Source organism: Peromyscus californicus, unplaced genomic scaffold (assembly GCF_007827085.1).
Source record: "Peromyscus californicus insignis strain IS unplaced genomic scaffold, ASM782708v3 Scaffold_23__1_contigs__length_62951481, whole genome shotgun sequence".
Taxonomy (NCBI): Eukaryota; Metazoa; Chordata; class Mammalia; order Rodentia; family Cricetidae; genus Peromyscus; species Peromyscus californicus.
This window is the reverse complement of record NW_026294534.1, coordinates 59,711,997-59,782,400: the sequence shown is the minus strand read 5'-3', so window position 1 is coordinate 59,782,400 and position 70,404 is coordinate 59,711,997. Positions and strand designations below refer to the sequence as shown.

Here is a 70,404-nt window from a genome sequence, read left to right as displayed (position 1 = left end):
ACTGCAGGAACTTGACTGAGTCAGCCACGACCCCAGCCCTAGGGTGGGGCTTCTTTGGAGGATAGAATGTCCTGGAATACACAGAGATGGGTTTTGATAGACATGGTGAACACTAAAACACACTTGAGTTGCATTTTTTTTTTAAATTGTGAAGTTTTTGGACCGTTGAGGTGGCTCAGGGTGCATAAAGATGCTTGACACCAAGCCTGACACCCTGGAGGCCCCGTGGTGGGAGGAAAGGACTGACTCCTACAAGCTGTCCTCTGACCTCCGCACACCCACTGTAGCACAAATGAACCCCCCCTCACACACATCATACACACTAAATATTTCTTAAAAGATAAAATGGTGAATTGTATGAAATTCAGAGTAACCACCCCCGAAAAAATCCACAAGATCAGTAATTTCAGCCCCCTCACTTCAAGGGGAGGAAGTGTCCAGGCACAGGTAGGCGAGGTTTCGAAGGATCAGCAGCAATGTGAACAGAGGGCTGAGTTCCGTTGGCCTGATATGACTCAGCAGGTGGGGAGGGGCAGGCACAGAGAATTTCTGCCATATCAACAGAGGTGTGGAGTCCAGGCAGACAGAGATGGCTTCTGTCCTGGCCAGGGCTTCATGGCACAAGCCTGTCACCCCACAAGAGGCAGAGGCTGAGGCAGGAGGAGTGTGAATATGAGGCTACCCAGTCCTGCAACAATCAATCAATCAATCAAATCTAGGGGGAAGGGCCAAGGACAAGATGGGTGGAGGAGGGGCCACCCGGGTCTTGGGTTTGTGCCTGCGTGTGTGTGGGGGTCAACAACATTCAACACCTTAGTTTTTGAGTCAGGGTCTCTCTCTAAGCCCGGAGCTTGATGATTCTGCTAGACTCTCTGGTCAGTAAGCTCCCAGCATCCTCTGGTCTCCCTGTCTCCAGCACTAGGATTACAGATGCTGGCTGTCACAGCTGTCTTTTTCACATGGTTTCTGGGGGATCAGAACTCGGGTCCTCGTGCTCGTGCCACTAGCACTGTCCTGACACCTCCGAAGCCATTCATTCTGTTGGAAGTCCTGCTTCCAGCTTATGGAGTGTTCAGTCCTAGCTCTACCACTCACCGCTGTGTGACCTCAGGCAAGTCCCCAAACCTCTCTGAGCCTCTCTCCTATGAAATGGCCCCTAGAGCTTTACACATTGTTGTTGTTTGTTTTTGCTCTTTTGGGGGACCCACCACCCCGCTCCCAAATAAATCACACATGGAGGCTTATTCTTAATTATGAATGCTTGGCCTTAGCTTGACTTGTTTCTAGCCAGCTTAACTTTAATTTATCCCCATCTACCTTTTGCCTCTGGGTTTTTCCCATTCTCTTACTGCTGTAAATCTTACTCTTACTCTGTGGCTAGCTATGTAGCTGGGTGGCTTGCCCCTGGAGTCCTCCTCCTTCTCTAGCTGCTTCTTTTTCCTCCCAGATTTCCCCTTCTATATATTCTCCCTGCCTGCCAGCCCCACCTGTCCTTTCTCCTTCCTTGCTATTGGCCAGTTCTTTATTAGACCATTAGGTGTTTTTTTTTTTTTCTTTCTTTTTTTCTTTTTTTTTTTTTTTTTGAGACAGGGTTTCTCTGTGTAGCTTTGTGCCTTTCCTGGGTCTCTCTCTGTAGACCAGACTGGCCTCGAACTCACAAAGATCCACCTGCCTCTGCTTCCCAAGTGCTGGGATTAAAGGCGTGCACCACCATCGCCCGGCGACCATTAGGTGTTTTACACAGGCACAGTATCACAGCTTCACAGAGTTAAACAAATGCAACATAAACAAAAGTAACACACCTTAAAATAATAGTCTACAACATTTCCCCTTTTTGTCTAAATAAAAATAGATGTTTTTAACTTTAACATAATAAAACTACATACAACAAAAACAATTATCAAGTAGGAATTATATTTACAATATTCTGTCCATTTGTAGTTAGCATATTCAAAGAAAATAATGCATTATCTATTCTATCTTAGTGAATCCCAAGTTTTTTTTTTAAAGATTTATTTATTTATTATGTATACAATGTTCTGCCTGCATGTATGTCTGCAGGCCAGAAGAGGGTGCCAGATCTCATTACAGATGGTTGTGAGCCACCATGTGGTTGCTGGGAATTGAACTCAGGACCTCTGGAAGAACAGTCAGTGCTCTTAACCTCTGAGCCATCTCTCCAGCCCTGAATCCCAAGTTTTACACCTGATTTACTTTCTATCATTTCTAAGAAAAACTGCAGCTATAACTATCTTGCCTTCAACTCCATCAAAGACCCAGAAAAATGTAATATTATCTAACAACAGAGACATCTGGCTGCCTGGACAGTCACCCAAAGTTCCTCTGCAACGTTGGTGCATCCATCTTCAGCCTACAGGCCGAGATTATCTGGCAAACTTTTCGGTGAAGCAGGAAATTTGAAGGACTGTTTTGCCTTGTTTTGGCAAAGTTCACAAGTCTTTTTTGTGTGTCCTTCATGTCCAGTCTGCACAGCACATTGTCAGCAGTCAAAGGCAAGAGCAGTTTCTTTGCCCAGTGGGTAACCTTGATACAATGAAAGCAAGCTCCATAGGGAGTTTCTTCAATGCTCATCATCATCTCTGAAGTAAATTGGTGCTGCCAGGAGCAGATGTATCTCATTGTCATGAAAAACTTTATGTTAACAAAACATTTTAAATGCCATATTCGGTAGGTCTTTGAAAGGTTTGAAGACCATCTATCTATCTAAAATATATCTCTGTGTGATCTGGAAAGCATACCTAACATATCTACAATTTTGATTGTTATAAATGACTAACCACTAACCTATGTCTCCTGATTATCCTATATAGTTTATAATAATAGCTTTCAAAAACTAGAATTTTACCTTACATTTTAAAATAAACTGCATAAGTACAATAACTTAAACAGGAGTAGAAACATATATACAATATGTTGTAACAAAAATAACCTTCAATTTGTATTAATATACAAAAACCCTTTAAACAAGAATAGAAACATGTACACAGTGTAACAAAATTAACTTTAAATTTGTATCAATATACTATATTCCCCTAAATGATAACAAACATTTGTAACCCACCAAATAACCAAAAACTAACCCCCCTAACTCTTGGGAATGTGGGCATAGTTTTCTCCATACTTCTTCCTGCTGTCTGTGAACAGAGTACCTTTAGGGTTCCAGAGAGAAAATTTGAGATAATGACCAAGTCCTGGGAAGACCAGAAATAACCTTTGCTGATAGATATCACCTGTCAAGTTTCAGGAGGTCTCGCCTGGTCAAACCTGATCCATTTTAACCCTGAAGGAATCCACAGCCTCTCATCTTCTGTGGGAACAAAACTCCAAAGCATTTTTTTTTTTGATTTGACAAATGTATTGTTTGACTTTTTAAAAGTTAAGGCATTCCTAAAGTACATAGGCTGATTTATTTCAGCAGCCCCTCTTTCAATTCCAGGTCTCTTTGCAGCTGTCCTTTGCTTTTCAACAATCAAAAAAATTCAAAATCAACACAATAACATACAGGATCCAGACTCACTGGATATTTCCCATCTTACGTGGCTTTTTTCTTTTATATTACTTTTACTCTCCCTTTAAAGACTTCATTATTATTTTTAAACTATTCATTTCTTTCTATGACTATACCCTTTTTCTTTTCTTAAGCTGACACACATTGTTAAACACACTGTAACCTGTTTAGAGGTTTTCCATCTGGACCTCTTTTGTTTCATATCTTCAGCCTTTTTTGACCTTATTAGCAAACCTTTAAACTGCTAACCTACACCTGGATCCTCTGCATGCCCTCTTAGCTGGCTCCACCCACTTCTAGGGGCATGAAAACCAAGCGTGAAACTTGCAGCCAATAGGAGGTTTGTCTGACCAGGAACTGCATTCAGCCTTCCTAGAGCTCTAGAATGCTGATGTTTACACTGTGGCAGGCATTTTTTACTTAGTTTTTTGTTTCTACTTAATGTCCTGGCTGCTCAAGGGCTCACTGTCTGGCAGAAACCATCTGGCAGAAACTCTTAAAGGAATTGTATTTTTTTTTAAAGCTTTTTCAAGCACTATGGAAATTTGAGTACCACATTGGTACACCAAAATGTTGTTGCTTATTTTTACTCTTTTTTGGGGCCACTACCCAGCTCCCAAATAAATCACACATGGAGGCTTATTCTTTGTTTGTTTGTTTTGTTTTGTTTTTTGAGACAGGGTTTCTCTGTGTAGCTTTGCGCCTTTCCTGGGACTCACTTGGTAGCCCAGGCTGGCCTCGAACTCACAGAGATCCGCCTGGCTCTGCCTCCCGAGTGCCGGGATTAAAGGCGTGCGCCACCACCGCCCGGCTTGAGGCTTATTCTTAATTATGAATGCTTGGCCTTAGCTTGACTTGTTTCTAGCCAGCTTTTCTTAACTTTAATTTATCCCCATCTACCTTTTGCCTCTGGGTTTTTCCCATTCTCTTACTGCTGTAAATCTTACTCTTACTCTGTGGCTAGCTGTGTAGCTGGGTGGCTGGCCCCTGGAGTCCTCCTCCTTCTCTGGCTATTTCTTTTTCCTCCCAGATTTCTCCTTCTATATATCCTCTCTGCCTGCCAGCCCCGCCTGTCCTTTCTCCTGCCTTGCTATTGGCTGTTCAGCTCTTTATTAGACCATCAGGTGTTTTACACAGGCACAGTAACACAGCTGCACAGAGTTAAACAAATGCAACATAAGCAAACATAACACACCTTAAAATAACATTCTACAGCAGGTTGTGTACCCCTTATCCAAGGTACCTGGGAAGTGCTTTGGATTTGGGATGTTTAATTTTCTGACAAGGGGAGTTCTTGTTTGTGCTCTATGCCGGGCTGAGATTCACTGCCTTTAAAATTATTATTATTTTTAATTACTTTAGGAGGTAGAGGGGTGTGCATAGGTCTCTGTGCACGTGGCCATCAGAGGACAACTCGTGAGAGTCAGCTCTCTCCATCTACTATGTGGTCCTCATGCTTGTCGGCAAACAGCCTTACCCAATGAGACTTCTGGCCAGCCCAACTTCACTGCCTCTTAGGAAACATTAGAGAGGTAAATACTGTCTTGGCTTTATGGGACTCAGATAACTAACTCCTGAAGACCTGTGTTTGATTGCCCAGAACCCACGTGGGGCAAGGAGAGAACTGGTTCTCACAAGTTGTCCCCTGACTTCTGCGTGTGCACACAAACATACAAATAAATAAACGAAGGTGTAAAAAAACTTTAAATGAACGAAAGCAGAGACTGAGGAAGACATCTCTGTGCAGGCACAGTGAACTTTTGGTGTCCGTTTTGAATGTAGACTACTGCATATATCTGCAGTGGAATTATGGGGTTTCCTGCACCCAGAGACGTGAGAGACACCCCGGATCCCGTTAGACTCAGATCTTGAAGACACTGGCTGCCTCTTGTCCTTCCTGCTCTGCACTGGACAGTCTTGGGGTGAGTCCAGAGTGAAGCAAGGCCCTGGTGGAGTGTGCCTGGCAGCCTCCTCCTAGCGTGGGCATTAAGGAGGGAAGTGGTTCAGAGGGGAAGTTGAGAAAGAAGAGGGTGCGGGGACAGTGAGATGGCAGATAGGCACCAGGCAGAGGGCACAGAAGGGTCCTGCCTTGTTTGACCTGGACCCCTGCACCTGTGTCTGAGGTCGGGGAGCTTGCCCTGTTTCCTGACACTCTCTGAACATCAAAGGGTTTTGTTGCTGTCACCTGCGGCTCTCCAGGTTTACAGTGTGTGTGTGTGTGTGTGTGTGTGTGTGTGTGTGTGTGTGTGTGTGTGTGTGCGCGCGCTCATACGCACGCACAGTGGCCAGAGATTGAAGCTGGCTTTCTTCCTCAGTTACTATCTTCCTCAATCATCCCTCATGTTTTTGTTTGTTTATTTTGTTTTTGTTTGTTTTTTATTTCTTTTTCTTTTCTTTTGAGACAGGGTCTCACTATGTGGCCCTGGTTGTTCTGGAACTCACTCTGTAGACCAGGCTGACCTTGAACTCACAGAGATTCACCTGCCTCTGCCCCCCCCCCCCCCCGAGTGCTGGCCCTAGCTCACTTCTGTTTCCTGCGGGCTGGGGCCAGAGCCCAGGATCTTCACCAGCCTGGCAGGGGTTCTCTGCTGAGCTGCACCCACAGCCCTTGAATCTATTCTCTGAAGAAAACTTTAGACTTTCCCGGGAAGTGTGTCTGTGTCCCCATTCCCTGCACACCCCCTGTGTGTCTCCCCTCCCAGGCCTCCCCATCATTGAACCATGTGTGTTCACAGGAAGGTTGTGAATGAAAGGAACTTGCGCTGTGCCAGGTCCCTGTACATCAGCAAGGCAGCCTCTGTAGGGAGACCATGGGAACGGTGGGGTCTTTATGGAAAGGACTTTTACATTTTATTATTTGATGTGTGTTTTGACCAGGCATGCCTGGTCCCTGCAGAGGCTAGAGCAGGTGTTGGATCCCCTGGAACTGGAGTTACAGATAGTGTTGAGCCCCGGTGTGAGTCCTGGGAATTGAACTTCAGTCCCCTGAAAAGCATTCAGTATGAACCATTGAGCCGTCTCTCCAGCCCCAAGGGGGCATTGTTTTGTATGTGGTGTGTTTGAGTGTGGACCATGTGTGTGTGTGTGCGCGTGCGTGTGTGTGTGTGTGTGTGTGTGTGTGTGCGTGCGTGCGTGCGTGCGCGTGCGTGCGTGCGTGTGTGTGTGTGTGTGTGTGTGTGTGTGTGTGTGATGCATGTGTGCACATGTGCAGACCAAGGGTTAGCGTCAGGTGTGTTCCTCAGCTGCTCTCCATTGTACATATTGAGTCAGGGTGTCTCATCGAGCACAGAACTCTGATTCTGTTGCTCTTGCTGCTTCCAGCTTGCTCCAGGGATCTCATGTGTCTTTCTGCATGCACAGGATGACAAGATGGCTGTCCCACTGCCCAGCATCTGTGTGGGCGATGGGGATCTGAATCTGATCCTCATGTTCGCACGGCAATTGCTTTACCACTGAGCCGTCTCCCTGGACTGAGGAGAGCTTTTTTAGGGGGAATAACAGGAGGGGGATTTGGGCAGAGGGAGCTGTTTGTTCAAAAGTCCTGGGGTAGAAGGGGCTGAGCTTCCCAGTGGCCCTGACTCCTCCACCCAGCAAATAAACAAAGTTGGAGGCCAGCCTGGGCTACAGGAGTCTGTCTCAAAACACAGAAGACAAACTAGAAGTCTAAGCATTTTAAAATGCAGTGTAGGGCTGACCCTGAACAATCTAGAACCCATCAAGTTAGACACCATACTGGTGCAGCACGTGTTACAAGAAGTTTTAGCAAACGAAGTCAGGCAGGTGGTCTACCTTTATCTCAGGACTCGGGAGACGGAGGCAGGCGGATGTCTGATTTGAGGCCAGCCTGGTCTACAGAGCGACTTCCAGGACAGCCTGGGATACACAGAGAGACCCTGTCTCAACACCCCCCGCACCCCAAATAAAAACAAAAAAAGAAAGAAATCTTAGCAAACAAAACTGAAGCAAGAGAGAATCTCTGTGTCTGTCTATCTCTGTCTCTCTGTCTCTGTGTCTCTGTCTCTGTCTGTCTGTCTGTCTGTCTCTCTCCTTCTCTCTCTCAGGGGCTCCCAGTTCTCTGGTAGGGGGCACTGTGGTGGCTGAAGGAGGGAGGTAGTGAGCTGCTAGTCACCCAGACAGAGACAGTGTGACCCCCGAGGGGGACTCCCACAGCCCTGGCTGTCAGCCAGGCAGGTACCAGGAACTGCCTCTTAGATGTGGGATCCGATCGGAGCCCCTACCCGCCCACAGCACAGGGCCTCCTGGGGTTTCCGCATTTGATACCTGTCTACCTGCGAAGCCACTTCCTGTCTGTCTGTCTGCCAGCCTGGCACCTGGCATGCCCCCGCCTGGCTTCCTTGTTGGCAGCTGCTGCGGGGGTGGGGGGGAGCCAGGAAGGACCCTCCTTGGAGCCACCAGGCCCCAAGGGTCTCCCAAGTCACAGCCTGGCTTTGTTATTGGTTGCTCTGGGAATCTTCCGGACACACGGGGCCTGGGGAAACGCTGCAGCCCCCCGAAGCCCAGCCTCACACCAGCAGTTCCCTCTTGGGGGCATTGTTGAAGAATTTTCCAGAAAGGGCCAACTTCCAGAAGAGACCTTTCCTTACTGCCGCACCCACCGGTGCATAAGACCGGGCTTCAAAAACCAGAGTAAAATCAAGGGCTGGGGAACAGGTTCGGTGGGAAGATGGCTCCGGGGGTAAGAGCGTTTGCTGTTCAAGCATGAGGACCTGAGTTCAGCTCCCATGCAGAAGGCCCGGCATGACCACGTGCCTGCCATCCCAGGGCCGAGACAGGAGGATGGCTGGGGCTCGCTGGGCACCAGCCTAGCTCCAGCTTCAGTGAGAGACCCTGCCTCATGGGAATACGGTAGAGAGTGGCAGAGTAGGACACCAGGCATCCTGCATGTGCCCATCAGTGGGCACACCTGTACATACAGGTTCATACAGAACTCACACCAAACAATGAAAGAAATCAAATGAACAAAAAACAAAGCCTGCAACAGCTCAGTCACCATTGTTGACACTATTATAAGACTCTCTTTTTAAAAGCATTTTATTCCATTTTTATTTAGTGTGTGTGTGTGTGTGTGTATGTGTATGTGTGTGTGTGTGTGTGTGTGTGTGTGTGTGTGTGTGTGTGTGTGTTGGGGCTGGGGGTGGAGTGAATGCCAGACTGTGAGGACAACCTGAGAGTTGTTTCTCTCCTTCCACTGTGCGTTCCCAGGGATAGAACTCAAGCCGGCAGGCTTGACAACAATCACCTTTACCCATTGAGCCATCTTGCCAGCCCCTCTTTTTACTTTTAATTTATTTTTTCTTGAGATAGGGGCTCATGTAGCCCAGCCTGGCCTTGAACTCCTGACCCTCCACCCTCTGCCTCCCAAGTGCAGGGACATTTCTCCATGCCCAGATGTTGCTACTTTGACACAGGATCTCACTGGGGTTGCTCAGGCTACCTTTGTGTTTGTAATCCTCCTGCCTCAGCCCCCACAGGAGCTGGGACGACAAGATGACTGGGTGACCGCGACACGCAGCTCCTCCTCAGCTTTGGCTCTGCCTCCATAAGACCCCGTCCCACTTCACTTCTTCCAGGAAGCTTCACAGCTCCCCCATCCCCGACCCTTCGACTCAAGACCCACGGGCCTCCCGCACAGGCCAGTGCCTGCTGTGTTCAAGCCTCTTTGTAACCCACCTGTGTGCGTCTGGTGCTTTTTTCCAGCCACCCCATGTTGACACAGGCTGGCACTTCTGGGAAGAGCTATACCCTTAACCCACCTGCACCCCCACCCCCACCCCGCCTGCCATAGATGGAGGCAACAGCCTCGAGCTGTGGTTTACCGAGAACCCAAATTGTTGACACTGGTCAGAGAGCAGAGATTCAAGCTCCTTCCTCCAGGATGATGACTCTTGCTTTCACAAAATCAAGACACCCTGGAGGGGCAGCTTGTCCTGGGGACAGTTTGGTCTTCTTGAGTTGAGGCTTGAGGCTGGCAGGGGGCAGGCAGGCACCTTGTCTCCACTAGATACAGAACTCGGGTTCCAGAGTGCATGCATGCTGTTACGTATGATTTCACACTTTTCCAAGTTCCTCAGGACAGCACCAAGAGGCCTGGGATTTCCTGCACCCTGGAGCCCCTGAGGGGAAGGCTGAAGGCATTGAGGCTCCCAAGGCAAGACCCAGATCTCCACCTAGCTGACCCCTCCCAGCAAATACATTCAGAGTGACTGGGGAGTGCTGGGCCCTGACCAAGCATGCACACAGGTGGAGCTGGAAAAGAATATACATACCCTTCATGGAGGCCCATGAGGTCCTGTGATCCAGCCCTAGCTGACCTCTGATTCCATCTTCCCAAATTCCAACATACCCACCTCCCTGCTGTCCCAGGATCACACCAGGGACAGTCCTTCACACTGGCTGTTCCCGTGGATCTGAAACAGTTCCGAACACTATTTTGTCTCCTGCTCAAATGTCCTGCTCAGTATCCTTCTTAACCTTGTTAGTAAAATGCCCCCCTCGCCTGCCCACTTCTCCCATCTGTTTTCCTACATTATAAAGATCCCGTCATGAAGACACAGGACAGCATCCATGGTAGGGTTTTTGGTTTTGTTTTACATTTATTTATTTGTATGTATGTGAGTGGGTACATTGTGCCACAGTAGGCATCTGGAGGTCGGGGGACAACTTGTGGGAGTTGGTTCTCTCCTTCCACCACATGGGTCTCAGATTACCAGGCTTGGCTGCAAGCGCCTCTACCCCCTGAGCTCTCCCTCCAGCCCTCTGCAGTGGCTCTGTAGCTCAATGCTGCTCCACCCCAGTGGCGAGCAGATGTCAGAGGGTCCTGATGGTGGTCCTGGACACTGGTGCTAAGATGGGAGGAGGTCTCTGAGCTGACATGGACCCTGGATGGACTTGCTTTCTGAACACGACCTTCATGCACATCTGCCATCCCACACTTGGGAGTCTGAGGCTGGAGGATGGAGAGTTCAAGACCAGCCTGGGCTGCATAGTAAGGCCCTGACTCAAGATACCAGCCTTGAGTTCCTGGGGTCTGATGTTTTGAGCTCTCTCTCTCTCTCTCTCTTTTCCAATTAACTTTCTGAATATGGAAGTTTGCAGGTGTTTTTCTCTCTAATTTTTTCCTTTTTTAGCTATTTGGGGAGGGTGTGTGTGTGTGTGTGTGTGTGTGTGTGTGGTCACCTCACTTTGGGTTGATGTCATTGAGTGTCTTGTCCACCTTACATACTAAGGCAGGGTCTCTTGCTGAACTGGAGGCTACGGGTTCTGCTAGGCATGAACTTGGGTGCTGGGGATCTGAACTCAGGCTCCTGCTTGTGTGGCAAATGTTTTCCTGGCTGACCCTTTTCTAGGCCTCCTGAACCAGCAGTTAACTTGCAGGATAACAGTCCCTCTTGGAGTTAGATTTGGCCTCCCTCAAAGCCAAGGGTCAACCCAGGAGCCTCTGCAGTTGCTGCCTCTGGGGTTCTGAACCCTAAGAAGCTAGCGGCCCTCAGATCCATCCCCAGCTCTCTGACATGGCAGACTTTAGGCAAACACCACAGTTTCCATGTGTCCTTTGCTCTGCGAGGGCCCCACCCACTATTTATCATGTTTTTATGATCTGGGTCTCATTTCTTGAAGAGGCTGGGGAAGGCTTCAGTTGGGGTTCCTGCTGCACCTCTGGGGTCCTGTACCCAGGCAGGCATCCCCAAGGGGCAGCTTTACTATCACAGGCAGGATGGCAGGCCCCAAGCAAGGGAGAATCTTTGGGCCCTGGGAGCCACCTGGGGCGAGGGTTCCAGTAGGCTTCCCTGTAGCAGGTGAGTGTCCTGTCACGGGGAGAATTTAAGTGAAGCGCTGTTTAAATTCTTGGACAATGTTCTCTAGGGACCTTGGGACTTTGAAGAAAAGTTGGATGGGTTTAGCTCTCCGCCTACCTAGGCTTCGGTCTCCAGTTTGAAAGGGTTTCTGGAAAAAATTCTTTACAATCTTTTACAGGGTCTCAGTCTGTAGCGCAGACTAGCCTCACACTATAAGCAATCCTTCTGCCTCAATTTTCATCAGACGACACGTGTGCCACCATTAACTGGTTACTTTTGCTCCGTTTTATTAAAAATTTTATACTATTTATTTGTGTCATGGCATGCATGTAGAGGTCAGAAGTTAACCTGTGGGAATTGGTTCTCTCTACCATGTGTGTGCCAGGGACGGAACTCACGTTGTCCGGGTTGGCAGCCAGCACCTTTTTCTGCTGAGCTATCTCGCTGATCCTTTTATTGTTTATTTTGAATCAGGATCTCATGCTGTAGCCCAGGCTGACCTCATCCTTCTCTGCCTAGAGAACATTCTACCCCTTACTGTGATCTCTCTCTCTGCCTTCCTGTCTGAGGACCTGAGGCACACAGAACATGCAGCTCTCTTTCTCTGAGCCTCGGTTTCCATGTCCACAAAACCAGTCTTCCAATGTGCACAGAGACATATCCTACCATGCCAGTACTTGGGAAACTGAGGCAAGAGGATCTTGAGTTCAAGGTTATTTTGGGCTACACAGAGACCTTGAGACCCGCGTGTACCATATAAAAAAGGTTCTGGGGGCGTGGCTCAGGGGTAGAACCTCTGCCTAAGATCCCCCAGTGAGGGGCTGGGGGTGTGGCTCAGGGATGGAGCCCCTGCCTAGAATCCCCCAGTGAGGGGCTGGGGGCATGGCTCAGAGGTGGAACCTCTGCCTAAGATCCCCCCTGTAAGGGACTGGGTGTGGCTCAGGAGTGGAGCCCCGGCCTAAGATGCCCTAGTGAGGGGCTAGGGGCATGGCTGGGGGCGGGGTGGAACCCTTGCCTAGACTCCCCCAGTGAGGGGCTGGGGGCGTGGCTCCGGGGTGGAGCCCCTGCCTAGGATCCCCCCTGTAAGGGACTGGGTGTGGCTCAGCTATAGAACACCTGCATAGCATGTTTGAGGTCCTGGGTTCTTTCTCCAGCCCAGCAAACATATAATGATTAAAATGGCAACCAGGTAAGAGTTTTTCTCTAGCTGAAGTTGTTAAGGTCACAGGAGCCCCCATGCATGTCCCCTTTTCTGTACAGTCACCACCTGATTCCCCAGTACTCAGGTCTGCCCCCAGGATGCCATTTGCTGGAAGCCAGTGCAGACTTGGCATCATAGGGTAGAACTTGCAGGTGGCTGTCACGAGCCCGTGGTGGCAAAGGGGAAATGGGGCTTTCGTGGTCTCTGGGTCCTCTATTTGCATGGCTACTTTTACATAGAAACCTTTCCAGGCTGTGCTCAGCAGCCTTGCAGTGGACCATGAGGTCAGGGCCCAGGGATAGCAGCTGGTCTGGGCTTCCCGTTTGGGGGGGAACATTATCGCCAGTGTCTTCTTAGAAAGAAGACAGCAGGATGGCAGCCAGCACCCCAGGTCTCCCCATGGCATCTCTGCCTCCCCCTGACATCTGGGGAAGGGCGACACCTTTCCTGAGGTCAGTGGGGACACTGATCCTGTGGAGGTGACAGTGACCACTGGCCAAGACTTTTCCAAATGTGCCCTCTGACATCACAGGGAACCCCTCTAGGAAATGTCACACCCCAGTCTAACTGTCCATCTGAGGAAACCGAAGTTAGAAGGGACAGCTGAGCAGACTAAGCAGCTGTTGACCTGCCCCCACCTAGGCTGATGACATAGCCACTTAGGAAGGAGGGCAGGTCTCACACCATTGAGTCAGGCTGTAGACATCAGCCCAGAGCCCTGGGTACCCAGGCTGGGGACTAGGACAGGGTCCCACCCTCATGGTGGCCAGTGGGTGAACAGAAGAAAAAGTGGCTATTTAATGCAGATAGGTTTGTTGTTGTGTTAAATTGTGTGTGTGTGTGTGTGTGTGTGTGTGTGTGTGTGTGTGTGTGTGTGTGTTTGCGCATGTAGGTGTAGGTGCTTTTGGAGGCCAGAAGAGGGCACTGGATCACTGGAGTTACAGGTGGTTGTAAGCCTCCATGTAGGTGCTGGGAACTGAACTCAGGTCCTCTGCCAGAGCAGACAGTGTTCTTATCTATTAAGCCAGCTCTCCAGCCCTGTTCTTTATTTCTGAGACAAACTCTTTCTACGTAGACTAGTCTAGCTTCAATCTCATGCCAATCCTGCCTCAACTTCCCATGTGCTGAAATAACAGGTGTAAGTCCCCCCACTCAGCCCCCCCACCTACCCCCTTTTTTCCCACAACACAGGGTTTCTCTGTGTAGCCCTGGCTGTCCTGGAACTTGCTTTGTAGACCAGGCTGGCCTCAAACTTACATAGATCTACTTGCCTCTGCCTCCTGAGTACTGGGACTAAAGACGTGAACCACCAAGCCTGGCAGGTCTTTTTTTTTTTAATTTTATTTTATTTATTTATTTTTATTGCATTTATCAGTGTGTGTGTGTGTGTGTGTGTGTGTGTGTGTGTGTGTGTGTGTGTGTGTCACAGCACACATGTGGACATCAGAAAACAACTTGCAGGAGTCAGTTCTTTTCGTCCGTCATGTGGGTCCTGGGCTGTCAGGCATGGCAGCAAGTGCTTTGAACCCCAGAGACGTTTGGCTAGCTCACACCTTAGATTTCTAGAGACAGAGGCTCACTCTGCAGTCCAGGCTGGCCTTGAACCTCAAGCAACCCTTTTGCCTCAGCATTCTGAGTGAGGTATGGCAGGCACCAGCCACCATTCCCAGCTCTTTTCCATTTGAATTTTCTGTTTGTTTTGTTCTGCTCTTTCTTTGTTTTGACAGAGTCTTACTACGTAGCCCAGCCTGGCCTCCAACTTGCAGTGATCCTCCTGCCTCCGTTTCTGAGCACTGAGGGGACAAGCTCCGCCACCATGCCCCCCTCCCAGAGCCTCCTTGGTGCAGGCTGAGTCCTCCCAACCTCCCAGCCCCCCCCCCCCCCCACCTCTCTGCTGTTTCCTCCTCAAAGCAGCTTTCTCAGAAAAGCCACCTCTGCCATCATCCCGCAGCTTGTGAAATGTCCTCTCTGTTGCCTGGCATCCGCACCCCAGGCTCCCTGTGCAATCATGCAGGAGACTTGTGCTCCAGTGAGCGCCACCTATGGGTGGGCTGCGGGGATGCTCTAACCCCTGGGGTGGAAGTCCATCGCGAGGCATTGCTTGGAGAGAGCGGTTCTGTCCACCTTCCAGGAACACTGGACAGGAAAAGGACAAGGCTATGGGCAGCCAGGCCAGCCCCCTTCTTATGTGGAACCCAGCAGTCTGGCTTTTCTGGGCCCGTTTCCCCTCTGGGAAATAGGATGAACCACCCCTCCTCCACTTGGTCGTGGATGTCTCAGTTCCTGGCACTAGGAGGCCTTAAAATATGCCCACTGTAGCCTGGAGTGATGGTGTACACCTTCAGTCCCTGTGCTCCGTGGCAGAGGCAGGTGGATCTCTGTGAATTCCAGGCCAGCTTGGTCTACATAGTGAACACACACACACAGGCACACACGCACGCACACACACATGCATGCACGCGCACACACACACACAGGCACGCACGCACACACACAGACACACAGGCACGCACGCACGCACACACACACACAGGCACGCACGCACACACACACACACAGGCATGCACGAGGCAGGGTCTCTCCAAGTGCTGCCCTGGAAGCATCAGGACATTTAACCAGAGGGCAGCTGCAGGTCCAAGTGTCTGCTTGTGGAGCACTCTGACCTCGGCAGCAACTTTCTCTAGCCCAAGTTTCAGAGGCGCACACCCCGCTCCCTGGCTGGTACTGGGCCTCACATCACCACACAGAGGCCAGCCCAGAAGGAGCTCAGGCCTGAGCCCTTTGACTCTGTGGCCTCAGACGAGAGAAGTCCTGGCCCCTATTCCTCGCCAAGGCTTAAGGTCATTGAGGGACACGTGGTCACACAGACTGTTCTTGGGGTACAGAAACTGAGGCCTGGCCCGGATAAGAACCCACTAAGACTTTTTGGCTCAAAGTGGCTTTTCAGGCACAGCGCTCAGAGCTGTACTCTGGGTGGAGTCTGGCCAGTTATATCTGGCACAGCCGTTCCCTTTGGGTGGCTGCAGCTGCCCGGGCAGGGGCCACCGTGCCTGCTTCAGCACTCGTCCTGGCAGGTGCCGGGGGCCGCTTTACATAGCCACGCTTGGCGTCCTTCGCCCCCTCTCCCCAGCTTTGAGCAGGGGCCGCACAGACGCAGAAAGCCCAAGTCTCTGTCTCACTTCTACTTTTCACTTTTACTAGCCCGGGGAGAAAGCGCTTGTCAAAAGGACCTGGTAGCTGGGGTGTGTGCTCCACCTGGCTGCAATAGTGAGGGTGGAACTGAGTTCAAATCCCAACTCTGCTTCTGGCAGGGGTCAGCCTAGGGTGGTGGCCAGGGCTTCTGGATTGCTGTGTGGCCTTGGGCTAGTGTCTTCCCTTCTCTGAGCATCCATTTGCAACTCTGGAAGATGAAAATAATTACAGCAGTGTCTTTATAATCCATCAGTCCACTTCAGCTAGTGTTGGGTGGCCTTTTGGCCTGGAACTCACAGAGATTCCTCTGCTTCTGCCTGCTGAGTGTGCAGGAATTGAAGGCATACACCACCATGCCTAGATTTTTTTCTTTCCTCTTTTTTCAAAATACTTTAGAATCACATGTATTTATTTACTTTATTATATTGTCTTTGTATAGGTCAGTGGACAACTTGCAGGACATAGGTCCTGGAGATCAAACTTAGGTTGTCAGTGGCAAGTAAGTGCCTTTCTTCACTGATCCATTTTGTTGCTGCCTTTCTGTTTTAGGGTGTGTTTCTTTCTTTTCTGAGATAGGGTTTTTCTCTGTAGCCCAAGCTGGCCTGGATTTCACTATGTAGCCAAAGCTGGTCTCGAACGTTTTGCAATCCCCCTGCCTCAGCCTCCCAAATGTTGAGATAACAGATGTCAGTCAACATACCTGTTCCTTTTTTTTTTTTTTTCTGTTTTCATGAAACAGTCTCATGTAGCTCCGGCTAGCCCCCAACTCTGTATGTAACTAAGGATTGCCTTGAACTCCTGACATTCCTGCTTCCACATCTGAAATGCTGGAGGTGGAATTCAGGCTTTTATGCATGCCGGGTGAGCACTCTATCAGCTGAGCCATAGCACCAGGCCCTATTATTTTTATTCATTTATTTGAATTTTCAGTTGTGTGTGTGTGTATGTGGGCAGGTACCTTCATAGGCCAGAGATGCTGGCTCCCCAGGAGCTAGAGTTACAGGTGGTTGGGAGCCCCTTGACTGGTTCTGAGAACCAAAATCCCTTCTCCACACATGCTCTTGACCACTGCACCATCCCCCACACCCTTATTTTTATTTATTTTAGATTATAAATTTAGATTTAGAATTTAATTATACAATTCATTATATTTAGATTATATGTGTGTGTGTGTGTATGTGTGTGTGTGTTATTTGCTGCATGTATGTATGTGCACTGCATATATATCTTCTGCCTACACAGCGCAGAGGGCGTCAGATGCCCTAGAGCTGGAGTTACAGATGGCTGTGAGCCACCATGTGGGTGCTAGGAACTGAACCCAGATCTTCTGCAAGAGCAACCAGTGCTCTTAGCTGCTGAGCCATCTCTCCAGCTGTGGGCCCTGTTTTCACTTGAGCATGGGTCTCTCTCTCAGGCTGGTTCAGTCTGGAACCTTCAGACAAGGCCCTGGCCTCCCAGTTGAGTTTTTACCTAGGACAGAATCCAAGGAGGGTTATGAAGGGAGAAAACGGGCCCAGAGAGGTGAAGCCACCTGCTTGGGTTGCCCAGCGGCCACAGAGGAGGCTTTGCCTCTGGAGACGGTTTGTGTGATCCGGTCCTCGTGTGCCTGCAGCCTCAGGCTTGTGAGGGACGTGGAGACAGAGCCTTCCCCCGGGGAACAGTCTGGCTCAGAGCAGGAGCCGAGTCCGGCTTAAATAGTGGCTCCCAAAATATCAGGCCAAGGATAGGCTGAGCCCCGCGCGGGCGCGGTTGGCTCATGTCGTGGTTTCCTGCTTGCTAAGATGTTTCCTGCTGATAGTCCACTGGCAGCCTTATCTGTGACCCGGGGGACACTCAGGGGACAGGCTGTCCTGGCCCTGGCAGGGGCCATGAGGATGGAGAGGGGGCAGGGCCCAGGTGGCTGTGGCTGGGCACCTGCGTGCACACATGTTTTGGGAAAAAGCACTGTATTGGGAGTCCTGCTGTCCGAATGTCTCTGTTTTTAACACTCTCCAGTCCTCTGTGTCCCTTAAGGAGCTCCAATCTGGGGGGACACAGATGTCCTTGGCCATGCAGCCTCAGGGCTCTGCTGCAGGGAGGGTGAGAACACAAAAAATGTCTGTCTGGAGGAGGGACATTGCACATGAGGTGTGAAAAACACAGGAGTTCACCAGGAAGATGGCGTGGAAAGGATGACCGGGCAAAGGGAACAGTGTGTGCAATGCTCAGAGTCTTAGGACAAGCGTCTACTGTCCCCGCGTCCCAGGGGAGGAACTGGAGCTTACCAGATGGATAATTAAAAAGTTACTAAAAGTCTGCCTCTTTAAAGTTGTTGTTGTTGTTGTTGTTGTTGTTGTTGTTGTTGTTGTTGTTGTTGTTCTTCTTCTTCTTCTTCTTCTTCTTCTTCTTCTTCTTCTTCTTCTTCTTCTTCTTCTTCTTCTTCTTCTTCTTCTTCTGTGTTTGTATGTGTCTGTGTGAGCGTATGCCATGGTGGACATGGAGAAGACAGAGGACATCTTGGGGGAGTCGGCTCTCTCCTTCTACCATGTGGGTCCCTGGGGATCGAACTCAGGTCCCAAGGCTTTGGCAGCAAGCACCTTCACCTGCTGAGCCCTCTCACCCCCTGGAAATCTGATTCTTTCTCTGCCCTCACTGACCAAGACACAGACTTCTGGAGAATTCTTTTGCTATTGTTGTGGTTGTGGTTTTGATATAGGGTCTTGTTCTGTGGCCCAAGCTGGTGTGGAGCTCATGTCTTCTGCAGCACCTGACCTGTCACCGGGCTCAAAATACTCTTCTTTACTTTAAAGGGTTTTTATTTAGTGTGTGTGTGTGTGTGTGGGGTTTCGACACAGGGTTTCTCTGTGTAACAGCCCTGGCTGTCCTGGAACTTGCTCTGTAGACCAGGCTGGCCTTGAACACACAGAGATCCGCCTGCCTCTGCCTCCCGGGTGCTGGGATTAAAGGTGTGCACCTCCACTGCCCGGTTTAAAAAGTGTTTTTATTGCAAACTTACATTATGTTCATTTATGCAAATATTAAATGACACCCAATACATACATCTGCCTGTACATCTATGCACGTGTGTACATTTGTACGTGTGGGTGGTCAAAAAGGTAGTTTATTGCTATGAATTCACCAAGTCACACACAAGTGACATAGGGACATCCTTAACTTAGGATGAGAACATCCCATTTTTTCACCTTCCTCACCAAAATCCTGGCACCCATATACATTGCCTTCAAAATGGGCCAGGACGAGGCAGGTGGGATGGCTTACTGGGTAAAGGTCCTTGCCATCAAGCCTGAGGACCTGAGAACATGGTACACACATTGTCATTTTTAAAAATTAATAAAAAAGATAAATGTTCAGACAAGTGTAGTGTGAGTGTAGTATGTGTGTGTGGTGTGTGTGTATGTGTGTGGTATATGTGGTATATGTGGTGTGTGCGTAGGTTCATGGCTAGCACAATGCCCTCCATCTACACTGTGGAATATTACTCAGCCTTGAAAAGGGGCAGAACTCTGGCACACATTACCACAAGGACAGACCCTGAGAACAAGACACTGAGTGAAGAGCCAGGCACAGAAGGCTGGCCCCACAGCATGCAAATCAAGCCAGTTAACTGACACTGGCCACCAGGGGCTGGGGTAGGTGCTCTTGAGGATGGGATGGGGTTTCCTTCTGGGTAAATGGAATGTTCTGGAAGTAGATGGAAGTGATAATTGTACTACATTTACTGCTGAGCTGTACATTCTACAAATGCATGTTATGTGGATTTAAGTTCAATTGAAATGTTTTTAGGGCTTGGGGATCTTGGTTGTTAGGTGCTCGGAGCTCAGTTGGCAGCCTGGTTGCCTGGCATGCATGAAGCTGCGGGTTCCATTCCCAGCACAGACCAGAAGTGGTGGCTGTCCACGTGGTGTCACTTCAGCACTGGGGATGTGAAGGCAGGGAGGTGCCGAGTTCGTGCCAACCTCTGCTACTCCGCAGGTTATTCTCAAAATAAAATGAAACAAAGTAAAGCTGTGTTTGGTGGCACACACCTGTAATTCCAGCTCTCGGACACCGAGGCAAGAAGATCCGTTCAAGTTTATGGCCAACCTGGGCTAGTTTGTCTGTTCCCCAAAACTACACACATGTGTTTATTTGTGTATTTCTTAGTTTATTTAAAAATCCTTTTGTGCGTGTATGTGTGAGTGGTGTGTGCACACGGAAGTCACGGTCCTGCTGTGTCACGTGGCATGTGTGAGTGGTGTGTGCCCACAGAAGTCACGGTCCTGCTGTGTCACGTGTATGTGTGAGTGGTGTGTGCCCACGGAAGCCACGGTCCTGCTGTGTCACGTGGCGTGAGTGGTGTGTGCACACGGAAGCCACGGTCCTGCTGTGTCATGTGGCGTGTGTGAGTGGTGTGTGCCCACGGAAGCCACGGTCCTGCTGTGTCACTCTCCACCTTATCCCGAGTCAGGGTCTCACTGGACCTGGGACCAGGCTGGCAGTCAGTGAGCCCCAGCATCCACCATCCCCACCCCTACAGTGCTGGGGTTACAGGCTCACAGTCAGCTTTTCACATGGGCGCCAGGGTCCGAACTCAGATCCGCACGCTTGCGCAGAAAGTGCTCTTCCCACCGCGCCGTCCCAGGCCACCAAGTACAGATTTCCTAGTGTGTGAGAGGGGTGAACCCAGGGCGGAATGCGACACTGTCATGGAGGAATTCTGGGGTTCTTCCTTGTCTCGAGACCTTGACCATGACACCACTGGCTCCCTGCATGTATCCCCCAATCCCACACCGACTCACCCTGACGGTTCAGGTCCTGCTGAGCCCTTTTCCCATAGGAGACATCGAGGCTCAGATGCTAGCAAGGGTGGCGTCAGGTTTGGTGGCTCCAGCGCCCTGGGGCCCAGCCCTCCCTCCTGTGCGGCAGGTGCAGTGGGCATGGCCACGTGACAACTCACCTCCACAAACCCTTCGCATGGTTCTCCTGCTGCTGCCAGGCCTGCTGGGAAGCTATCCCAGGTGCAGCCTGTTTCTCTTGGAAGCAGCTTGGGTGGGAAACAGCTGGGTGAGTGGAGCCGGAAGTGCCGATTCTGCAGGAAAGGGCTGCCTGCGGTGTCTCCTGCTCTGCTCCCTGGACTCAGTGTGCTTCTGTGGGACATGCAGCTCCAGGGCCACTGCCTCCCACTCGGCGTCTGTGTGTGAGTGGGGGGCACGTGAGTGTGTGAGTGTGTGTGTGTGACATGTGGAGTGTGTGTGGCATGTGAGTGTGTGTGGTCTATGAGTGTGTGGTCTATGAGTGTGTGGAGTGTGTGTGAGTGTGTGGTCTGTGTGTGTGGAGTGCAGCATGTGAGTGTGCTCAGATTCATGCAACTGCGTGCACACAGGCCCCACACAGGCCCCAGAAGCATGTCAGGCATCGCCCTCTGTCACTCTCCTGCTTACTCCCTTGAGGCAGAGGCTCTTCCTGAACTTAGACTGTCTTTTGGTAGCTGTCATCCTACTGACCCTTTTGCCCTTCTCAATGTTGGGGTTACAGGCATTTGTGGGACTCCTAGCTCATTGCATGGGATGCTCAGATCAAAGCTCTGGTACTCATGCTCGCATAGCAAGTGTTTGTAACTGCTGACCCATCTCACCTCTCCCACCCCTTGGGAGAGACCTTTTCTTCAGGGGTGTGGCCACTGGGAGCTTGTACACCTGCATGCTTCTGTAGGCAGTCATCATGAAAGTCGCTGGGTAAGCAAGAGGAGGAGCAGGAGCAGGAGGAGGAGGAGGGGGAGCAGGAGGATGGGGGAGCAGGAGGAGGGGGAGCAGGAGGAGGAGGAGGGGGAGGAGGATCAGGAGGAGGGGGAGCAGGAGGATGGGGAGCAGGAGGAGGGGGAGCAGGAGCAGGAGGAGGAGCAGGAGGAGGAGGGGGAGGAGGATCAGGAGGAGGGGAAGCAGGAGGAGGAGCAGGAGGAGGAGGAGGGGGAGGAGGAGCAGGAGGATGGGGAGCAGGAGGAGGGGGAGCAGGAGGGATGGGGAGGAGGAGGAGGGGGAGCAGGAGCAGGAGGAGCAGGAGGAGGAGGGGGAGGAGGATCAGGAGGAGGGGGGAGCAGGAGGATGGGGAGCAGGAGGAGGGGGAGCAGGAGGAGCAGGAGGAGGAGGGGGAGCAGGAGGAGGGGGAGCAGGAGCAGGAGGAGCAGGAGGAGGAGGGGGAGCAGGAGGAGGGGGAGCAGGAGGGGGGCAGGAGGAGGGGAGCAGGAAGAGGAGGAACAGGAGGAGGAGCAGGAGGAGCAGGAGGAGCAGGAGGAGGGACTAGTTGGGGAAGAGAGGGGATCAGTGGGTGTTAGTGGGGGACAGGAGGGTAAATACAATCAAAATACATCATGTGTATGTATGGAAACAAAAGAATGAAATTCAATATGCATAGTTCATATATATGAATTAAAAACTACAGGGCACAGAGGTAAAGGTAGTTGTTGGGTTTCTGGAATTGGCATGGCTCAAGAAGGTAGATGTGGTCAGTTCCCACTGAGTTCCTGCCCTCAGGTCCGGCAGTGGGCACAGAGCCTGGATTGCAAAGTGGTTGTAACGTGCATGAGCCACTCCGGCTGGCAGGGCTGCAACCAGAGCCTGATATCACTAAGTGTTGGCATGGATACAGAGCAACTGGAACATTCTCCCTCGCTGCCATGGAAGAAAAGGGATTTAGCAGCTCAGAAAACTGCAGTATCCATTACGCTGAGCTCAGATTTCACCTATAATTCAAACATTCTCTCCTGGACACTAGCCACACATCTGCCGCAGTGACACAGGCATGCTTGGAATAGCTTCATGCCCTAGAGCTCATGATGGAACAGTATGCAGTAAGGACAAAAAGGGACGAGGCCTCCGGACGGTGGTGGCGCATGCCTTTAATCCCAGTACTCGGGAGGCAGAACCGGGCGAATCTCTGTGAGTTCGAGGCCAGCCTGGGCTACAGAGTGAGATCCAGGACAGGAACCAAAACAACACAGAGAAACCCTGTCTCGAAAAAACAAAACAAAACAAAAAAACCCAAACAAACAAACAAAAAAGGGGTGGGTGGGGACGGGGACGAGGCCCACTGCATACTGGTAAGTAGGAGACTGATAAAGGCCAAATTTTGCACAAAAGCAAAAAAGCAGTTAGGTAGAAAACAGCGACTTAAGAGTCTGCTGATACGACGACGTTCAAGGACAGAAGTCACAAGAGAAACTGGCAGTGACTGCAGACATGGCTCGCAGGTTAAGGGTGCATAGTGCCACTGCAGAGGACTCAGTGACTTCCCAGCACCCATGTAGGACAGTTCGCAACTGTCTGGAAGTCCAGCTCCAAGAATCTGACACAATCTCTTGGCCCCTGTGGGCTCTTATGTGTATACAAACAAACAAATAATACAGTAAAATCTTAAAACAACTGAAACTAACTAGTGGTTTTAGCTGACATTTTTCTCTAGGAAGCAGGATGATCACAAGGGCATTCAGGAAGGATATAAGTATCAGGATACACGTGTACTTGAGCCGGCCTAGAATCCCCAGTGAGGGGCTGGGGGCGTGGTCAGGGGTGGAGCCCTGCCCAGAATCCCGCAGTGAGGGGCTGGGGCGTGGCTCAGGGGTGGAGCCCCTGTCTAGAATCCCCAGTGAGGGGCTGGGGGCGTGGCTCAGGGGTGGAGCCCCTGCCTAGAATCCCCCAGTGAGGGGCTGGGGGCGTGGCTCAGGGTGGAGCCCTGCCTAGAATCCCCAGTGAGGGGCTGGGGGCGTGGCTCAGGGTGGAGCCCCTGCCTAGAATCCCCCAGTGAGGGGCTGGGGGCGTGGCTCAGGGGTGGAGCCCTGCCTAGAATCCCCAGTGAGGGGCTGGGGGCGTGGCTCAGGGGTGGAGCCCTGCCTAGAATCCCCCAGTGAGGGGCTGGGGGCGTGGCTCAGGGGTGGAGCCCTGCCTAGAATCCCCCAGTGAGGGGCTGGGGGCGTGGCTCAGGGGTGGAGCCCCCGCCTAGAATCCCCAGTGAGGGGCTGGGGGCGTGGCTCAGGGGTGGAGCCCTGCCTAGAATCCCCCAGTGAGGGACTGGGGGCGTGGCTCAGGGGTGGAGCCCTGTCTAGAATCCCCAGTGAGGGGCTGGGAGACAATGGGATTCCACTCCAGGTTGGTGGAGGATGGAGGTTGGGTGGTGTGGGGCAGTGTGCAAGGGAGGAGTATGGCTGCCAAGTGCGTTGAGCTGGCGCTGCAATTCATGGCAGGTGGTAGAAGCATGAGTGCCTTGCAAGAAACTTGCAAGAAATTTCAAGACACCACCTTCCTACCTTCCAAAAACAAGGGTTTTAAAGAGAAAAAATGAATTCCGCTCCTGGGAAATCCACTTAAAAGAACTGAAGGCTGATGTCCAGACTGATCTTTGTGCATAGGGTACAAAGTATGAGCGCAGCATCTCAAGGGGCAGCAACCCCCGCAACCTGCCAACAGCTGAGCAGCGAGACTTGTCCAGCTGTGTGATATTAGTTAGTACTTAGGCACAAAAAGGAGCGAAGCGGTTACCTGTGCCACGGTGAGATGAGACTGAAAAACGTTGCTGACTGACAGCAGACATGTAAGGCCCCACGGTGTGAGAGCTCACTGACGTGCTGCATCCGGACAGGCTCATCCACACAGAGGCAGCAGCTCAAGGGCTCGCACGGCTCCGGGGAAGCACGTGGGGATGATGGTAGGAGACATGGTAGGATTAGAGGCCGCACAACATTGCCAGTGGTTTGAATGCCACCGAATTGCTCATTTCAAAACCCTCATGAGCCTGGGGAGACTGCTTAGTGAATAAGTGCTTTCCATTTGAGACACGACCAGAGCCTGGCCCCCAGGACCCAAGTGACAGCAGTACTGTGTCTCTAATCCCAGCACTCCTGGGACCAGAACACAGGCAGGGCAGTCATCAGAGTGACCGAGAAACCCTGCCTTGAATGGGGTGGAAGGCGAGGCCACACTTGAGGTTATCTCCGGTATCCATATGCATGCAATGTAATGGACGTGATCCCCTAAATCAGCAGTTCCCTTTAGCAAACCTCTACCTCCAAAAATATTTACAATATGATTTGTAACAGTAGTAAAATTACAGTTATGTGCCAGGCGGTGGTGGCGCATGCCTTTAATCCCAGCACTCAGGAGGCAGAGGCAGGGGAATCTCTGAGTTCGCAGCCAACCTGATCTACAGAGTGAGTTCCAGGACAGCCAGGGAAATCCTGTCTCGAAAAAATCAAAAGTCAAAACAAAACAAAAACATGTCAGGCATGGCATTTCACACACCCTATTTCAAAGGAACAAACCAGGGCTGAGCTGTGCTTCACTTGGCAGAGCGTCTGCCTGGCTTGTGTGGAGCCCAGGGTTCAATTCCAAGCACTGGGTAAACTGGGTATGGTGGCACATGCCTACAACTCCAGCCCGTGGGAGGTGGAGGCAGGAGGATCCTGAGTTCAAGGTCATTCTTGGCTACATCAAAAATTTGAGGCCAACCTGGGCTACATGAGACCTTGGCTGTTCTTGCAGTGGGTGGGGGTTGGGCTCCCAGCACCCACATGATGGCTTGCACGTGATGCACCAACACACAGGGAGGCGGAACACTCCCAAGAACACCCAACCCAGTGTGCAGGTCACGGATCCGCAGCCTGCCCTGCCTCCTTGTCTGTGGACAGCTATTTCTAACCCGTGTGAGCCCTCTAGTGGCCATAATTGGAAGAGTCTGCACATCGCAAGGCCTTTCTCCCTGCGGACAGAGCAGGGACAACCAGGCCTTGGCGTGTGTATGCATGCATGCATGTGTGACAAGCTGGAGTGACAAGAAAGGTTGGGTACGATTTCTGCCATGCATGTGAAGACATGGCGAACGACAGAGCAGGCTATGTCTCAGAAGCAAAGGATGGGAGAGGCAGGGGCCATGGGGGGAGAGAGGGGACCAGCAGGTGGAGAGTGAGGGTTTTCTCTGAGGGCACTGGGGAGCCATGGTAGGCTTTTGAGCAGGGGAGAGAGATGATCGCAATTACAATCTTACTTCATTTTGTGCCTCTGGGGGAATCTCGTGTGTGATGTGTGATCTGGACACCTGGCCATGACTACTGATTTTATTTTCATGGTCCTGATGCTGCAGCCCAGAGCCCTGTGCATGCTGGGTGGTGCCCACCCCAGGGCTGCCCCATTTGAGGTCACTGTCTGAGGAATGTGGTTCAACCTTTGAGGACACTTAAGTGTGTCACTGGGGTCGGGGCTTTCCCTACGTTGGTTGGAAATGTCACTCAGCTATCCCACCTCTTTGAAAAGCCTGTCTGTCTGATTTTTGAAGGTCGTGTATATTTTTTCTCTGGCTGCCTTAAAGATTCTTTTTTTTTCTTTGCCTTTTGTCGTTTTTCTCACTTCATGTTTTACCAAAGCGTAGCTGTAAAGATGAGTAAATAAATACATGTAGTAACTTTTTTTTTTCTTTTTTGGTTTTTCCAGACAGGGTTTCTCTGTGTAGCCCTGGCTGTCCTGGAACTTGCTTTGTAGACCAGGCTGGCCCTGAACTCATTGATCCACCTGCTTCTGCCTCCTAAGTGCTGGGGTTAAAGGTATGTGCCACCACTCCTGGCTTATATAATAACTATTTTTAAAAGAACCAAGAAGATGGTATAGTGGGTAAAGAAAGGTGTTACCTAGCCTGATGACCTGAGTTCAACCCCGGGACACACATGGTGGAGGAGAGACTGCCTTCTAAAAGCTGTCCTCTGACCTATTCACCAAATAAATTAATAAAAAGACAAACTCCAAACCAGAAAGGAGCCAGGTGGTGGGGTACGCCTTTAATGCCAGCACTCGGGTGCAGAGGCAGGCGGATCTACACGTAGACTGGCTTGGTTACATAGTGAAATATCTCAATAAACGAAGCAACCTGCTCTCCCAGTGGTTGATGACTATTCACTCACAAGTGAGCCCTCCACGCAGCCCAGTCCAGACCAGGCTCCATTTCATGGTGCCGGTGTGACCGAGCATGGCAGGCTGGGCACAGGCACACCTCAGAGGCTCGAACCTTTAAACTCAGCACCCAGGAGGCAGAAGCAGGATAGCTCAGTGAGCTCAAGGCCAACCTGGCATACATAGTGAGTTCCAGGACAGTTAGGGCTACGTAGAGAGACCCTGTTTCAAAACAACCCAAGCCACCACCAACAAAAACAATAGAAGTCTATCTTCAGAGTTCTAGAGGCTGCCATGTTTTCTGGCACCTTCTCATGTCATCCCAGGGCATGAGGGCAAAATGAGGAAAACTCCCTCCATTGGGAACATTTTTTTTTTCTTTTTAGTGTGGCAACAGAGTCCAGAGCCTTATGTGTGCCAAACCATTTTTTTTTGTTGTTTATTTTTTTGAGACAGGATTTCTCTGTGTAGCTTTGCGCCTTTCCTGGATCTCGCTCTGTAGACCAGGCTGGCCTTGAACTCACAAAGATCCGTCTGCCTCTGCCTCCCAAGTGCTGGGATTAAAGGCATGTGCCGCCGCCGCCACCACCACCACCACCTGGCCCCAACTTTTTTTTTTTTAAAGATTTATTTTTATGGGTCCGGGGAGCTGGCTCAGTAGTTAAGAGCATGTGCTGTTCTCACAGGGACCTGAGTTTTGTTCCCAGTACCCATGCTGGCTTACAACCCCTGCAACTCCAGTTGCATGGGACATCCAATGCCCTCTTCTGGCCTCTCTGGGCATCCATATACCTATGTACTCACCACACCCACAAATAAGAAAGCACATAATAAATATCTTTAAATCTCTATTTTATGTTTATGGGTATGGGTGTTTTATCTGTATGTATGGGTATGTGCCAAGTGCATGCAGTGCCCCAAAGGCCAGAAGAGGGCACTGGGTCCCTTGGAACAACTGGGGTTGTGAGCCTCCCTGTGGGTGCCAGGGTGGAACTCAGGTCCTTTGCAGGAAAGCCACCTCTCCAGCCCTTTCACCCACTTCTTGTTATTTGCTGAGACAGGGTATTATGATCCTCCTGCCTCAACCTCCAAAGTGCTGGAGTCATGGGCATGGGCCACCATACCTGACTTGATTCCTTTTTGTTGTGAGATGTATGCCAGCTCACGTGGAGGTCAGAGGGCAACTTTTGGGAGTTGATCACCTCCGTCTTACATGTGAGTCCTGGGGATTGAACTTAAATCCTCAGACTAGGCAGCAAGCTGGCACTGGTTCTCACATTGGCGAGCAGGTTGCAGGTCAGCTTTCCTCTGCCTCCTGGTGTCTGTGTTCTGAGACACTGTGCTCCACCTTGCTGCCTGCTTGGAGTTGGGCATTCCTGTACCCTCTGATGACCCAGCCAGGCTCTCTGCCTTTCAGCTGCCATTTCTTCTTGTTGGTGTGCAGGGTGGAACCAGAACCCTGCACATCTCTATCCGTCACATGTGCGGGCCAACGGTGGGTGGGTTTTGGTGGCTGGACTCAAACAGGATGCATACAGCCGCAGCCTGCAGTGCTGCAGACCCGTGGAGGATGACGGGGTGGCAGCCCAGTCTCGACTGGGCAGTCCTCAGAGTCACTGGTGGGTAAGGCAGGGCCCTGAGCTGGGAGCTGCCTTGTTGCACTGGGAAGGTTGCTCTTGGCCATGGGAGGTGAGATGCGCGTGACATACCCCAAGTAGGAGTGCAGTGACAGGAAGAGGCAGGAGGGCAGAGGCCACAGACCGACCATGGAGACACAACTTCCAAGCCCATCGGAACTTGGTAACCAGTCTGGCGGCAGAGCCCAGGCCTGGACACGTGGGAACGTGGGAGTCTCCAACCAGGCCACCAGAGGAAGGCCACCATCCACCGGAGACAGCAGGCTAGAGACCCAGCAAGGATAATCTACCCTGTGTCCCTCAGAAGGGCTCCAGCTACCAGGGGAGGGGCCGGCTGGTCCCCTCACTGCTAGGTCTATTTGCCGCAACCCAGGGTACCCAGGTGGGCCTGAACCACAGCACACAGAGAAAGGACAGGCGGCAACTCTAACAAATGGACTTTAATGTCACTGTCACACAGAGGGGTGGAGGGCAAGGTGGCCCTGTACAGTGACAGTAGCCCGTGCCTGGCCAGGGACCCTCGGGGGCAAAGGCTGACACATGTACCCTCTCGGGGAAACACTGATGTGGCCAAGGGCTGGCATGGGAGCACAGCCAGCCAGGCAACTATCCTGGACGTGGACCAGTGTGGGGGGGACAGCTGCTCCAAGTGCTGCATGGTGACTGCACAGGACACATGTAGACAGGTGATGGGACAGCGACAAATGACACCATTAACATGCTGAAATGGCAACCAAACGAGTGTCTGGTGGTGGGTGAGGATGGCGCCCACAGGCGAGTGGCCAGGCATGTGGCACCAGGAGCCGAGGCTCAAGCTGGCTTGTCTCTGGGGGAGGCTGGCTGGCCCTTCCTTCCCACCCTGGATCAGAATGGGACCAGGGAAGGGGTTCTGCGTGGGTCCACGCAGGACTGAGAGAAGGGTTGTTGCTTGTGTCCAGAGCCACCTTCCAGCTTCGGTTTCGGTGCGTGTGGCAAGTGCGTCCTGAGGCCGGGTGGGCTGGGGTGGTTGCAGAGGCCCTTCACTGGGTCCGGAGCTGGTAATCTAGAAACATGGGGCACCCATCCTCAGCTCCACACCGGGATATGGGGCACCACCCTCAGCTCCACACGGGGTCACAGGGCACCCACCCTCAGTTCCACACGGGGATATGGGGCACCCACCCTCAGCTCCACACGGGGTCACGGGGCACCCACCCTCAGCTCCACACGGGGTCACGGGGCACCCCCCTCAGCTCCACACAAGGTCACGGGGCACCCCCCTCAGCTCCACACGGGGTCACGGGGCACCCCCCTCAGCTCCACACAGGAAGCCCCAGCCCAGAAAGACCTCTGCAGGCCCCGCCCGGCCGGGCAGTCGCTCACCTCCGTTCTGTGTGATGTAGCGAACCCAGGGAAGGGCCTGGTAGCCGCTCTTCTCAATGATCTTCAGGTAGCGCACCTGGACACAAAGGCCCTGAGTGTGCTGCACCCCCTATCACCCATCATCCAAGGGGGCAGGCCTGGCACAGCATGAGGGACTGTCAGAAGTGGCCAAGACCCAGCTTTTCAGGGGACCAGAATGTGTCCCTTACCCACACACCTTCTGAGAGGCCCCAAGGAAATAGACCCCATGCCAGGATGGGGTCTGGGGTTCCTGCTGTGACTCTGGGCTCAAGCGTCCCAGGCAGCCGGCCGGCCCTGAGGCACTCATACCTGGATGCCAGAGGTAGTGAAATAGGGGATCTCGAACTTGACACTGATGGGAGGCTTGCCCTCCTTGTCTTCGGCTTCCACACTGGGGAGACCAAAGTGGGCCCTCATGAGGTACTCCTTGCCACCCTGAGGAGCCAACGCAGGAGGCGGTTAGGCAGCTACCCAGCTGCCTGGCCCACAGCCAGTGTGCTGTCTCCCAGGCTGGCCCATGGCTCCCAGGAGCAGAAGCTGGGCAGGCTGTGAAGGGGCTCCTCCAGCTCCTAGGGAGAGACAGGGGCGCTGCCAAGCCAGACCGGCCAGACCGGCCATGGTGGGAAAGGGAGCCTGGGAGCACACTGGGGAGGGTGGTGTGTTCCCTTGCACAGCCCCTCCCACTTGCTCTCAGAACAAGATAAAAGCAAAGGGTCCCAGGGGACTACGAACGGCAGAGTGACAGCAGAGAGCGATGGATGGGTGGGCTAGGTTCCCAGAAGCCCAGCAGTAACTGGCTGGGACCCTTGCCTGCCCGGGCCAGGCAGAGCTTCAGGCCTAGGCCTGGCTGTCCCCTGTGGCTGGCACCCCGGCTCTAACTCTATCTAGGACAGCATGGCCTTTGGTCCTGAGCTCAGGCTGAGGGGTGCAGAAGTAGCTGTGAGTACATAAGGCCCTGCTTAGGAGCTGGGGTGCAGCAGGACTGAGCCTTGGCTCCGGCACAGGTTCTCCGCACCAGCTCCCAGCCATAAAGGACACCGTTTCATCTCCATGGGAGATGGTGAAATAACTCCTGGCACCCAACAAAGTGAGGAGGAAATGGAGAGAGGATCTACCCATGGGAAAACACAGGCAGTTGAGTGGAAGCTGGGTCTGGTGACATGGCACTCAGGAGACAGAGGCAGGAGGATGGTGCCAAGTTCAAGGCCAGTCTCGGATACGTGGTGAGTTTGAGGTCAGCCTGAGCTACACGGTAATTTTTGGGCCAACCTAGGATACATGATGAATTTCAGGCCAGCCTGGGCTACAGTTAGGAGGTCAGTTTGGGCTACACAGTGAGTTGCAGATCACTGAGACTACCCAAGGAGACCCTGTTTCAAACAAAGTTCCCACCAAACAAAATTATGAAACAACTTCCATGTGAAAAGAGAATCTGTAGAAAAAGGTATCACATGTTGCCATGGCTGTGTTGGAGCACCAAGAGAAAGCTCTCCTGGGATGGATCTGCGGCCCACCCTCCCCCAGCCCTGCTGGGGTGCAGAGAGGCTATACCTGTGTTCCTGGCCACTCCCCAGGGCTGCTCCTTGCTCCCAAAAACGCTGTCCCAGAGGTGGAACGGGGTGGTATGGGGAGGTGTTATTTTTATGTGCATCAGTGTTTTGTCTGCATGTGTCTGCGTGAGGGTGTCAGATCTTGTGAGCTGCCATGTGGAACTGAACCTGGGTCCTCTGGAAGAGCTCTTAACTGCTGAGCCATCTCTCCAGCCCCCGGGGGGGGGGGGGCGTGTTTAGGGGCATGTGGCGACTATGGGGCTCACCGGGAAGGACTTGATGGACCACACGATCTCGCTGTTCTCAGGGACCCACTTGACACTCCCCACTGTGGTCTTGAACTTGGGCGAGTCGGCATCATTGGGGACTGGTATGTGGATCTCTACGTTGTTGGCTGTTGACCGCCGCTTGAACTGGCTCTTGGCCTGCAAGGAGGCCCCGGGCAGAGGCTCTGGAGGATGCAGGGAAGGGAGTCTAGCCACCCCCCCCCCCCCAGGCACCTACCAGGGCGACACAGTCCCTGCCTGGCAGTGGGTTCCCACTTTCTACCCCTAGGCTTTTCCAGGCAGTGCCCACACCTGACTCTCCTCCTGTCCCAGGCCTCCAAGGCGCCCGTCCCTCCCTCCAGGACAAGGTGAATGTCTGCAGGATGAGTCTATCTCCTGCTTCCTATTGCTGCGCCAGCACCAGGTGACAGCTGCCCACCCTCCCACTGACCTTGATCATGTACTCGATTCGGCTGTGGGAATGCTTCTCAATCACGGACTCAATCCAGATCAAAGGCTTTACCTGTGGGGAAGGAGGAAGGTGCTCACACCAAATCCCACTTCCTGAGGGGAAACTGAGGCCTGTTCTTTCAGGAGACCAGAGTGCAGGCAAGCGGTGGGGCAGCCTCCTGGGCCCCTATGAAGGTGGAGCAGCTATCACACTGCCCAGCGTCTGCCCAAGAAGTCCAGCATTGATGGTTAAGGCTTCCGCTCACCTACAGGGCTGGAAGGTGGCCCAGAGGGTGTGTCAGAACTGACGCTGAGCTTCCCTGGGAACCTGCAAGTGGGGCACTCACGTGGGTGTTGAGGCGGTAGGACATGAGCTCGAACTCTCCGTCGGGTGGGATGAAGGAGATGGTGCGGTCGTTCTCAAAGCGCGACAGCCGCACACACTGGTGGAACTTCACGTCCTCCAGCTCCACTGACTTGCTCTTCCCTCCTGTGTGAGGCAGGGGTGAAGCTGGCACAGGCTGAGAGTCCCCGTGTCTGCTCTGGCTCCTACTGCTATGACCACCTCGGCAGACCAGAGCCTGCCCCATGCCCACAAGACATGCCTTTGTATACACAAGGGGCCAGTTCCTAGACCACTGCCTGTCATCCTCCTGCCTCCGCATCTCAGCCTGACGCCGGCATGGAGTCCTGGAGTCTGGGCTCCCTGTGCCATGCCGTGTCTTCAGCAGTCAGAGAGCAGCTGGTCAGGACATATTTGCTAAGTGGCTGTAGGTGGCACTATGGTGTCCCACCCACTTCAGAGGGCCCAGGCAGAGCTAGCAAGTCTGGGAGGCTGTGAGGGGCCAGGAACCTCAACTAGGGCCAATGAAGGCCCACAGAAGCCTAGGCACGCCCACCTGTGGAAGCCTCACCATAGAAAGAGCCCACAGTCAAAGGGAAGGGGACCGAGGATGGGGCCAGGCTCTACTCCAGGCTCTGAGTGTGGGGCAGGCTGGGCCTCACTGACGACGTCTAAGTACTCAGACCTTAGCTCTCTGTCACCCTCTTGACAGTTTCACACTGTCGTCCAGGACGGCCTCAAACTCACACTCTTCCCACCTCAGTTTCCTGAGTGATGGATGACAGGCAGTTCCAGCACACTAGCCTGGATCTTTTTGTCTTTTTGGTGCTGGTGGGTACTGAACCCAGGTCTGCTAGGTCAATGCTGACTGTGTACTGATCTGCAGCCCTAGTCTTTGAGGTTTTCTGAGCAATGTGAAAGTCTCTGTTACATCTTATTACTGTGTATGGGAAGGGGGGTGTGCTGCAGTGTACACGTGGCAGTGAGAGGACAATTTGCAGGAGCTGGCCCTCTCCTTCCACCACATGGGCTCAAGAGGTCACACTAAGGTCGTGGGGCTTGGCAGCAAACACCTTTACCTACTGAGCCTCCTCAACGACCCAAGGCATTTTCTTAAACCTGGCACTTGAAAGCAGTTGACCGTCTCACTGGGCAAGCATGCACTTGGGATCAGGTGAGACCACCTCCCTGGGGCAAGACTGATCCAACCTCTGCACTGTTCTCGGGTACTCACGGCCTGTGTTGTCGAAGAGGACCTTGTCATTGAGGCCCAGGCGCAGCTCAGGCATGCCCGAGAGGAAGACCCGCATCTTGATGGAGCCCACAATTTCACTGCGCAGCACGTTGCCATTGGCACTGACCTGGGGACAGTGGGAACCATGTAAGGTGTGACCTCCATCACTTCTGGCTCAATTGCAAGCTCAACTTTCTCCCTAGTGTTTGTCCTGAGGAGGACAAGCAGATGAGCTGGCTGCAGGTGTGAGGGTTCCAAAGCATGGAGGGCTGGGGATACCCCACTGCCAGAGGGAGGGCACTCGCCTAAGCAGATGGGGACCCAAGCCCAGTTTGATACACACAGCAACTGGACTATGGTGTGTGGTGATGTCATCATGACAGCACCACAGGGGCCTACTTGAACCTAGACCGGTCATGGGCCACCAGCAGACACCACCTCTCGGTGACACCAAGGCATATGAGACTGCCAAATGATACAGCAAACATGGCTGCTGCTTCACGGCATGTTTGCCAAAGTTGCAGCCCAATGTTGAAAGGATGGCCCAGGAAACGTGGGTGCAGGGCACACCTGCACAACCCCAGGCACTCTCAGCAGGTTTATGTCAGCATTCACTGCACTGGGGGACGACAGGGAAGCCTTAGGGACTTCCCAGGTCCTTGGTGGTCCTCAAGGGAGCACCATCTTGAGTGTGATTCATCATTTGCAACACACAGCTCTTGGTGCTTCGCAGAAGCCACTACGATAAGCACACCATGAGACAAGGGCAGAAGCACAAGGAAGAAACAACAGAACCCTCAAATGTCTCCATGACCCACAGGGAGAGGAGGAAGGAGAGGGAGAACAGGAAGCAGAAAAGAAGGCAGAACAGCAGACCTTAGTCCAGAAACTCACAGAGCACAGGCGGTCTAAACACACCAATTACAAGATGGAGACGGCCGGGAGGGTGGCGCAGTGAGTGAAGTGCTTGCCATGCAAGCACAAGGGCCTCAGTCCAAGTCCCCAGAGCCCCATGAAGCCGGCGCTTAGGTAAGCACCTGCAGTGGAGGTGGGACGGATCGCCTGGGCCTCCAGGCCTGCTGTGTACGGCAACAAACAAGCAAAGGGCCACCTCAGACAGGGTGGAAGGTCAGGACTGACACCAAGACTGTTGGCCCTCTGCCCTCCACTGTAGCACTCATGCACCTGCATTCTCACACACACACACACACACACACACACACACACACACACACACACACACAGAGTCAAAATGGATTGTCCTTTTTGGGGGTGAAGTCTCGCTATGGAACTCAGACTAGCCTCAACATTATGATTTTCTTGCTTCAGTCTTCCACTTACTGGGAATAGATGGGTGCTACCAGACACCATCTCAGATTAGGTTTTTAAAATGAGGTTCCTACCAGAACTCACTCTGAATAAGCTGTAGGCAATTCAAAGCAGAAGGATTAGGTGTGGTGGTCTGATGAGAAACGCCCTCCTAGCCTCAGGCATTTGAACGGTCCCTCAGTTGGTGCTGTTCGGGAGGCTCAGGAGGTGCGGCCTTGCTGGAGACAGTATGTCACTGGAGATGGGTTTTCAGGTTTCCAAGCCTCAGGCCATTCCCTGTTTACTCTGTTTCATGCTTGCGGCTGGAGATCAGCTTCCAGCTCCATACACCATGTCTGCCACTTGCTGCCATGCTGTCCCTGCCATCATGGACCCTAACCCTCTGGAAACCATAAGCCCAATAAACTCTCTTTCGTAAGGTGCCCTGGTCATGGTGTTTACCACAGCAAGAGAAAAGCAACTAATACATGGGGGAAGCCTAAGTGAGAGATGACGAGCCAGCCAGGCGTGGGGGTACACTCCTGCCGTCCCAGCACTTGGGAGGCTGAGGCAGGCAGACATCTGTGCATTCAAGGACAGTAATGCTGTCTGTCTTACTGGGTGCGGGCTCACTGTACACCTAGTGCAGACATTCCAAGGCCAGGCTGATCCTTTACTGACTTCTCACCATCTGCTCAGATCACTCACAGGAGGAAAAGACTGTCAGCACCAGAATCTAGCAGCACGTCCAATTCTTTTGCTTTGAACAAAAAGCAGGGCCATCTCATCTACCTCAGAGATTTCCATGAGTTCCAGGCTAGCCAGGGCTAAACAGAAAGACCTTGTATTAGAGCAAAACAAAACCGAGACCAGGTACGGAGGCGCACAGCTTTAACCCCAGCACTTTGGGGGCAAAAGCAAACACATCTCTGAGAATCCCAGGCCAGCCAGGGCTATATAGTGAGACCCTCTGATAAGAAACAAACTACAATAAACACAAACCAAACCAAACCAAACAGGTTGTAAGAACATACACTAGGTCTGGTGAGATGGCTCAGCGGTTAAGAGCACTGGCTGTTCTTCCATGGGACCTAGGTTCAATTCCCAGCACCACATGGCAGCTCACAGCAGTCTGTAACTCCAGTTCCAGGGGATCTGACATCCTCACACAAACATATATGCAGGAAAAACACCAATGCACACAAAGTAAAAATAAGTAATTTTTAAAAAGAGCATACACTATGCAAAAACTAATAAAAAGCACTGGGATCTGGGTGTACAGCACCTGGGAGGTGGAGTTTCCGCTCTTGGTTCCCGGCACTCATGTCAGGTGGCTCACAACTGTCTCTAACTGCAACTTCAGTGGATCCTACTCCTTTACTGGCCTCTGTGGGCATCTGCACTCTCAGGCACACACCCCCCGAATGCATACACACATACACACACACACACACACACACACACACACACACGTAATGAAAATTTTTGCCTGATGTGATAGTAACTCTTGATTATTAACCTGACAGGCTCTAGTCACCTAGGAGACAGGCCTCTGGGCAGAGGCAGTCCGGGAGTTTCTAGATTGGGTGAACTGAGGTATGAAGACCCACCCAGAGTGGGAGGCCCCCTCCCATGAGCTGGACTTCTGGATGAGTGAAAAGGCGGAAGCCAGCACCACTGCAGCCTCCATGACTCTGCTTCCTGACTGTGGACACTGTGTGACAGCTGTCCACACCCCTGCCACCATGTCCAAGGGACCCTTCCTCCCTTAAGATGTCAGGTATTCTGTAACAGTTAGACAAGTAACTCACACACCCTGTGTGCAGAGGTCCTGGGGTCCACACCCACTACCACAAAATCCAAACACTAAGCAAGGAACACAGAAGCCAAAAGCTCAAGCCACCCATGATCTCAGCATTCTAGAAAAGTAGCAGTCTTGGGGCGTGCAGTCTTCTAGGGTGGCAATAAGACTCCAGGTCTCTTGGTGACAGAGCTGGCTTCCCAACCTTCTACGTTTATGGGTTTGGTCTGTCACATGTGTGCACATGCCTACATGTGAGCATGTGCAGGCCAGAGTTCCACGTCAGGTATCTGGCCCTCTGGTTCCCCAACCTTTGTTTGAGGCATCCTTTGTCTCTCCTGAGCTGAACTTCTCATGTTGGCTGGGCTATCCTCCTGGCCCGCCCCCTCAGGGTTGGGGTTACAGTGCATGCCACCACACCCAGCTTCCACTCATGTGTTGGGATCTGAACTTGGGTCCTTACCCTTGTACACAAGCGCTCTGCTGGTATACCTATTTTTTACTATGTATGAGTGTACATGATCTGTGTCAGGGTGTCCCCACCTCTATGTGGAGATCAGAAGACAACTTTGTGGTGTTCTCTCCTTTCACCTTTCTGAGGCCTCTGGAGTGGAGCTCAGGTCATTAGGCTTGAGCAGTAACTTGGCTCACTGAGCCATTTCCTTGGCCCTGCATTTCTTTAAATTGTAATTATTTATTATTTGTGTGTGTGTGTGTGTGTGTGTGTGTGTGTGTGTGTGTGTGTGCAAGCATATGCACAACTGCGCACATAAGGTCAGAGGATAACTTGCAGGAGTCACTTCTCTCTTCCCACTGTAAGTCCTAGGATGGAACCCAGATGGGCAGGCTTTGTGGGAAGCCCCTTCTATTTTTGTTTTTCTGAGACAGTGTGACCCAGAAAGGTCTGGAACTTGAGGTCCCCCACCTCACTGTCCTGAGAACCACCACAATGTTGGTCCTACAGCTTCTAAGTGAGAGGGAGGCTGGCACAGAGGGAGCCCTGCCACCTGCTGCAGGCAGGTGAGGTTACCACTTACACACCCATGGCGCTGCTGGTTTTCAGTTTTATCTGGCTTCCACCCTGGAAGACGGCAAGTTAGGAAAAGAAGAGAGAAGGCGGCTTACCAAGAGGTTAACGGCCTCAATGACGTCCAGGAACACTTCGTTCTTCCGGTACTTGATGCCCTCTGAGCGCCAGGACACAGCATTGGTGACGGTGGCCGGGGGCCGAGGGGCCCCCGTTTCCAGCTTGTGGCCTTCCTGAGTGATGTACCTATGGGGCCACCCGCTCAGTTACAGAGGTGACGTGAAATGTTGGACTTTGACACTGGGGTGGGGCTAGGGGGCAGGGGAGCCCAACCACTGGAAGCCCCTGCATCAGCCCAGCACTCCAGAGGCAGAGGCAAGAGGATCAGGACCCTGTCTCAAAATAACCAAAAGACACCAGGGACAGGCAGAGCAACCTGCCTGCCCTGCTGGGCTGGCAACTGAGAACACATGCACTCACTCCTGCAGGATCTTGCTGTCTGTGGTCTGTGGGTAGCCAAAGTCCATGAGCTCGTCCAGCAGCTCGTAGATGATGACGAAGTTGTCTCGGATGCTCTCCTCCTCCAGCTCTTTAAAGTACTCGGAGAAAACCTGAGCAGGGCGCAGCACAGCAGGCCTCAGGCCAGACCCGAGGGCCATTCTGGCCCTCCCTGTGGGTGACACTCCCCATGGGTGATGATGACACGTGCCCTGAACTCAAGGGTCTGAACAGGGACCACAGGCACTGGCCAGGAAGAATGACCCTGTATCAGCACTGCAGCTGTGAGGCCTCCGCAGTCAATTCCAACTGTGTCTGTCACCCCTGTCTCTGACTCAAGGCTGCTGCTCACCTCCCTAAGGTGTTGGCTGTCTGGCCGTAGGCAAGCATTTCCATTTCAGTGGGTAGCTAGGAGGCTAAGGAGGGACCCAGAGGGGTACCAGGAGGCCTGTCTTCATACGGACACTGGAGCAAGTCGGTTATTAGAACAAGCGAGAAAGGCCAGCCCTGGGGAGGATACGTGCCCACATCCCTGCTCACCCCAGCACCCCATCACATCCTGCACGCCAGAGGTGGCAAAGCTAGGCTGTTCCCAGTGGGCCTGCTCAGAAGGAAGTCACCTGGGAACTCTCCCAGTGGGCTCCTTGCTCCATCCTTAGCCCTCGGCTAAGAGGCACCCAAGAAGGGAGGGAGGAGAGACAGAGGGCTCCTGACCCCCAGAGGCACTCAGTGGAAACTCAATGCCAGCCCTGGAGCCCTTGCTCAATCCCAGCAGCAAAAAAGCCAGATTGCCCATAGCTCTGCTGCCTTCATCCCAGTTGACTCAGCAGCCAGAGGTTGCTTTAAATCCAAAGGTGTCCTGGGTAAAGCTGTGCACTAACCAGCATCAGACTGCACATTCCCACACGTCCCCAAGGCCCAGTCCGTCACCTAACTGACCCCAACCCCTATGTCCAGGCACAGGGCCTGGATCACACTATGCACCCTCCTGTCCCCGTACATTTGCACAGCCATGATGTCTCCGCATCTTGATCACTTTCTTGGGGATGCAATGAAGGCCAAAGACCTCACCTGCAAGGAGGCTGAGGCTTCCTAGCCTAGGATCACCTGGGTATACAATGCTACAATCCCTCACTCAAAGCCCTTCCCAGGAGGAAGTCCCACTGCTGGGGGCCTTACCTGCACCACCTTGTAAAGGAAGGAGAATACCAGCGACACACAAGCGTTCTTTTTTGAAGTGGCGACCACTGCATGGTGGCAGAGTCAAGGAGCCTTCTGGGGCTGGGATATCACATCATAGAACCCCCATGTCTCCCTGCCCCAGCTGCACTCCAGCCATCCATTGGGCCCAAGATTAGGACTAAGCCCCCAGTCTGAGCCAGGGCAGGGACATATGGTAAGCAGTCAGTGGAGCCCTGGGGGACACAGGAAGTGGAAGGTTTAAGGGGTGGCTTCCGGATGCTGCATTTAGGAGCAAGACTGGAAGAGCCCAACTGGGTGAGGAAGCAACCAGGGTCAGGCCTGTCTATGTCTTTCTACTGTGCGGCAACACTTTCCCTGGGGAGACCCTACACAGTTCTACTCCCCCAGAGAGGGAGCTCAGGGCAGACCACAGTCTGGGCCATTCCCTTCAGACACCCTTGGGAGCTACCCACTGGTCCACATAAAGTCTGGTCACAGAGAAATCAACACAGGTTGGAAAATAGCTACGTCTGCTGGCATTCCTGAGAAACATCCTGCTATTCTGTATGCTCTCTAAACACATGAGGCCTGTTCTTAAACATGGCCTGGGCAAATGGACAGGACACATACAACATACGTCAACCTGTCCCCCGAGAAATTGGCAGATAGATTTTACAGGGCCTATGCCTATTAGTAAGGGATGCAAATATTTCCTCACCAGAGTGGAGACAGCACAAATCTCTTATAAGCATTTTCGTGCAAGTTGAAGGGACTCTAACCAGCCCAAGCATGGCAAACATGGCTCTGGCAGGCCTTGCCCATCTCCCCCATTCTCTCTGCCGTGCTAAAAATTGTTAGATTACATTTCTAAAGCTAGCCTCCAAAGTCTATTCCCTTATTTGGCCCACTTCCTCCTCCTGAGAGTAACTATCAAGGTCCAGCTATCAAAGTACTGAAGTCCAGCAATCAAAAGCCCCCTTTGGCTAACCTAATTAACATACCCAAATAAAATTAAACCCTTCATTCTAACATGGGTTTCCTCCTTTACCTTTATAAAATGCCATTTGCCTATGGGCCAAGTCAATCCAGAGACAGTCCTTTGTCCCCGGGACAAATATCCTTCCCTGTCTCCCTGTCCCCTTCCCCGTCTCCCTGTCCTCTATCTCCTGTCTTTGTCTTTTACTCCCTGCCCTCTGTCCCTCTGGGGCAAATACATCTCCTTTGTGCTGAGAACTTGGGTCTTGGGGGTCCTGAGCCCACACAGGTCCCTTTACAAGTGAGCAATAGGGGAAGCCACCATTAAGGGTCTCACCCAACTAAGCGTTATATATGGGTGTCCATGAAGAACAGACAGTGACAGAGACAGCCATTTCACTAACGTTGACGTACAGAACTCGGCTGAAGACAACCACCTACCTTACAACACAAATGAGGCTCAGTTAACTGAAAGGAAAAATGGGGGTGCTGAAGAGATGGCTCAGTGGTTAAGAGCACTGGTTGTTCTTCCAGAGGACCTGGGTTCAATCCCAAACACCCACACAGTGGCTCATTACCGCCTGTAACTCTAGTCCCAGGGGGATCCAATACCTCCTTCTAGCCTGCATAGGCACTGTGCACAGACATACATGCATTCAAAATACCCCTACACATAAAAAATAAAAAATTAAAGAAAATTAAAAATAAAAGAAAAAAATGGGTTGTTAAAACAGAGTTTAAATACAAATGGTACCCTACATGGATGGAAAAAGACACTCCCAGAGGCCATAAAGTTACTGAATGAAAATCCTAGTGCCAGGAGTGGGCTGCCTGAAGGGACACTAGCCCACTGGAGCATGGGACTCTGAAAGGCCTTCTCCCCATTTCCTCTGCCTTTCTACAAACCCTTAGATCACATTCCTAAAACTAGCCACCAAGGTCCATTCCTTTATTTGGCCATTTCCTCCTCCTGAGGCTGATTACCAAGGTCTAGCAATCAGAAGTCCCCTTTGGCTCACCTAATTAACATGCCCAATTAAAATGAAACACCCCATGCTAACACGAGGGTTCTCCCCCTTCACCTTTACAAACCACTATTTGCCTATGTGCCATGTCCGTCTCCTACCCAAAGGCAGTCCTTCGTCCCTCCGGAACAAATACCCCTTCCCCTTCTCCCCGTCCCCTATCTCCTTCACTACAGCATCCCAGTCCATCCTAACACAGACCTCCCTTCTTCTCCTCTTTAAATTGCACTGCAGGGTCGTTTGCTGCTGTTTTCTACTTGAATCAGAAAGCAGTCATGTTAACTTTTCTCCCCTGCTTAATAAAGGATCTCTCTGTGAAAACAGGTGTCTGAGTGTGGTTTGTACCTCATACAGGGTCCAGGAGGAAGCCCCTGCTGTGTGTGGGTCTCCTTCTCTACCTCCCTGTGACTTGCTGGCCAGGGAATCCCGAGGCCCCGCAAACCATAAAGGCTATTGATATTACTGTTGGTTGTATGCCAGAACTAGAGGAAAGACCCTATTGCTTAAGACACTGCACACTTTGACTGCAGGACATGGAGAAATAAAGTTGGGACTGGAAATTCCCACCCTGCTGGCTGGCTTTTACAGGTGCCAGAGGGGCCATGCCTGATGCTGGTGAACTGTCACCAACATTCCTGCTCAGCTATGGACCCTGCATGCTAAAATACCGACATGATGGGCAACACTTGCCTGATTGTGAAGTAGTGGCTTGGTGATCATGGATAAGACCAACAGCCTTTCTATTGGCTTTCAGGTCTGCTCCACAAGAGGAAGTTCACATCTGATATTATCTGCCAGGACAAAAACCTGTGGCTGGGGAGGTTCCAGGTCCTAATGGGAAAGCAACTTGTACTGTTTTACCAGGTTGATGTGATGTGCCTGTCAAACTGCCTTCTAAACATGTGTGTTTACCAATCACCAATGTTGTCAGCCTCAACTCATACATAACTGGTGAAATTCCTTGTTAGAATTCCCGGCCACTCCCCCAGCTGCATGCGCACATGCACAGTTCAGTAGCCAAGCAAGGGGCCTTACACCTTACGTCATCTGTGCGCAACGAGGTCACGCAATCTGCGCACGCGTGGTGTAACTCCATAAGCCCACATGGGCAGGTGCAGGGGAATCCTTAAAAAGCCAGTCACAGGCCGGGCGGTGGTGGCGCACGCCTTTAATCCCAGCACTCAGGAGGCAGAGCCAGGCGGATCTCTGTGAGTTCGAGGCCAGCCTGGACTACCAAGTGAGTTCCAGGAAAGGCGCAAAGCTACACAGAGAAACCCTGTCTCGGAAAACCAAAAAAAAAAAAAAAAAAAAAAAAGCCAGTCACAGACTCCTCCCCTCTCTTCTGCTCTCTCTTCATCCCTTCTCTCTCCCTTCTCCTCATTTGTCTTCCACAGGCCTGGCCAGGCTCTCTTCTGTCCCCACCCCCAATAAAGCTCTGATACTGGGTTTTGTCATGCCTCGTGACCTTTCCTCACAGAGTGAAAGCGCCTCATTTAAAACCAACATTCCTCACAGTGGATTAATTTTTAGCCATAAGTGGACATTTGTAGTTATCCCTTCAATGTCAGGGATCATAGTGGAACCGGGGTGGGAAGAATGTTAAAGCTGGGGGAAGGAGTGGAGTGTTGTATAGCAGTTTCCATCCCGCAGGGAAACTTCTTAAGCAGTAAACAACTCCAAATAGCTCCAGGAAGTCCCCGAAACTGAGCAGATTCACTAGGCCTCTTCTTCCCAAGAGTAAACAAGCAAAGTTGCAAAGAAGACTCTGAGACCAGATCAGCTACCTGGAAGAAGCAGAGACCAGCAGAGGTAGCTGCCTGGCAGAAGTTTAGACCAGAGGCACTTGGAAGGGACAATCTAACCTGCTGAGCTGCCTGTAGACTGTGCAGGGACTCAGGTTCCCAGCTTTCTTGAGTTGTCACCTATGCTGGGGTGGGTTTTGGAGATGCATTTGTCTTTGAGTCATCGCTGCTCCTGTAAGTGACCCATAATCCTATATGTAACTGTAGTAAACTCATTGGTTCACCAAGTTGGACTTTGCTGGTATCCATACTTTGGTCTGTCTTGAGCTACCAATGTAATGTCTCCCCAGCAAAAGTTCTGTCACACAGCACCTTTCTCGCCTTGCAGACCACACTAGGCCAATCATACTTTTTACAGAAACTTCCAGATCTCCCCAGCTGGCTGAGGCTGCTAGATTCACAACAAATGTGCTGGAGAAATGTGCCTGCCAGCCCTCAGGAAGTTCATACTTCCCTTTCTCATCAGCCTGAGCTATCGGGGAGGTCTGTGGCCAGTCTCCAAGTCCCTGTTTATGCCACACCCATGCACTGGGTAGGAAGGCCCGGGAAGGAGGGAGAAGGCCATGTCCACTTGAGCCTTGCCCCAGTTATAGAACAGGATCCAGGTATAAGCTGGAAACTCACAGGACCACAGCAGAGGGGGCTGGGCAGGCGGGGGAGGGGCAGCGGTGGAGGATGCCCCAGTGCAGTGTGTGTGTGTGTGTGTGTATGTGTGTGTCGGGGGGTGGGGGGAGCCCTTTTATGCCCCTGCTGCCACACTGTGGTACTGTAGTGGCAGGGACTCATCTGCTGGTCCAACTAAGCTCAGACCACAAGCGCCTCACCTATTCCTGCACTGGGCAGCCATAGCCTAAAGTGTGGCTTCAAGTGACAACCATCTTTCTCTTAGAGGTCCCAGGCCACCTACATCCTCTCCAGAGCTATCCTCAGGGCTTCTAGAGATGGGGATATTTCTGGGACTCACCCTGCGGGGGGCGGGGGAGCACTTATCACCACAGCTAACCTGTGGTTCCAGGAGCATGCCTGGGTGGGAGGGCGGGGCAGGAGCTGCAAGGCCAGAACATGTGTCCATAGGAGGAGGCAGCATCTGCCTCTGTTGGGGACACACACACATTCACTTACTGACCCTGAGGGCCTGCAGCTGCAGGGCTGGTGCTCCCCACTGCTTACTGCACAGCCAAAGCCCCAAGTGGTGGGTACACTCATTTCATGCTTGGTTTGAGGCTGAAGACGGGCTGGGGATGCAGGGCACATGAAAACTCCCCACTCCTACTCCGACCCCACTTCCCTCATTTCTCCATCCCTGCCTCTGACAATCTGGCCACCCCGTCCAAAGACCAACCCTGTCAACATGACATGTCTCCAACCAAAGCCAACCTTGGGCCCAGCTGGCCCCTACTCTTGCCATGTGTCCCTCCCTCCCCTGGGCAGCAGCTTTGGAATACTTAGCATTCCCTAAACTTGTGCCCTCTGGCTGCCCAGCTGTCCTGTGCCAGTGGGCAGGCATGTCACTCCCAAGCCCCTGCTCCGCAGCAGGGATACGGTACAGGTTGTTGTGCTTAATCCACATGAAGCGAACGCCGCCATGCGCCAAGATAGGTGACAGCATGCCCTCCTCCTCCTTCTCCATCAGGATTGGCATGAAGTGCTCCACCTCTGACATGTCCACATCCCCACGGTAGTTCCGGCAGATGAGTACCTGCAACAGGAAGGAAAGAAGCGGTGGCTTCCACTCTTGAGTGCCTGGGTAGGGGTGGGAACCATCTGCGAAGGGACAGGACCTCAGGCCAATCTGGCTTCCACCCAGGCAAGTTCCACCACAAGGCTCTCCTGCAGTCAGAGGGCAGGAGAGGGGAGGGACTGAATCCCTCAGACACCAGGGCAAGCCCTGCTCCATGAGCACTCCATGCAGACTGCTGGTGCACTTGCCTCTCCTGACAGCATCAGACACCCAATCTCCAAGGAGTCCAAGTTCATGGAACCCCACTGAGGCCTGCACAAGTGTAGCCCTGCCCTGTCTTCCTCCTCACCGCCCATCACCAAGAGGACTGTGGAATGAGGACAACCATACTGCAAAGACAGTGGTTCCTCAGAAAGTGACACCAGAGTTAAATATGACCCAGTGGCTCCTCCTGGAGACACTTACAGTGGAGAAGCTATGTGTGTCAGAGGACATTCAAAGGAGAGTAGAATTGGACCTAATGAGCCCAGGCTAGTCTCAAATCCACTATGTAGCCAATGATGACCCTGAAATCCTGTTCCTCCTGCTGCTACCTCCTGAGTGCTGGGATGACAGGCGTGAGCTACCACCCCTAGCCCACATATATGAATACTTCAGTGGCTGAATTTTAAACAGACCTGGACTAGAGGCAAGGACATGTCTTTCAACAGATGCACAGAGCATCTGGGTCTGTAACGTCCCAAAGCACTCCACAGCTAGGTTTCAGGACCCCAGGATTCCAGAATCTGAGGGCCCTCCAATCTCTACACAGTGCCTTGGTATCTGTGGACAGCCTCCTCTGACAAGAAAGATGCCTGTAGCTTTTGCTTTGTTGAAATGATTTCACTGTGTAGCCCAGGCTAGCCTCAAACTCATGGCAATCCTGAGTGCTGGGATTATAGGCATGAGTCACCAAAGCCAGTTCAAATGCAACACCTTTGTGTGTGTGTGTGTGTGTGTGTGTGTGTGTGTGTGTGTGTGTGTGTGTGTGTAGTACAAGAACCTGAATGTGGAGGCCAGGGGATGGCATGGGGTGTTTTCCTCAACCTTACATACTGAGCAGGGTCTCTCACTTGAGCTCAGAGCTTGCCACCTCAGCTAGCCAGCATGCTCCTGGGATCCTGGGGCACCATACCGACCTGGCATTTATGTGGGTTCTGGGGATCTGAACTCAGACCATTATAGTTATATAGCAAGCACTTTCTCTGCTGAAAATACTCTGCCAACCATGGTGACACACACTTTTAATCCTAATGCTTGGGGGGCAGAGACAGGGGGATTCCTGTTAGTTTACATAGTAAGCTTCAGACCAGACAGAGTGAGAACCTGTCTTTAAAAAAATCCCAGAGCTGCCGGGGTGGCGGCGGCGTATGAGCCTGGAGGTGGTGGCGCACACCTTTAATCCCAGCACTTGGGAGGCAGAGGCAGGCGGATCTCTGAGTTTGAGACCAGTGTGATCAACGAAGTGAGTTCTAGAACAGCCAAGGCTACATGAGAAACCCTGTCTCGGAAAAACCAAAACCAAAAATCAATCAATCAATCAATCAATCAATCAATCAATCCCAGGGTTGCCAGGCATAGTGGCATACTTGGAAGGAAGAGGCAGGTGGATCTGAGTTCAAGGCCAGCCTGGTCTACAGAGTGAGTTCTAGGACAGCCAGGGCTACACAGAGAAACCCTGTCTCAAAAAACAAGCAAGCAAACAAATAAATAAATAAATTCTAGAGGTTGGAGAAACAGCTCATTGCTTAAGTCCAATGCTGTTCAGAGGCCCATGTTCAGTTCCCAGCATCTACATCAAGTAACTCACAACTGCTTATAACTCTAGCTCTAGGGAATCTGATTTCTTTTGACCTCCACGGCACCTGCACTCTACACACCCAATCTCCCTCCCTCTCTCTCTCTCTCTCTCTCTCTCTCTCTCTCTCTCTCTCTCTCTCTCTCTCTCTCTCACCCCCCACACACAAACATACACACACATGAAATTTTGAAAAATCACGATTTCCCATCCAGAGTTAGCTGAGCACAGATATAGAACATGAATACAGGCCTCGGGACTATGAGCTGCAAGACACGAGGATGCCCAGGGTGGGCTCTGCCCTCAGAGTCACTGTGCACACTGAAAGAACAGATGGAAGTGTACCCTGGAGGACCCAAGGAAATGGGATGGAAACGTGAGTGGCTGCAGGGGAGGGAGGGCTGAGGATGGCCTGCTTACTCAGGGCCCAGTGCCCATCTTGTCACACTGCCCGCTGTCGCATGGCTGGCCGGCTTGGGCAGTGCTGCAGTGCTCCCGAGCTGCCATGCTGTACAGACACCACCCGCCTCAGAAGCTGTCATTTCAGAAAACATTCTGTCTGTTGCTTACAGCTGGGGCAGTGCAGTGAAAGTGGTTCCCTTCCTAAGCCCTTGGGCCCTGTGGGGACATAGCACCCACTGGGTAAGCTTCTGGGTCTGATGCCCTGGCCGAGGGCCTCCCCTTTGCCCACTCCTATTCTTCTTGCTATCTCTTATATGATAGGCTGGTTTGACAGGTAGATGACAGTGCCCAGAGAGGTGGAGCAGCCTGCCTGAGGTAACACAGCAGGCAGAGCAAGGTCAGGATCTAAGTGACATCCTCATTTCCATCTACTTCCTGTGCTCACTGGGAACTGCTGTCCTGGGCAGCTCTGAGCCCACTTCTCCCCGATGTGTCCAGGGACTAGACGGGACTGGTCAAAGAGTCAGCCAGGAGTACCTGACAGGTCACCTCACCAGGGCTGTCCAGGGGTTTGCTTGCTCAGCAAATGTGCACCATGTGCCCATATGGTTGCTACCACCATGGCAGCCAAGGCAGACATGGTTCCTGCAATGTCACAGCTGTCTGGACATAAATAATGGGAAAACCTTTCTGCTAGCCCCACCTTCTCAAAGTCTGATGGGATGGCAGGGGATGGCAGGAAACCCCTAGGGACTCAGGGAGGGAATTCGCCTCTGAGCTGGTGTGGCACTGAGGGAGGCAGGTGAGACACTGAGGCCACAGCTCCTCTCTCTGCCATCCTCTCACTCCATGGTCCTTCCCCATGAAGCGGAAGAGGATTCAGCTTCAATAGAAGCTAGACGGAGCAGCCTCTCCCTGTTCAAACCCATCAGGAAGCTCAGGGGCAGTTGCCTGTCCCCAGAGGAGGGGGATGATTATCACATCCCTGCTCTTTGCCCCTGCAGCAGTACCATTCACCTCCGAGACCCATGGCCTCCAGGATGCCCCATGGTCCCATAGCAACTGCACTCTGGACATCTTCCAGGTACACCCTGTCATTCACAGTCCCTCTCCACCAGAGCAAGTGGCACGCTGTCTTTCCCATGGCTCCTTTTCCTTCTTAGCACAGCACCCTTCCTGAGTTCTGTCTGACAGCCTGGTTTTGCTCTGGGCATCTAAAGCCAGTGTTGAGTGAGTTGGGAGTATCTGCTCTTCTCAGGAACGTCCCAGGATAAGGGAACAGACAGATAAACATGCTTGTGATGCAGTGAGCAGCCTGGGCCAGAAGATGAAGTGTGGTCAGGGTAGGGAGGGCTGGAATATGATCTCAGCCAGGGCAAGCAGGAAAGGCTTCCTGGAGGAGGTGCTGTTTTGAGTTGAAGCCAGGCCACACATCTCTCCACAGGACCAAGTACAAAGGTCCCAAGGCAGAAGCAGACAGATTGTCCAGGGACCTGCTTAGAGTCCCCACTGCCTGAAGTGGAATGAGCCAGGACCACGTGTACAAAAAGGCACTGTGCTGGGGGGCTATGAGAACTCAGACTACAAAGGTCCTTGTGAATAACAGGGGGCAGCCTGGAGTTTTGTTTTCCGTGTCCGGAAAAACAGCATTGAGAAGGAGGGGAAACCGAGAGCTCAGCACCCCAGACCTGGGGTCCCCAGGGCCACGCTGCCAAGCAGGGAAGCTGCAGGGTAGCTGGGGAAGCACAAACAGCAGTCCAGCGCTCTTGGAAGACCTCCTGCTGTCCAAAGGTGGCCACGTGAGATCCCTCGGTAATCAGAGGCTCAGCCTGGCACATTGTCAGGAGGTTGTCTCCATTTTTGGAAGGAGGCGGAGAGATCTACAGCCTCCCCGGGAAGCTTTCCAGAGGCAGGTCTGCTCACACCCCATCCTGGGGCCTCCTTCCTGGAACTGCAGTGGCCCTGGGGCCTCCTCCATTGGAGCCCTAAGCTGCCACCACTAGTCTGTGGCTGCCTTATACCTTGCATGCTAATTGGGACACCTGTCACCTCCTCAGAACCAGCTCAGGTGCCCAGTTCTGCCTGGAAGTCTTTTGTAACTTTGTCTGATTGCCAAACAGAAGGCAAGCAACCCTTAAGCTGCTGGTCCAATTGTTTCCTGCTAGGCCAGGAAGCCTGTGGAGCCTAAATAGCATGCTCTGTGGGCCTTGTGCAGGGCTAGGCCTGTCTCACCCTATAATAACCCAGATAAGACTCTTTGGACCAGCCAGGAAGGCAAAGCTCAGAGAGGCCACGGGTTTGTCTATGGTCACACACCTCAGCTGCAGAGATGGGTTGAGTCCACACATGAATCTAGCTCTATAGCTTGAGTCCAGGATGGGGCACCTGCTAGGTGCCAATGGGGTGCTGGCTAAAGGAACAAGCAAGCCATGACAGGCAGCCCATTGTACCTCCAGGCCAGAAGGCAGAGCATGTGCCTAAGGAACATTGCGCCTACCAGGTTCCCAGAAGGCTGTGGAGGAAGCCCAGATCTGGGACTCACCAGTTGTTGACCTTGGGTGGCATCCAAGGCAGGCACATACTCAAGGGACTAAGGAAAACGCTGGGGCTGGGGCACTCCACCTCTTTACTTCTGAACACCTCCAGCTCTTCCATGTGGGTTGGACACCAATGTTCTTTCACTGATGAATGTTGGACTTGTTTACTATAGCCGGACCTGTTCTGGTAGCTTCCCAACATTAGAGGCTGGCCACCTGCCTTCAACCTTAAAGGACTGAGGGAAAGTGACAGCCATTTCTGAAGGCTGAACAAACATTCCTGTAAGAGGCTTTTGTACTGAGCACACTGTGGCTCCCCGACACAGCACTCCTTGAACAGACTTGAGGCACTGGGTTATATCCTCAGCATTACAAAACCATAAATTAGCTGTACGCAGATCCCATGTAAAAGAGCCAGGTGGTGGTGGTGGTGGTGGTGGTGGTGGTGGTGGTGGTGGTGGTGGTGTGGTGCACACCTTTAATTCCAGCATTCCTGAGGCAGAGCAATCCTATCTGAGGTCAAGGCCAGCCTGGTCTACAGAGTGTGCTCAGGACAGCCTGGGCTACACAGAGAAACCTTGTCTTATAAAACCAAGGGGTGAGGGTTAGCCAGGTGCTGCTGGGAAGTACAGACAGGGAGATCCAAGTGACTTAAAAGGCCAGGCAGCCAGCCTCGCTGAATCAGTCTAGTGACTGAGTTTGATAACAAGAGCCCATGTAAGGGTAGCAGGGTCTCCTTCCTCCATACACATGTGCAAACCCACACAAACACACACAAACGAAGTTTTCTTCCACAGATACTCCTGGGGAAGATGCCCGAGTCCTGTTTCTGTCCAGGGCCTTCATGTCTCAGCAGTCTTGTTTTTCCCCAGACAGGAAAGCTCTTTCTGACTCCCAGCTGGGGCTGCCAGTCCGTTATGAACACACGTCCTCAACAGTCATTCATTTATCGGTGCCTTTTCAAGTGACTGAGCTTAGCTGTGTCGGGCTCTGCCCACCCACGGTGGCCCAGGGCTTAGCACCCTGCCTGGCTTCTCTGAAAGCATCAGTTGAAAGCAAGGACGCTTGGGGTGGGGCTTTCAGACCGCTACTTCCCAGTAATCAGTGTGACTCTGGGCAGTCAGTTTCCCCCTCGGTAAGACCGCATTCCTATCGCCCTCCTCTCTTAACTCAATGTCACAGGAAGCGCAGCTGCTCTAGGGAGAAAGCGCTGAAGGCTGCAGGCTGCGGAGGGAGGGGCTGACCAGAGGACACAGTCCCCACCACGCCTCCGGCCAAGGGTCGCGCGGGGTCCTCAGCTTCCGGTCCAAAGCATAGGCCAAGCCCGGTACCCGGGCGCCCGAGGCGGGAAAGGAGCTAAGCGGACGGTTTCCTAGCAACCATAGCCCACCAAGTTAGCTAGAGACGGGGCGGGACTCGCAAAGACCACCGGCCGTTTCCTAGCAACAGGGCGGGCCGGCAATTGAGGCTGCCCCGCCTGCCTGACGCCCAGGCAGGGCCGGCCGGCCAGTTACCTAGCAACAGGGTGGGTCCCGACAGGGCGAGGGCTCCGCTGTTGCTTGGCAACGTAGAGGGTGGAGAGCCCTTCAGTACCTTGCCTTTCAGGTCCAGTACGTAGACGGCGCTGGCGGACATGGCGGCTTTGGAAGGCCTCGGCAATAGCCGAGGGCGGCGGCAACGGCAGGAACTGCCGGCGTTCAGCAAGGCCCGGCGCGCCCCGCGACACTTCCCCTCCACTTCCGGTCCATGAAGCAGCGCGTGGACCGTTATGTCCGGTCTGAGGGGAAAGTCGCGAGTGCGCAGGTGCGCAACGGAATAAGTGCAGGCGCAGTACGAGCTTCGTGGCAGTACTTTTCATCCATAGCCCAAACGGGCCGGAAGTAAGTTCCAGTGGGCGGGGCCTCCTGGTGGGCGGGGCCTGGAGGGCCTGGGCAGGGCAGCTTCTCTTCTGTGGCTGGCAGACTGGCGGTGGAGGAGGGTGGACGCTTTCAAACCCGCTGCTGTGGAGAGACTCTGAAAGCGGAACCGATTTGGGTCAGCCTTGCATTCGGCAGAAGTCTAGTAAACTAATGTCCGGTCACCAGCTGTGATTCGCTGTAAGGTGGCGATTAAAGGAAGTCAGTCTCTGAATGGCAATCAAACCTTATCAGTAGTTACCTGTCACCTGTCAGTGTCAGCCTGTCAATGACTGCCCCACCCCGGCTTGTCCCAGTGAACCCAGGCGACTAGCACGTGTGTTTCTTAGCCACTGTGCCTAATTGTAAAGTGTGGCCGATTACCCCATTTTCTTTGAATTCTGTCATTCTTAACCGCCCCTCCCCCACCAGGAGATCAAATCAGCACCTCAACACCCGCCCCCATGTTTTTTTTCTTCTTTCTTTGTGTCTGTGTTCCTGTACACACAGGGAGGTCAGAGGACAACTTGCAGTGGTCAGTTCTCTCCTTTCACCATGTGGATCCCACAGATCAAACTTAGGTCATCAGTTTTGGCAGCAGGAGCCTTTACTTGGTGTTTTTTTTTTTTCCCCTTTTCAGTTTTTAAAAAGTAATTTTAGGACTGGAGAAGTATTCACTCCTAACCACTGAGAGGTGGTTCCCAACAGAGAGGTCTGTTCCCAACACCCACATGTGCCTCACAACTACCTGTAACTCCAGTTCCAGGTGATCTGATGCCTCTGGACACCTGCACTCATGTACACACACCTGAACATGGACATATAACTTGTCTTATTTTTAAAAGTAGTAAGTTTTAGTGAGGGATGGTAGTGTGTGCCTTCAATCCCAGCACTTGGAAGGCAGAGGCAGGCAGATCTGTGTGTTCTAGGTCAGCCAGGGTTACATAGTAACCCAGTTTAAAATTTTTTAATTTATCCTTTGTCAATTTCATACATGTATATAGTTTATATTTTGGTCATATTAGCCCATTCCCCTCCACTATTTTTTTTTTTTTTTTTAACATTTACTGTGTGTGTTATCATGTGGAGTTCAGAAGACAACTTGTAGAAATCGGTTCTCTTCTACCATGTGGATCCTGGGACTCAGACTGAGGTCTTCAAGCTTGGCAGCAAGAACCTTACCTGCTGAGCCATCTTGCCAAACTCCTGGTAGGACTGCAGGTTTGCAGCCTGGGATATAGAATTTTGGTAAAACAATTAAAAAAAAAAAAAAAAAAAAAGGCATGGTGGTGAACACCTTCTGTCCTAGCACTCCAGAGGTAGAAGCAGGGGGATCTAACAGCCTGGTCTACATAGAGTATTTCATGCAAGCGAGGCTTGCACAGTGAGACCCAGTCTCAACCTCTGCCCCTCATAGACCAAAAACAAAACAAAACAAAAAACAAACAAAAACCCCAAATAACTAATCTCATATCACTGAACTGTCTCATTTTGTCTCACAAAATTCTTCAAAAGATTGTGTATTTTGTATACTATGTTCAAAGGAAGAAAAAATTGATATAAAATGACCTTGGGCTATGTGCACAGGCACAAATAAAATAGAAATGAAATGTATGCAAACTTGTGACAATCATTGCAACATCTAATTACATATGACAAAATTAATCTGTTGCCCAAATCTGGAAAAATTCCCAAATCCAAAATGGTCCTAACAGTTGAGACAAGGCATGCACATCCCACCTGCCACCCCTCTCAGGCAGGAACACAAGTGGAATAAATGTGTCACCTGGACTATAACTCAGTGGGTAAAGGCACTTACAGCTAAGTCTCACAACCTAACTTAGATCCAATCCCCCCAGGATCCACACGGTGGAAGGAGAGAGCCAATCCTTCAAGCTGTCCTTTACACATCATACATGTGCACACACAACACATACTGTATAACACACACACACACATACACACACCATTAAGAAACAAAAGCATCTAATTTCCCTGAATAGTTTTGTGCTGTGCACTCTTCATGGGATAGACAGCATACACAGACAACACTCAGACTCTAATTCATGACTGGCACTTGCTTTATTCTACATGTCAGCTCCAGGGATTCCTGGCATTCTTTCGGTATCCATGGCAGCAGAAGCTGCTTCTCAACAGTGTGTGCACACAGGTTCTCCAAGTGGTCCACCTAGACTCTCAGATACTTAAGCTCTGCAGCATTTGCACCAGGGCCCTCCCACCACACCAGGTCTGCTGGCACTTTGCCCTGGCATTGTCTGGCATTTGGTGTCCTTAAGCCAGCAATGGCAAGCAGGCTCATAACACATGCCATATGCTTACAGCACCAGGTGCCATCAATGAGAACTGGATTGATTAGTAATGTCTGCAATGGCAGCCACCAGGTAGACTGTAGGACAGGGTATGTGCTGAAGACCTGTGTCCCATCCTTGCTTCAGGTGGCTGTTGCTCGATGTAGGCTGTGTGATCTGATGTCCAGGTGGCCCAAAAGGAGCAGCACTGTGGGAACTTCTGTGGTGGTCCACAGGCAGGAGCATCCTGTCCTGGTATTGTGGTGCAGGTGAAGACAGATGCTGCAATGGGGTGTGAAGGGTACCCTCTTTCTATGGCCTTCACCCAGAAATGACCCCAGCCTGTCAATCCATAATGTTGCAGTCCAAATAGGAAAGGGTACTACCCAGAAACCAAAACCCAGTGAAAGTACAGCCTGACTTTAATCAAGTTTCAGAAAACCTCATCTCAGCAGATGCACCAGGCAGCTGTAGAACATTCTAGAAAACACCGAGGGGAGCAACACAGCCAACCTGGCCTGTTTTTCGCACCAGAGGAAAGTTACTTGGTCCAGCTGACTTTAGGAATGTCATAGTGCTCGGTGAGTGTGTCCAGGTGTCGGTTGAAGTCCTGTGGAAGAGAGACCACATCAGTGCGAACCAGGTGGGTAGTGCCGCCATCTGTGCCCAGCCCATCTCTCACACTCAACTACAGGTCTCACAGCACCCCAATGAGCCTGGGGAGGCACCATGCCTGAGGGTGTGCTTGGGCTCTGGGCACCCCATGGCTCAGGCTCCCCCCAGGTGCAGGACTCACCTCCACTCTCTGCTTGTGGGTTTTGGATGCCTTCTTCAGGATTCTTTCCATTTGCTGGAGAGAGAGAAGACTGGGGTGAGTCCCCATGCCCCACACAGCCCATAGGCACCCAAAGCAAATGTGGGTGCACAGCTGTCTCTCTCCCGCCACCCCACTCAGAAGGGGTGCCTGCTTAGTCTCCCTGCAAGCCCTGCATTCCTCATGGTCAGATCCTGCCAGAAGCTGGGCAATGGCGTTGTGCTGCCTGTGGCCATGGTGAAAGCCTGGGGCTGGGAGGAAAGAAACCACGCCCCACCGAAGGAGAGCACACAGAGCAAGAGGCCCCAGGGAGGAGGGGCTAAGGGGACAGGACCCCAATGAATGTTCAGTGTCCTAGTTTTCATTTGTTACCAAGACAGAATACCCAGGCAAAAAAGCAACTTGGGGAGAAAGGGTTATTTGGCTTGCTGTTTCAGGTCACAGTCCACCGTGGAGGGAAGTGAAGGCAGTCTTAGGGCCACGACTCAGGCAGAGCATAGAGAAATGGGTATGAGCATGCTCCGTGCTCAGTCTTCTCTGCTCTTACACAGCTCAAGACCCAAACCCTGGGACTACAGAGCTTCAGCTCAGTGGTTAAGAGTACCTGCTGCTCTTTCAGAGTCAGCACCAAGATGGTGGCTCCCAATTTTCTGTAACTCCAGGTTCAGGGATCCTACACCCTTTTCCAGTCTCCTCTGGCAGCACGACACACATATACATATGTCTGTACATATATACAGACAAACAAAACATTTGTACAAATAAATGAAATTTCAAAAGTCTTACACCTAGGGATTGGTGATGCCCACGATTGGCAAGGATGGCAGGTCTTCCCATCCCAGTGCAAATCAAGACAGTCCCTCATTGAGACTCTCCTCCCAGGTGATCCTAGCTTGTGTCAAGTTGTCAGTTAGGGTGCCCAGGAGGGCCACAAGACCATAACCAGTCAGCCCATGTCTTCATTCATTTGCAGACTCTAAAAAAGTGACTCCATTCAAGTATAGGCTAGACCAGAGAACACTATTGGCTAGGAGACAGAGAGGATGGGGCTAGCAAGACAGCAAAGGGGCAGTGTGTCCCAAGTGTCACAGCACAGTGGAGTGACCAGAACTTGTGGATTACTACACATCCCAGAAACTCTGTGGGCCAGCTGGAGGAGTCCCAACACATAATCAATGCCCTTCATTAGATGGAGATGGTGCCGTCCTGGGTTTGCTCAGCACATGAGTATCACATTATAAGACTACACCCCATAAGTTCAAAGACTACAGGTTATTTTCCAAAAAAAGAAAAGAAAGAAAGACCTATGCTGGGTGTGATGGAACACACCTAGCATCCCCATACTGGGCAGGCTGAAGCAGGAGGATCAGAGGATACCATCTCAAAGATGAGGATGAGGGCAAAGGCGCTTTTGAGTTCAATCCCTGGGACACACATGATGGGAGGGGAGAACCAACTTCTCCAAGTTGTCTTCTGATTGTCACACACCATAGCACAGATGCATGCTTGAGCATACAAGCACCAATGCATGCTTGAGCATACAAGTGCTTGCACACAAAACAGAATTTTTTAGAAAGATGAAGATGGGGACAGGAGTGAATGCTCAGTGGTTTTTAAAAGCACTGGCAGGTTTTCCAGAGGACCAGTTCAGTTCCCAGCACTCACACAGCAGCTCAGAACCATCCGTAATTCCACACCTAGGGGACCCGCTGCCTTCTTCTGGCCTCCTTGTGCACTGCACTCACATGGTGCACTTAAATAATACAGGCAAAACACCAATGCGCGTGCGTGCGCGCGCGCACGCACACACACACACACACACACACACACACACACATATTATTTTTTTTTTTGCTGGGAGTTTTTTGTTTTTGTTTTTAGTGAAGATGAGGACCAAACTGCAGAATTGGGAACAGGGCAGAAAAGGCAGAGCCTGGTCCCTCCACCTGATGCCCCCACTGTCTGCAGCTGACCCACTCCACCCAAAGGGGCCTTCTGGCAAGAGGCTGGGAGCTGTCTAGCAATCTCATCACCTTGGTCCACATCCTTCTCCCACCTCTCATCACAATCACCTGCAATTTGAAATAAACAAGCTCCTTTCCCTGAGGTCCAATCCTCTTCAGTTTTTGTTTGTTTGTTTATTTATTTATTTATTTTTTGAGACAGGGTTTCTCTATGTAACAGCCCTGGCTGTCCTGGAACTCACTCTGTAGACCAGGCTGGCCTCAAGTGAGATCTACCTGCCTCTGTCTCCCAAGAGCTGAGATTAAGGTGTGGGACACCTCCACCCAGCCGTCCTTTTCTGTTAGATCTTCATGTAACACAGGTGGCTCAGAGACTCTCCAGCACCTGTTCAACGGCCCTCCTATTCCACTTCACCTATGTCTGTCCATCTGCGGTCTGTCCTGGTCCTATCCCCAACTTGTCCTTAGGCCCCAACTCTGAATACAAATGCTTGGGTTTTGGGTTGAAGATTAAGAAGCAGACTGTGACTCGGGAGGCAGAGCCAGGCGGATCTCTGTGAGTTCGAGGCCAGCCTGGACTACCAAGCGAGTTCCAGGAAAGGCGCAAAGCTACACAGAGAAACCCTGTCTCGAAAAACCAAAAAAAAAAAAAAAAAGAAGCAGACTGTGGATTGTGAGATGGATCAGTGGGTAAAGGTGCTTTTCACCAAACCTAACGATGAGTTTGATCCTGGGACCCACATGGTGGAAGGAGTGAACAGACTCCCACAAGTTGTCCTCTGACCTCCACAAATACACTGTGGCATTCAAGTCCATACACTGGTAACAATAAATAAAATTTAAAAAAAGACAGTGGTATGACTGGATTTTATAACAAAGTATGTGGTGATTGATTAGTGATGTCTGAGGTAGCAACACAATGTAGATGTGTCTGGAAGGATCACATGCTGCCTGAACACTCATGTCTTCCAAAGAGCCACTGCTTTTTGCTTTTTGAAAAAGGGTCTCATCCTGCAGCCCAGACTGGCCTGGAACTCACAATGCCCACCACTCCTGGCTCAAAAACGCTTTTCCATTCCTCATCTCCACCTTCATCTTTGTCCCTAGACAGGATCTAACCAGCCATCCTTTCTCCTCAGCCAACTGCTGTCATTACCGTCACCCTTGGCTGCATCAACTGCTCACCCTGACTGGTGGTTAAATGTCAGCCTTAGCTGTGACCTCCAGGTGACAAGGGACAGAGCAGTCACTTGTTAATTCTCATCACACCCCTGCAAGGGTGACTTCAGTCCTCCTCTAAGCGAACGGAAATAGGCTATCCCTCTGAGAAGCAGCAGAGACAGCCTCGGACCCAGGTGTGCTCTGCCAGCCCACAAGCACGCAGAAACTAGATCCACGTGATGCACACACTTTGCCCAGGGCCAGTGCACAGGTACACCAGGCTGATGGTGCTGAGCCTCAGCCTGATATTCGGGAGAAAAATCACTTCTTTCTCTGTACAAGTGTAGCAGTGGGCCTGGCCTCTTCCCACTAGATGCTAGTGGCACTCTCTGCTTCAGAGGGAGTCCAAACACCTTCAGATCCTCATCTGGGGAGAGAGGGACTGCCTTCAGAGGAGAACCGCAGATCTGGGAGGGGGTGTGGCTCAGCTGAGGCATGCACTGGGTCCTGGGTACAATCCTCCTACACTGCAAAAAGTAAGCCACAAACACAGGCTTATTTTCCGTCTACAGCCTGGCAGGCTGAGCCTCTGTCTCACTCTGAACTCTCCTCTTCCTCATGACTTCTAATACCAAGAGAATAATGTAAGGAGGCAATCAAGACCCATGTTTAAAGCAGTCAGGGTGTTGAGTACCTGTCATTCCAACAAGCAGGAAGATTACAAGTCTAAGGTCATCCTGGCTACAGAGTGAGTTTGAGGCCAGCCTGGCCTACATAGACAAATGGTACCTCAAAAACAAAAGAAAGCAAAAACACCCAAAATAACTAGCATGGCCTTGTGGACCACAAAAGTCATTCCAGGAACCAGGAAACTGAGGCAGGAGTTCAAGGCCAACCGAAGCTAGTTCCAGGAGAGCCTGGTGCGGACACACGGACACACACACACACACACACACACACACACACACACACACACACACACATACATATCCCGCCAAACAACAAAACCCATTTGAAGCTTCTGAAGCAAGTTGTTACGGAAACATACTTCGTGGTAACTTAAGAGCAATGAACGTGGTTATCAACAGCAGTCGGAAAGTGGTGACACCTGTCATCCTAGTACACTGGAAGGCTAAGTTAGGCAGGACTACAAGCCCAGGCTACACCGGGAGTTGGGGGAAGGCCTGGGCTACACCGGGAGTTGGGGGGAAGGCCTGGGCTACACCGGGAGTTGGGGGGGAAGGCCTGGGCTACACCGGGAGTTGGGGGGAAGGCCTGGGCTACACCGGGAGTTGGGGGAAGGCCTGGGCTACACCGGGAGTTGGGGGAAGGCCTGGGCTACATCGGGAGTTGGGAGAAGGCCTGGGCTACACCGGGAGTTGGGGGAAGGCCTGGGCTACACCGGGAGTTGGGGGAAGGCCTGGGCTACCCCGCGACTCGGAGGCCGGCCTGCCCCGCCCTCCGCCGTCCCGCCACCCGCCTCACCCGCTTCTCCTGCATCTTCTCGAAGGCCGCCTGCGCCGGCGTCCGCTTGTCCAGGCAGCGCCTCTTCTCCTCCTCGCTCTTCTTACTCGTCCCCATGGCCTCCAGCAGCTTGGCCTTGTCTTTGTCCTTCTTCTTCTTCTTCCTGGGGGAGAAGGGGCCGGTAAGCGGGGCCGGAGCCCGGGGTCGGCCCTCGGGGACAGACCGCGGGCTCCCGGGCCTCACCGCTTCGTCACGCCGAGCTCCGCGACACCTTTCAGCTTCAGGGGGCCCTTCTGGACCTGCTCGTACGCCTCCATGGGGCCCGCCCGCCGTGCGCAGAAACCCCGCCACACTTCCTGTTTGTAAACAGTACTTCCGCCCGACGCCCGCCTCGCTCCCTTCTGATTGGTCGGCTAGGCGAGACCTAGGCATACGCAGGTCTCATAGCTCTAGCACACTTCCGGTCTCACACTCGGTGGGAACCGTCCCGCAGCTTTGCGGGCCAAAAGCGGTACTTCCTGTTTGGGCATCTACTTCCGGCCTTGTGGGCATCGCTTTGGCTTTGTGACTTGTGAAGTCGTAATTACTGTATTTTTTTTTTTCAATTTAAAAAATTACATTTACCCAGCACTCCAGAGACAGAGGCAGGAGGATCTCTGAATTCGAGGCCAGCCTGGTTTACATAGTGACTTCCAGGACAGCCGGGACTATGTAGAGACCCTGTCTCAAAATAAATAAATAGGTTAAATCTTAAGAATTACATTAAACATTATTTACCTGTATATGTGTATGTGAGTGTGTACACACAGAGAACACCTTGCAGGAGTCTGGTCTCTTTTTCCACAATCTTAAGAATTACATTAAACATTATTTACCTGTATATGTGTATGTGAGTGTGTACACACAGAGAACACCTTGCAGGAGTCTGGTCTCTTTTTCCACAATCTTAAGAATTACATTAAACATTATTTACCTGTATATGTGTATGTGAGTGTGTACACACAGAGAACACCTTGCAGGAGTCTGGTCTCTTTTTCCACCCGTTGGCTTCCCGGGAATAGAACTGGTCAGACTTGTAGACCAGAACCTTTACCTGCTGAGTCATCTCACTGGCCCACAATTCCTGATGTTGTGTGGGTTTGAGGGCAGAAGGGTCATGCTAAATGATTAACCTTGAATTTGATGTGTAGACAGACCTCTCTGGGCTCTGCCTCAGCATCTTGTGAACTCGGACTTCAAGTGTGTCCACTGTGGCTTGTTTTGTTGGGTTTGATGGAGGCCGTGCTGGCCTCAAACTTACCCTGTAGTCGATGACCTTAAACTGTGTTGTTGTTGTTGTTGTTGTTTTGAGACAAGGTCTCACTATGTAGCCTTGGCTGTCCTTGTATTCACTCTGTAGACCAGGCTGGCTTTGAATTCAGGGAGAAACACCTGCCTCTGCCTCCCGAGTGCTGGAATTAAAGGTGTGCGCCACCACACCTAACAACCTTACTTCTCAACTACAGGGATCACAAATGTGCTGGGATTTTTTGTTTTCTTTAGCAATTGTTTTGGAGGCTACATTTATTTGTGTGCTATGTCAAGCAAGCAGAGGTCAGAGGGCAACTGCGGGTTTGCTCCTTCCACAGTGTGTCCAGGAAATCGGCCTTCTGATGCTGCTTTGGGACAGGGTCTCCCTATGTATCCCATGCTGACTAGTGACTCCTGCTTCTGCCTCCCTTAGTGCTGAGTGACAGACTGAACCACCGTTCCCAGCCCACTGATTATGCTATGTAATGGCTATTCTTGGTTGTCAACTTGACTCCATTTAGAATTAACTAAAACCCAACTGGGCACACCTCTGAGGGATTTTTTCTTTTAATCCAGATCATTTGAGATGGAAGATCCACTTCTAATCCGGGCCACACCTTCTGCTGGCAGACTGTATAAAGCAGGTGGAAGAAAGAAGCACTGAAGAGGACCCCTGAACAGCAGGGGCTTCCTCCCGAACACCAGACTAGGCACAAACCACACCCAAACACCTGTTTTCACAGAGAGATCCTTTATTCAGTAGGAAAGAAAAGTTAAAGTAGCTACTTTCTGACTCAGGCAGAAAAACAGCAGCAAATGACCTTGCACTGTAATTTTAAAGAGAAAAAGGGGAGGTCTGTGTTAGGATGGACTTGGATGTGGTGATAAAGGAGATTGGGGATGAGGGAGAAGGGGAAGGAAACAGGGAAAGGAGGAAGGGGTATTTGTCCCAGAAGGACAAAGGATAGAAGGGAGACAGATGTGGCACATAGGCAACTGGCAGTTTATAAAGGTAAAATGGGAAACCCTGTGTTGGGATGAGGTGTTTCATTTTAATTGGGGATGTTAATTAGGATAGCCAACGCGGTATTCTGATTGCTGGATTTTGGTAATCAGCCTCAGGAGAAAGAAATGAGCAAATAAGGGAATGGACTTTTGTAGTTAGCTTTAGGAATGCAATCTAACTGTTTTTAGCAAGGCAGAGGGAATGCGGGAGAAGGACAAGTGTAGCATGAATCCTAATTGGTCTTAATAATAAAAACCTAGAGCTATATATCAGGCTAAATGCTGAAAGATCAGTAAAGGAATCATCCACAAGAGAGACTTCTTACCTCTACTGAATCCTCAGCCTGAAAGGGCTGAGTTCCTGTCTTCATCCTGACTTATCAGTTCCTCTCTCCACCCAGCCATATCACTTCCTGTTTCCTCCTCCCAAGCGCTGGGATTAAAGGTGTGTGCCACCACTGCCTGGCCTCTAGTGATTAGCTCAGCACTCTGAACTCCAGGCAAGCTTTATTTGTAAGAGCACAAACAAAATACCACCACATTTTTCCTTTTTTCTCTAAAATATCTGACAGACTTTTTTGTGAAGCAGGATATTTGAAGGGCTGTCCTACTTTGTCTTGGCAAAGTTTGGTAGTCCTTTCTTTTGTGTCCTGTTTGTCCTATTTGGACAGCATTATAACTAATATAAGAAAAAGTATATACAATAAGTACAATAATATATACAATATATATAGGCAATAAATACATCAATAATATCTGGTCCATAAACATTTGACAAATTCAGAGAAATACTCCATTATCTATCCTATCTTGGTGAGTCTAAAAGGTTGTACCTAATTCATTTTCTATTCTAACTTGCATTACCAAAACTATCTCTTAATGTCTCTCAACCTTATATACTTTACACCTCTTTAGTGAATTTCTTTTATGAATCTAGTAACAAGGAAAACTAACAATAACTATAAAGTCTTCAACTGCATCAGAGACCCAAGAAGGAAATAATATTACCTGAGTAAGCAGGAACTGCAGGCAGGCAACTTCCAAAAAATGTGAGAAATGGCAGAAATAGCTGGCTGCCTGTACAATCACCAAGGTTACTTTGTAACCTTGGGGCGTTCATCTTTGGCCTACAGGCCTAGCCTATCTGACAGACTTTTTTGTGAAGCAGGATGTTTGAAGGGCTGTCCTACTTTGTCTTGGCAAAGTTTGGTAGTCCTTTCTTTTGTGTCCTGTTTGTCCTATTTGGACAGCATGCTGTCAGCAGTGGAGGCAAGAGCATTTTCTTGCCCAGTGGCTAACTTTTGCCACAAAGAAAGTAAACTCTATATGGAGTTTCTTCAGTGTCCATCATCTTCTCCAAAGTAGATTGGTGCTGCTAGGAGCAGACATATCTCATTGTCATTAAAAAAAAAAAGAATCTATGTTATTACAACATCTTAAATGTCATATTCTGTAGATCTCTGAAGTGTTTGAAGATGACCTGTTTATATAAAATATATCTCTGTTTGACCTTGAAAACATACCTAACATGACTACAATTGTGATTTTAATAGGTGACTAACTACTAACCTGCATTTCCTTATTATCCTAAATAGTTGGTGATAAGTCTATGTACCCTGAAGGTCTCTCTGCCAACTCAGCAATCCAAATTAAACTGAATCAGACCAAATTGGAAAATCCCAGGTTTAATGGGTGAAGCATTCCTGAGTGATTCCCCAGCCCCTCAGAGAGGAGACCGAGATGAGAGACCAGAAGAACCACACGTCTATTTTCTGGGATGTAGCTTATATACACTGTGGGAGTGTTCTTGAGCCTCTCTGGGGGAGGAGCTGTGTTTGGCAGGCTTTGAAGGGGCGGGTTTAGGGAAAGAGATAGGGGAGGGGAGTTGAGGTGGATCTTCAACTAGAACATTCCAGATTCTTTGGGTATAGGGATGCCAGTGTGCCAGGGGTTGGGGTGAAGCTCCCACCCCGAAACAATTGGTAATAATAACTTTCAAGAACTTGAAATTGGCATTACATTGTCAAATGAGTTGTATAGGTACAATACCTTGAACAAGAGGAGAAATGTATATACAGTATGTTCTAACAAAAATAATCTCAAATTTGTATCAATATTCAAAAATCTATATTAATGTAAAATATTTAAAACTAGTAGTTGCTTTTTTGGTTTAAAAGTAGATTCAATAATCTATCTTTTTATTTTATTTCTATATCCTTCCTGTTTCTTTTCAGAGTAATCTACCTTTATATCCTATCATATCAATATCCCCTTTTCTTCTTTTCAAAACAAGAATCCTGAATCTACACTCCTTTGTTCAGCTTTTTTCCTGACCATAACCAACCACCCTAAATGAAGACAAATATCCATAACCCACTGAAAGACCAAAAACCACCACCCCACCTCTTGGGTGTCAGGTTCTTAAGTTTACTTCTTGCTGTCTGGGGGTGATGGCATCTTTGGGGGATCCTGAAAAGAAAAATTGGGGATACTTGTCAAGTTCTGGGAGAGGTAGCTGTATCATTTGTTGTCCAGTCTCTGTGTAATGGGAAAGTGCAGGGCTTGTCTCAAGTCCTGGCTAGAGTAGTCTGTGAGACTGGATCATCTCAACTAGCAACCTTGAGATTGTCCTGAGCAGTTTGTAGTCCAAAGCTGATCTTTGGGTGTTGTTTGTCAGCTGAGTGGCATTATCATTGTCCTGATGGAATTGTTGTTGTGGGGCCCCATTATCCTTTTAGAGACTTCAAAGGCTGCTGTTAGGCATGGTCATGGTTCAATGCAGAAAACTTTAACATTTTAAATGTCATATGTAGCAGATCTCAAAGAGGTTAAAGGATCAATATTTGATATGTACATCCAGAGTATAAAAACTTAAATCCTAGTTACCTGATGAAGACTCAAACCTGAAATCATGTACAGGAAGTTAGAGGAAGCATTTTTCTAGAATTAATTAGTGCTCTGTATGACCATTAATATCATGACAAAAAGTTTAAAATATATGTATATATATTAATCTTATAAGTTTTGGGATAATATTTATACTTTAAGAAAAGTTCTAAAGAGTTAAAATAAAACCAAAGGATTATGAAATTAGTGGCAATGAAATAGTCCTTTAATTTTGGTTTTTCTTCTGTCCCATATCAGGTGGCTCTTCTGACATGAGACAAAGATTTTGGATTCTACTTTAACAAGCATGCTTAGGTTCAGAGAAGGAGAGAGCCACACTCCAACTCCAAAGCCAGCTTTAATTTTTTTAGTTGGACTGGGACTACAAAAAGACCATTTGCATTATGTGTCTATAGAGAACAGCAGAAATGAACATTTGGGAAGATTTATGAAATTTCCTGTTAAAGATGTGATATACCAATAGGCCAATTTACTCTTTTTCTTGGGACATTATCTTTGGATGATTTGTCCTTTTTCTCCAGATGTCTCATTTGTCCAGTGTTCTTCAGATTCCTTAGCTGGATGCCTTCATTTTCCTGAAAAGACAAAAACAAAAACCCTTCACCAACCCTAATTTTGGGGAGGTTCCTTTTTGGCAAGTTATATCTGATCAAATGAAAAGCATTTGTTAGTCTTAAAGTTTTAGATATAATGGTCATGCTAGTTGATGAACTATCACATATTCCAATTAAGAGTTTGTAGATGAATTTCTAAATGGTCTTATTAAATAAAAAAACAAGGAGCCAGATATAGGTGTTAAAGCCTGAGAGAGATCAGAGGAATAGGAACAGCCACGAGCTAACCTTACCTCGCCAACTCTGCAGCTTCCAAATGTGAGCTACTTCCTGTCTACCCACGCCTATATGCCTTGCTGTTCTGTCATCTGATTTGCTTTCTCGGTCCAGCTACATCACTTCCTCTTCCTGCCCAGCTCTGTCACTTCCTGTTTGTCTGTACAGACCTCCATACCTCCATGGTTAACTAGTGTTGGAATTTAAGGCATGTGCCACCACACAGTGGCTATTTCCAGTGTGGCTTTGAACTCACAGAGATCCAGACAGATCGCTGCCTGCCAAGTGATAGGATTAAAGGCATGTACTACTCTTGCCTGACTTTGTTTACTTAGGCCTTCACCCACAAGCAGCAGGAAGCAATTTTAATAACACAACGCCCATATTCCCGAGAGGTGTGGGGTGGGTGGTTTTTGGTCTTTCAATGGGCTTTGGATAATTGTCATTGTTTAGGATGGTTGGTTACAAGTTGTTAATGTTAATGGTCAGGAAAAAGGCTAAACAAAGTGTCCCAGCCAGTGGGATCTTCAGCGGAGACCCTAGAAGGGGGAATGGCAAATGAAAGGGACAAGAGACACAAAGAATTGACAGCAAGACAGGTATTCTGATCAAGCTGCAAAATTTTATTTTTCTCAGGCAGGTTTTATAGCAAGCAGACCAGGAAGCTTCCTTTGGGAAAAGATCAGGGGATTGTTGAGTTGCCAAGCAACCCAACCAAGCAACCTAACCACAAAACATTGTTACTAATGGTCAGTGTAACAGAAAGATAAGGAATTGTTAAGTTATTTTCTAATAACTCAGGACTTGTCCAGGCATGTCACAAGTTTCTGGTAAGTGGCTCAATACTGGAGAACAGAAACTTAACTCAGGCAGGCAATATGGCATGGCTCTTATAATTGTCCCTGGCAACAAAGGAGATCAGATTTAAGGTTCTTGTTTGAGGAGAAAAAAAAAGAAAAAAAAAAAGAGGATGTAGATAAGAGGTAGATTATTGAATCCACTCTGAAGAAAAAAAAGATATGGAAATGATAGAATAAAGGGTTGATTATTGAATCTACTCTGAAAAGAAAAAGAGAGAGAAGAGGCAGAGAGATGCCAGTCAGCTGCCCAGGAAGCAAGATGCCAGCAGACCGGTAAAGCCACGGAACATGTGGCGAAACATAGATTATTAGAAATGGGTTAATTTAAGAGATAAGAGCTAGCTAGCGAGAAGCCTGAGCCTTTAGGCCATACAATTGATAATTAATATAAGCCTCTGAATGATTATTTTATAAGTGGCTTCGGGACCCTAGGGCCAGGCAGGACCCAAAGAAGCTTATGGCTACAAGAGTTCTCTCTTGTTCAAATTGAACCTTTATCAATGTTGATGGTATTCATAGCTTTTCTTTTCCTGAGGAAACAAAAACAAAACCTCTTCCCCAATGTAACACATATCCTGGTTTCCATTTAAAGATGTCAACACATCTTTAAAGTAAACAAGCTGATTTAATTCTACAGTTTTTTTCTATTGTCCAATGTTTCTCTGCAGCTGTTGTTCCTTACTCATTAGCATTTAGAAAATTCAAAGTTAATAGAGCATTATGTAATCTATTTCTGGGGGTTTTTGTTACCCCTTTCTGTTAGGTTAGCATATTCTTTAGTTTGATTTGATCTTTTTTTTTTTTTTTTTTTTTTTTTTTGGTTTTTCGAGACAGGGTTTCTCTGTGTAGCTTTGCGCCTTTTTCCTGGAACTCACTTGGTAGCCCAGGCTGGCCTTGAACTCACAGAGATCCGCCTGGCTCTGTCTCCCGAGTACTGGGATTAAAGGCGTGCACCACCACCGCCCGGCCGATTTGATCTTTCTATACCTGCTTGGCCTGTAGGGTTATGTGGTATACCTGGAATACACTTTATATTGTAATATGCAAAAAACTGTTACATTTTAACAGAGATATATGTTGGAGCATTGTCAGTCTTAATTTGTACAGGTATACCCATATGGCCATAACTTCTAACAGGTGTGTAATTACAGAATCAGCCTTTTCAGAATTCAAAGCAGTTGTCTATTGAAATCCTGAATATGTATCTATTGTATGGTGTACATATTTTAATTTTCCAAATTCTACAAAATTAAACACATCCATCTGCCAGATTTTATTCCTTTGAGTACCCTTTGGGTTACTTCCTGCAGGCAGTGGAGTTTGGTTGTATAGAGAACAAGGAGGACATTTCCTTATGATTTCCTTGGCTTGTTGCCAAGTGATGGAAAAATCCTTTTTCAAACCCTTGCTATTGACATGATTTTTTATGAAATTCAGAGGCCTCCAGCATATTTCCTATCAATAGTTGACCAATCTCATCATTACCTTGGGCTAGAGGTCCTGGCAGACCTGTATGGGATCAGATGTGTGTTATATGTAAGGGATGATTCATAGTCCTGATTATTTCTTGTAACTGAATAAATAATGAAGTTAATCTTGATTCATCAGGAATAAATCCAGCAGTTTCAATGTATAAAACAACTCTTTCTGCATACTGAGAGTCAGTAACTATGTTAAGAGGTTCTGTAAAATCCATTAATACCACCAGAATAGCACATAATTCTGACTTTTGGACAGAATCATAAGGACAGAATCATGAGCCACTTTACTTAAATTTTCTGATTTGTAACCTGCCTTTCCTGGTTTATTTGTATCAGTATAGAAATTAGGAGCTCCAGATATTGGTGTTCCCCATACAATGGGAGGAAGGATCCAGTGAGTTCTCTTTATAAATTGAATTCTTTTTCTTTTGGAATATTTGTTGTTAACCTCTCCCAAGAAAATTACTGCAAGCTCTTTGCCAAAGTTCACTTTTTGCCCATAATTTGTCAGTTTCATCATTAGTAAAAGGTACTACAATTCCTGCTGGGTCTATTCCTGCTAATTGATGAAGTCTCAATTTTCCTTTTAGAATCAACTCAGAGACATTTTCCATATAAGTTTTTAATTTTTTACTCTGTTTATGTGGTAAAAAGATCCATTCTAAGATAATATCTTTCCTCTGCATTAATAATCCTGTAGGAGAATGTGTAGAGGGTAAAATAACCAGAATGCAATCCAGTCCTGGATCCAATGATCCATATGTGCATACTGGAATTTCTTTTCCACCAAAACCAATTCTCACAGCTTCAGCTGATAATTCTCTTGGATTATTTAGGTTCTTGTCACAATTTAAGGCTTTGAACAAATTAATCAGTTCTTGATTTTCTACTCCAATAGTGGGCTGTAGATGGGAAATGTCTACCAGCAATCTTTGAAAGTCATTAAGAGTCCACAATCAATATTTCCTAATTTGTACCTTTTGGGGTCTAATTTTTGTAGACTTATTTTAGATCTTAGATAATTAATAGAATCTCCTCTTTGTATTTTTTCAGAAGCAATTTGTAATCCCCCAACAAGGCAAAATTTTCTTTACTTCTTCAAACGTTTTCTCTAAAGTATCTACATTTGAATCAGCTAGTAAGATGACGTCCATATAATGGTAAACTATAGATTGAGGAAATCGCTTATGTATCATTTTCAATAGATGACTTACAAAATATTGGCACAGGGTAGGCTATTTAACATTATCTGTGGGAGAACCTTCCATTGATATCTCTTAACAGGCTGAGAATTATTAAAAATAGGCACCGTGAAGGCAAATTTTTCTCTGTCTTTTTATTGTAAAGGTATTGAAAAGAAACAGTCTTTTAAATCAATAACTATAAGAGGCCATTTTTAGGTAACAGAGAAGACAAAGGAATTTCAGACTGTAGAGAGCCCATTGGCTGAATCATCTTATTAACAGCTCTTAGATCTGTTACCAGTCTCCATTTTCCAGATTTTTTAAAATAACAAATACAGGAGAGTTCCAAGGGCTGGTTGATTCTTTGATATGCTGAGCATTTAACTGCTCCTGTACCAGCTGTCCTAAGGCCTGCAATTTCTCTGATGTTAAAGGCCATTGCTCAATTCATACAGATTTGTCCTGTTAACCATTTTTTTTTGTTTGTTTTTTTTGTTTTTCGAGACAGGGTTTCTCTGTGTAGCTTTGCGCCTTTCCTGGGACTCACTTGGTAGTCCAGGCTGGCCTCGAACTCACAGAGATCCGCCTGGCTCTGCCTCCCGAGTGCTGGGATTAAAGGCGTGCGCCACCGCCCAGCTCTGTTAACCATTTTAAAGGTAGGGCTGTTGGTGCCTTTGAAAGATCAGCAGCTGTTGTGCCCTGTTCTTGTACAGCGTGAGCAGTCAGTGACTATTTTTTTATAATACCTTATAATATTTCCCCAGAAACATACGTTAATTTATCGTTTGTTTCTGAGATTGGAGGAATGTTAATCTAAGTATTCCATTGCTGTAACAAATCACGTCCCCATAAATTCATTGCTATGTTAGCCACATGTGGCTTTAATTTTCCTCTGTTTCTGGCCCTGTACATTCATCCATCTTGCACTCTGTTTTAACTGAGATAATGTTCCAATCCCTAAAAGCTGAACATTTACCTCCTGAAGAGGCCAATCTGGTGCAATTATTGTTACATCCCCACCTGAGTCTATAAGACCTTCAAAGATGATGTCATCTATTAATATTTTTAATTTTGGTCTTTGTTCATTTATAAAAGATTGCCAAAATATTTGCTTTATGGTTTCTCCTGAATTTTTTGTTCTCTCTTCTATAGGTGTTCTTTCATCCAGAGTAGTATAGTTTCTTACAATAGGCATTAGGTTCTTTAATTGCTCTGGGAAGGAGTTTCCTCCACAATGACAGGAAATGACTGAACTGGAATTTAACATGGAGGTCTGCAAGAGGTTCCTCAAAGCATTTCCCAATGGCAAAAGGTTATCTTGACTGTCCCTTGCTGATCTACATTCATTAGTCTAATGTCTGCCTTTGCCACATCTTCTGCATGATCCGGAAGGGAGGGGCATTCTGTTAGAATTATTCTTAGAAAAAACTGTGTTTCTAGGATGCCCTGTTTACAATCCCTTTTTTAGGTGACCTTGTTTGCTGCAATTGAAACACTTGACATTTCAGTTTTTCTTCAAACCACTGGAAATCATCTCTCCTATCCAAGCATCATCATGGTAATGAGATTCAATATTGATCGTATCTTGGATCCTTCCTCCAAGGGTACTAATCTTGCCTTTAATGGCCTAATTACCCTTTTACATTGTGCATTAGC

At 50.1% G+C, this 70,404-nt stretch overlaps 2 protein-coding genes across 2 annotated transcripts; both read right to left on the bottom strand.

Annotated features, from left to right (window-relative positions):
• Positions 1–28,708: 28,708 nt before the first annotated feature.
• On the bottom strand, positions 28,709–51,338 carry Ap1m1 (adaptor related protein complex 1 subunit mu 1). Its single transcript, XM_052752466.1, has 12 exons — positions 51,178–51,338; positions 44,670–44,826; positions 39,323–39,390; positions 38,126–38,256; positions 37,744–37,891; positions 33,510–33,636; positions 32,280–32,422; positions 31,934–32,005; positions 31,483–31,641; positions 29,976–30,101; positions 29,646–29,721; positions 28,709–29,325 (listed from the first exon to the last, which is right to left on the bottom strand). The coding sequence occupies exons 1-12, from the start codon at positions 51,217–51,219 to the stop codon at positions 29,303–29,305; spliced, it is 1,272 nt and encodes a 423-aa protein (XP_052608426.1). The 5' UTR covers positions 51,220–51,338; the 3' UTR covers positions 28,709–29,302.
• A 2,204-nt stretch (positions 51,339–53,542) lies between these two features.
• Positions 53,543–59,561, bottom strand: Fam32a (family with sequence similarity 32 member A). The gene is made up of 4 exons (XM_052752465.1): positions 59,435–59,561; positions 59,213–59,354; positions 54,585–54,638; positions 53,543–54,398 (listed from the first exon to the last, which is right to left on the bottom strand). The coding sequence occupies exons 1-4, from the start codon at positions 59,506–59,508 to the stop codon at positions 54,330–54,332; spliced, it is 339 nt and encodes a 112-aa protein (XP_052608425.1). The 5' UTR covers positions 59,509–59,561; the 3' UTR covers positions 53,543–54,329.
• Between the last annotated feature and the right edge of the window lie 10,843 nt (positions 59,562–70,404).

What these genes read in the sequence shown, in the direction of transcription:
- Ap1m1 (XM_052752466.1), bottom strand. Translation starts at nt 51,219, where the DNA reads ATGTCCGCCAGCGCCGTCTACGTACTGGACCTGAAAGGCAAG. An exon ending in GGTCCATCAAGTCCTTCCCG is followed by an intron (nt 30,102 to 31,482) that starts GTGAGCCCCATA and finishes TTGGCTCCTCAG; the next exon opens with GGTGGCAAGGAGTACCTCAT. An exon ending in TCACTACCTCTGGCATCCAG is followed by an intron (nt 29,722 to 29,975) that starts GTATGAGTGCCT and finishes CTTTGTGTCCAG; the next exon opens with GTGCGCTACCTGAAGATCAT.
- Fam32a (XM_052752465.1), bottom strand. Translation starts at nt 59,508, where the DNA reads ATGGAGGCGTACGAGCAGGTCCAGAAGGGCCCCCTGAAGCTGAAAGGT. An exon ending in GAGCTCGGCGTGACGAAGCG is followed by an intron (nt 59,355 to 59,434) that starts GTGAGGCCCGGG and finishes CTTCTCCCCCAG; the next exon opens with GAAGAAGAAGAAGAAGGACA. An exon ending in CCCACAAGCAGAGAGTGGAG is followed by an intron (nt 54,399 to 54,584) that starts GTGAGTCCTGCA and finishes TCTCTTCCACAG; the next exon opens with GACTTCAACCGACACCTGGA.